Raw genomic sequence first — 72,089 nt, forward strand, 5'->3', positions numbered from 1 at the left:
TTCATCAACTGTATTGTTGTGCTTGTTCACAAGTTTAGTGTAATATTCACGATATTGTTGTGTTTGTTCATGAGTTTCACTGTTATTGTTCATTACCTTAAATTGTTCAACATATATATTCATTTTCATTATCGTGAACAGTTGGCACGAAGACAATGCACTCATCCAAACCTGATACGGCTGAACAAACATTGATTTTCCGGCGACTTCCGTTGAAGCAACGATAATTTATGAACATCTCTGTTTTACTTTGGAATTTTCAATAATGTATTTGTTGTTATTTTTTCCCGTTGATTTCCGATGACTTGAAGAAAAAAAAAATTGCGTACAAGGATGGGTCGTTGTTGGTATCATTGTCGTTGTCGTTGTTGGGATATTCACGGTATTGTTGTTTTTGTTCAAAGTGTAATTTAATGCTTATTGTTCGTTACATTTAGGATATATTCAGTAGATGTGGGATATTCATTCATGTAACTGGTGATATGTTTATTGGATTTGAGAATCTTATTCATTGTATTGTTGTTTTTGTTCAAAATGTAGTCTAATGCTTATTATTCATTAGATTTGGTATATGTTCATTACATGTGAGACATTATGAACAGTATATGTTCATTTATGCCACTAGCGAACATGAACAATATATCAGAGTTCGTGAATAGAATATATTCAAACATGAATAGTACAAAAGAACATGAACAAATGTGTGGTGATCACACTATATGAATAGTGTATATGCGAACGTGAACAAGTGAATACATGACCATAAACATGTGCATAAGCATAAATATGTAAGTGTATATTGTATATGCGAAGGTGGACAAGTGTATTAAAATTCAACAAATACTACTTGAGTGAAGTGCATTGCATATGATTCGTTAAAATTATATGGAAAATCTCTAAAAACTTGGACGAAAGGTTGTAGATATAATTTAATATAAAAGCATGTACTTGACAATTCCTATTAGTATTCGACAACTACAGTATGTCTTAGTTTTCTTAATCGAGAAAAAAATTGTTCATGTGGGATTCAAGAACAAATTCAAAAGTTTGATGAACTCTACAATTTTTTAGGTTGTTTATCTTAAATTTCGAGTGATTTTTCTAAATTAGTTGGTCGATGATTAATGAATAATCTGGTGTGATTCATGAATAATTCCAAAAAAAATCAATGAACAATATTTCATCTCAATTTATAATTTTTTTTCCTAAAAACATATGATTTATAACATACAGTAAATGCTTTAAACAATAACAACGAGTTCAGAAAAACAACATCCACGATGAACCACATACCACAACAAACTAAAAAACTGAAAAAAAAAAAAATCAACGCCAGTAACAATTAACATAACTCGTGAACAATATTTGAAAAAACGTGAATAATGAGAATTGTCTTTTTGTCATTTTTTTAGGTGTGTGGTACCAATAATTTTGGGATATATATAGTGTGGGTCATGAACAAAATAAAATTGTAATCTTTTTGGTATTTTGGTATGTTGTTGGTATGATTTATGTGTTTTGGATAGTAAGAAAGATAAATTTATATGAATATTCTTGTTAGTAAAATATGAACAATCTGTAAAATGAAAAGATATATAATTCATGTTGTGAACAATAGTAAAATATGAACATTTTTCCATGAACAAATAAAAAATATGCAGTTACTTAAACTTTATCATAACATGACAAATTTTGATTATGTATATGGAGTACAAGAAACATGAACATGATGAAGCTTTATTCAATTGGACACGAAATCAAAAAAAAACATATTTTGATTAAAAAGATCAGTTGTGGGCTAGTGGATATGGGATGATATGATTAAAATATTAGATACCATAATTAGGAGATACGTTTTTGCTTATTTAGTGGAAGAGATCGGTTATGATAAAATAATAAAAGACAAATCAGCCCTTAAGTGCCGAAAAGTTGTGGGATTTCTTAAATTATATCCCAGCCGTTGGATTGCGAAAATGAAGGACTGTGATTGGTTCCTAGTTCTTACAAAATATTTGAGTTCTCACAGGAGCCTCTCCCTATATATATATATATATATATATATATATATATATATATATATATATATAAGTGGAGAAGGATATATAAGTAGAGAATGGAGAAGCATTGAATATGTCATGAACATGCGGTTGAATATACCAATAATTTTGTTGAACGTTTGGAGATTTGGGGGTTCGAACCTTGTATAAGTTCAACACAATTCCCGTTGAACCTCAAACTAACGAAAACTAACCATTAGATTAGATAAGATCAACGACTGAGATTGCTTTACAAACATTTACTTCTTCATAGATCTTTCTCATAAATATTTATATATACAATTCTATTTGTACTTTATAATAGCTATTAGATAAATATAAATTCAAGTGTAAGAATAATATAGTAATACAATGTAGTTGAGCTCATTTCATGAAATGCTCAATGAAATATCAGTGCAAATTTTAAATATAATGAGAAATGAGTAACGCCACATTATCTTAAGATCTAATTTATTTTAAGTTCAAATAAATCCTAAATTCCTTCAAATTCCACCAAATATTCTAGAAAATAATCTAATATTATTTTATGAAAAAATCAGGGTGTTACATTGAGTTTACTAGTTTTAAGTATAATTGTTAAGTGCCAATTATAATTTATTCACTCTCAATCATAGAATATTTTTACTATATTTGATTAGTTTTGGTGAATATATTTGGAAGATGACTATCTATATTAATTTATAAATTTATCCACGAAAAAAAAAGTTTAAAAGTATACACCATTTATATTGTTATATATACATATAGATATCTATACATGTATATATATATATATATATATATATATATTCTTGTGGTGTTTTATGAAACCAACACCTAAAACTACAAAGTGAAATCATAAACTATACCTAGTGCGATTGACTGAAGAAGACGAAGTGAATGATCGGAAACTTTGCACTAGAGAGAAATAGCTGTTCTATTCAAAAGTATATGATAGCGTAAATGTAATACACGAGTTGAGGTCTATTTATAGATTACAATTGAGGGTAAAAAGGTAAAATCAATACCCACGCATGCTTCTTGCGTGGTCGAAGGGTAAAACAGTAATTTTGTCTTTACGCGGGAAGTCTCCCGCGTCTCTGACGATCCCACGGATGGAGGTGATCTCTCTGGCGATGATGACTTCTCTGACGATGATGATCTCTCTGTCGAAGATGACTTCTCTGACGGATGTGATTCCTCTGGCGATGACGACTTCTCTGACGATGACGATCTCTCTGTCGAAGATGACTTCTCTGACGGATGTGATTCCTCTGGCGATGACCATTCCTCTAGCGAATGAGTTGACTCTGGTGGATGAAATCCCTCTGGTGAGAGTGGTTCTTCTGACCAGAGTGACTCCTCTGATGAAGATGATTCCTCTGATTTGTATCCTTTCTCTACTCTGCACATATCACTCCTCATCAACCACTCCCCCCTCTAGTCTGGTTGAACCGGGTAGTCTCCGCGTTCAACCAGTAGAGTTTTGTGAAGATCAGCACTATGCTGGTTTTCCCTGATCCCTGCAAATCATGAAGATACAAACACTCTAATATTACACGAGAATAAAGGTAAGTCCTGTAAGTTGCTCTCTGGTTTTTTGTTATTCCCACCCCCTGGTCTGGCTAGTTCACTTCTGGAATAGTGCAACTAGTCAGAGGATTCGCCCGCATGGATGACGTCACCTGCATTAAATGCCTGCCCGATCTACAGTGCTTTTTCCCGTACCTCGAGGTTACTTTTTAACCTTTGCGTCTTTTCGCCTTTCCGTAGGGATCTTTGGCCGTTGATTCATTTCCGTATGCCACGTGTCGAGCATCCCGCGTACTGGTAGTTGCCCGCGTACATTTTATTTAGTCGATTCGAACTTTCATTTTTCACTATTCTTCTTCTCCAAGTTTCCGAACTCCTTTGTCTGCAATTTCCGGCGATCTTCCCTCCTGTTCCGGCGTGTTTTTCCGCGACCCTTCCGTTCCGGTATTATCATCAATCTTTCTCTGGCCTAGGTAATTCGCGCATCTTCTTCTCCTGCAGTTTTTGTGCTTGGTACAAGTAGTTTTGAAATTTGTTGGTTCTCTGATTGAGCGTGCTTAGAAACCCTAGGTGCTCTGATTGGTACAATGGCCTCCACTTCCGCTCCTCAGCCCTCGCGGTCGCCTTCCCCATCTTCCCGAACCTCTTCGTCTTCTTCACCCCAACTCCAGGATCTCGAGAATTTCCCCCCCCCTCTGCTTCTTATGACTCTCAAACTGTCCCCGATCCCTCACCACCTAAGAAGAGGGGTAAGAAGACACCCCAACCTCCCAAGCGTGTTCCTGCCTCCCGTCTTGGTGTCGTGGAGGTGGAAAAATTGAAGAGCAAGTGTCGACACCCTGAAAGTTTACAATTCGTAGCCTTTTCTAAAGACTCAACGCCCCCCGAGAGCCTTCGTCACCACAAAGTGATAGTCATCTGGCAAGCCCAGATAAATGCTGGTCTAAGGCTTCCTCCCCCTGCCCTTTTAGTCAGTGTTTGTAACCACTATCGCATCCCCTTTTACCAAGTTATTCCTTCCGCCATCCGGCGGTTATACGCCTTCCATATTCTTTGCCGCGCCCACGGTGTTGGAGACACCGGTAAATTATTTTGTCAAACCCAGACTCTCCGCATGCAGGGCAGTCCCCTGTATAGCTTCGCTGCTCATCCGAAACATCCCAACACTTTCCTTTCATCCTTGAATTCCTTTGATAAGGGCTTTCTATACAATTACTGCTATGTGCGCACCCTTGTCGGCAATTGGCATAATTACCATGTTTTGGAACTAGAATGGCATGGCTCCCGGACTACCTATAAGCCTGCCTCCCTAGAAGCTCCCTCCAATTTTGACTTAGGGGTTATAGCCCATTTGAACGCTATGAACAAAGCCCAGCCTTTAGACTGCAAATACCTTGCTGAGAACAATTCGGCTCTGGCATACAATGGCTTGTTTCCCCTATATCCACAGAAATCAATAGGTAAAGAATATGAGTTAGAAAAATACATTAACTTCTGTTACCCTGATGCTAATGGTATAACATTTTGATTTGCAGACATGTCTTGGAGAAGCAAGTGCGGGGACAAATTGCCTGACATTACTGCTCCTGCTCCCAGTGGGGGGCATGGCTCGGGGGGTTCTGTTTCCAGGACGTCCCTATCAGAACAACCGACCGGGGCCGAGCTGATCGCCAATCCCTCTGTAGTAGAGATCTCAGAAGGAAATGTGGAAGCCTCACGCCCATTTGATGCAGAGGAGATTGATGCGGGCGCCCTTGTTCACAGGGGTAAACGTCCCCGTGCTGATGCTACATCTGGTACTGGTGGAGAAGATGTCCAGATTGTGGACATTACTGATGAGATTCCCTCGCCCGACTCGACCCCCGGTGTCACCCTTGCTGAGCTTTCGAAGAAAAGGAAGAGGGGTTCTTTGATCTCTGTGGGTGAGAAGGAGAAGCAGGAGGGCCTGAAGAAGGCCGACAAGCCCCAGGAGCCAGCAAAGAAGTCGGCTGGTGGTTCGAAGGTCCTCCCTTTTGCTAGGGAGAAGGGCAAGGGGCCAGCAAAGAAGTCTGCTGGTGGTTCTAAGGTTTCCGCCTCTGCCGGGGGAAAGGGCAAGGGGAAAGCTGTGGTGCCCCCTGCTGATGAATTGGAGGATGCTGTTCCTGGGCCGATTTCGAGTTTGTCGGGTCAAGGGCTAATTGATGCCTTGCTAGCTCGTGTCCACTCACAAGACCAGGAGAAAGTGGAGAAATTGCCCCGGGGGGTTTTAGCTACTCAGCTGTGCCAGTTGGCTCTTCAGGTACCTTGTCTCTTATACCTTTATCATAGAAAGAAAAACGAAGTTACTAACCTTTTTGTTGTTCTGTCGGAACCCATTTTGTTTTCTTGCAGGTGGAGGCTCGGATGTGGGGAGCTGTTAAATGTATCCATGACTATGACATGTCAGAGAAAGAGAGAGAGAAGGAGCAGGTGGACATCGCCAAGCGCGATGATGATGTCGCTGGGGTGGTGGAACGTCTGAGCAAAGCTGAAGCAGAGATTGCTGAGTTGAAGGCTCAGCTGGCCCAAGCAGAGGTGGAGAAGTCTTCCCTGGTTTCTGAACTAACCAGGGCGACCAAGGAAGGTCATGAGAACCTGGCTAGGTTCAAGGCGGGATATGAAGAAGCCTACAAGGCGACTCGGCGTGATTGGAAGAAGACGCTCGTGGAAGCGCAGAATCGTGCCTATGTCCTGGGGGCGCGGGATCAACGCCTGGAGTATTTCTTGTCTCCGCAGGGTCAGCACTTCCTGGGAGTGATGCTAGAGCGCACTCTGGAGGCTTTTAAAAAGACTCCCGAGTACCTGGAGGATTTTGGGCCCCTTTTTGCTTACGTGATAGAGCGTACTGCTACAAAGGCACTGGAGATGGCGGGAGCCACCCCGGAGCAACTTGCTTCCTTGGATTTTCGAGCCCTGATGGATAACCTCAAGGATGAGGAAATAAATGAACTGATGGGGATCCCTGCAAATTCTCCAGGGAAACCAGAGTGGTGGTATCCAGTGCTGGAGAAGGCCATTCCCTATTTTACTCTTGGGATTGGATTTGACTCGTTGCCCTCTGCTCCCATGTATATGCCTGCTTTCTCTGCTTCCCTGGTACGCTTTGTAAACCGGCTGCGGGATTCCACTGGCAAGGGCACACGGACATTTTCTCAGTTCAGCATGGAGCCTCCCCTGCCCTCTGATTTAGCGCTTTCAGCCTTCTCTGACTCTGCCTCTTCCTCTGCTGCGGTGGACCAGCTGTTTGATCTGTATAGGGATGAGAATTTATATGTGCAGGAAGCTATGAAGCTGTTGAATTTGGGAGCTCGTCTTCCCAAGGTGAAAGAGATCGGCATGCTGCCTGTGTTTACAGGGGGAACCTCTGCTAGCCAGATCCCTGCCAGTGGTGTTCCTCCTCCAGTATCCTCTGCCTCTGCTCCTACTTCCTCTACTTTCCCTGAAGATGCCTCCATCCCTCCTGCCTAATTTGATAACAATTTTTGTAGCTCTTTATTTTGTACAGACTGAATACTTACCTCCGATTTTTGGTGTACAGCTGTGCCTCCTTGGCACTTTTTTTTTTTATGAAACTTCTTTTCCGCTTATGTCGCTTTTTCCCTTTGTTCTTTATGTTGTTTTTTGTTGCTTGTTCATGCTGAGTTTATATTCTCGCATTTCCTCTGCTGATTTAATTTGGTTTCGATGACCCTTCTTAGCGAGGGTTCTGACGACTCCTCTGTCGAGGGCTCTGATGACTCTTCTGGTGAGGATTCTGATGACTCATCTGGTGAGGATTTTGATGACTCCTCTGGCGAGGATTTTGATAACTCCTCTGGCGAGGATTCTGATAACTCCTCTGACGAGGATTTTGATGACTCCTCTGGCGAGGATTTTGATGACTCCTCTGGCGAGGATTCTGATGACTCCTCTGGCGAGGATTTTGATGGCTCTTCTGGCGAGGATTTTGATGGCTCCTCTGGCGAGGATTTTGATGACTCCTCTGCCAGAGATTTTGCCGCCTCCTCTTACGAGGATTTGGTTAACTTCTCTGCCAGAGATTTCGTGATTGCTTTTCATCCAAGTGCTCTTTTGCTGTTTCTCACCTGAGCTGCTTCCTATCCGAGCTACTTCCCATCCAAGCTGCTTCCCATCTTAGCTTGAGCACTCTGCGCGGAGCATGGAGGACCCGGGGGGTGCCACCAACTTTCGCGGCTTACGATTAAATAGTAGCCCTCTGCGCGGAGCATGGAGGACCCGGGGGGTGCAACCAACTTTCGCGGCTTACGATTAAATAGTAACCCTCTGCGCGGAGCATGGAAGGCCCGGATGGCACAACCAACTTTCGCGGCTTACGATTAAATAGTAACCCTCTGCGCGGAGCATGGAAGGCCCGGATGGCACGACCAACTTTCGCGGCTTACGATTAAATAGTAACCCTCTGCGCGGAGCATGGAAGGCCCGGATGGCACGACCAACTTTCGCGGCTTACGATTAAATAGTAACCCTCTGCGCGGAGCATGGAAGGCCCGGATGGCACGACCAACTTTCGCGGCTTACGATTAAATAGTAACCCTCTGCGCGGAGCATGGAAGGCCCGGATGGCACGACCAACTTTCGTGGCTTACGGTAAAGAGAAGACCCTGCACGGAGCATGGAGGGCCCGGATGGCGCAACCAACTTTCGTGGCTTACGGTAAAGAGAAGACCCTGCACGGAGCATGGAGGGCCCGGATGGCGCAACCAACTTTCGTGGCTTACGGTAAAGAGAACACCCTGCACGGAGCATGGAGGGCCCGGATGGCGCAACCAACTTTCGTGGCTTACGGTAAAGAGAACACCCTGCACAGAGATACTAATATATGTGCTTAAGAATTTTTGTAGCACAGGATAAACAAATTTGGGGAATGATTTGAACAATTATGGTAAATACCATAATGAAAAACAGGGTAACCCACTAGTAAGTGGTAATTCAGGTATTTCGCTGAACTCTATCAATGGGAAGAGCATGATTGGGATATGTGATATTTTATCACTTGGGCAAAATCATGACTTATATGATCTTTGATGGGATTTGAAAATTTGAATGAATTCATCGGGATATGAATATGGGAATCAAGTTGTGACAATTGATTATATAATCTAGGGTTCTAATTCTCTTTGCAGCCCTGTCTCAAGGGGCTCTCATATTTTACTAATATTCTCGTTCAAGAGTTCTTACAGCACAGCACTGGCTTTAACAATACTTCGCTGGTTGAACACGAAGAATACCCGGTTCAACCAGACTAGGGGGGAGTAGCTGATGAGGACGGAAATATGCACCAGCGCTGTGCTAAACAAGGGAATTACTGCAGCAGCGCAGCTCGACTCTCGGTTCGACTAGGGAGCGAAGCTCATGTAATAGGGGCTTGGGCCCAATTATTTAGGGCTAGTGGGCTAATGGGCCAAATAGGCTCAAGGCCCTTACTTTCTCCATTTCCTATAAATAGTTCCTTTTAGCTCTCATTAGAGGAGGGTCATTATTTCTTACTCGACAACTTGTAAACTGTAAATCACTCTCGATTATAGTGGAAAACCCCCAAAATCCCGTGGACGTAGGTCTTCTCGACCGAACCACGTAAATCCGTGTCATTTACTGCTTTCTAGTTTTAGGTGTTGGTTTCTCGATGCACCAACTTGTAAAGAAATCATATATATATATATATATATATATATATATATATATATATATATATATGTGCTAATAAAGCGCAATTCAATCTAATCAAGTGTTCCTGTCTTACTTCAATTGTTGATCGAGTAATATGTTCTTGTGTTGTGAAATCCAAAAACTCGTTTATATATTCAAGAACGACTGTGCTACTACAAAAATTTTGACACTTGATTAGATGTTTAAAAAATTTAAAGATTTAGAAATTAATTATTTTTAAATAACATATATTCCCTCCGTCCCCAAAATAAGTTCCTCTTTGGGGACGGCACGGGTGTAAGGAAAAGTGGTAAAGTGTATTGATAGTGGAGAAAAATATGTTATAATTAGTATTGAGAGTGATGAAAATGTGAAAAAGTGTTATAATTAGTATTGGGAGTGGTGAAAAGTGAAAAGTAAGAATAAATAAAGTATTATTAGTGGTGGGGTAGTTGTCCAAAAATGGAAAGAAAGAAAGAGGAACTTATTTGGGGGACGTCCCAAAAAGGAAAAAGATGAACTTATTTCAAGGACGGGGGAGTATTATATTTTTGAGAGATTACATAAATAAAAAAATATAAAAGCAATTCTTTAAAAAAATAGTATATAAATTATTATGAAACGCAGTTCAATTGATAATACGCTTCTTATCCAATCTTAAAGTCAGTGGATCGACTCATGTGTGCATGTGCAGTGTATATATATGCAAGGACGATGTACGAAATCTTGAATCCTCTGCCATTGACAAAATAGTGAAGTCTTTATTTATAGTTAATAAATATTAATAATTATAAATTATTTATATTTAATAAAGTACAGTTTATTTTCGTCAAGTTACGATATTAAAAAATACAAAACTAATACAATCACTATAGGTAAGTCATTATTCTTATATTTTAAGAGAAACTTTTGAATGCATTAAGAAATCCACAAAAAAGTATCAAAAGTATATAATATATTTTAAATTATGTTGGCGATCACTAGAGGTAAGTCGTTATTCATATATATTAGTGAACAAGATAAATATGTATTTCAATTGTAGCAATTGTAGAGGAGGTGGCAATTTGATTTACACGAATTTATTTTTATTTTATATACGTAACATATTTTTAAAAATTTTGACTCTTTATTTTTTGTTAATAAATAAAAAATTATGAATTAAGGTGGTATGAAAGAGTGGTGCTAGTTACTTTTTCTTTTTCTGTACCGAGAATAAAGGTGGTAGCAGGAAGATTATTATTATTATTATTATTATTATTAGTATTTTTGCGCAATAGTATGGCATGAAGAGAGTCACTTGTATTTAAAAATCAAACTTCGAATTTGCAACTCTTCCAATCAAATTTGTATGTTAATTCTTAGCTTTAAAATAAATTAAAGTAAAGCATGTTAATTAACACGACAAATAATAATAATAATAATAATAATAATAATAATAATAATAATAATAATAATAATAATAATACATTCATGTATGTCATCAAAATAAATAGATTCATGTGTGTTTACAAAATACATTATAAACTATTCAAACTTCTTATTGAAATTGCAAAGTTATTTAATGAAATTAATGTTCCCAATAATATATATACATATTTAATTAATATATTAAAATTATAAAATGAAAAATACATAAAGGGTAAAAACGTCTTTTTATGTTGAACTCTAATTAATTTTTGGATTTGATCCGGATCAAATTGATCCAAATAGCAAGGTCCATATTTATTTACTACCTTCGTCCCCCAAAAAACTTCCTAAGAAGGAGGGGCACAAATTTTAAAACGGAGTTGTTGAGTGTATTGAGAGTGATGAAAATGTGTTGGAATTAGTATTGATAATGATGAAAATTAAGGGTAGATGGGGAATTAATTGTGATGGAATAGTATCTAAAAACAAAAGAAAAGTTCTTTCGGAGACCCGTCAGCAAAGAAAGTTAGAAAATTATTTGGGAGATGGAAGGAGTATATTCCATGCCATTCAAGAAATTAAAAGTAGAAAGGTTAACAAATGTCAAATTTTCAACAACAAAAAAGGCCTTGATTGATGGTTAATAGCCTAATAGGTTATAATTAGGCCCATGTAGAACAGACAATGGCCTGGCCCTCTAGAAATGGGCTGATGGGCCTGGCCAACTATTTTACATCGGTTTGTATAATTTTAAAATTTAAAAAATGTAACCTTTCTGCACCCTTACAAACTATCAATACAATTTTTCTTTGTTTTCTTCGAAGGTCAAACTATTTTTCCTTAATGACAAATAGTTAATTAGTTAAGGTAGATATATCAAAAGTGTTAATAGTTAAACTCCGACTACTTATGATTTTGCAAAATTTATCTGTAAAAATAAAATAAAATTAGGAGTGTTATAATTATAAATATTGAAAGAATTGTGAGCGTGATTATAACATATTAGAAGTCACGTTGTAATTGCAAATTTGGTCAAAAGTTTTGTGTTAAATTTAGCAACTAACCTTAATATATACATATATATGAAATGTTGTCAACTTTTGTTATTTTAATGGTTTTTTACTAGAACTGTTTTTAGTGCAACGGACACACACATGTACAGTTATATGCTCCAAAGTCCAAACACTAGTGTTAGATTTTTATTTTTTATTTTATTAGATTTGAGCTTTCTTTTACTTTTATTTCTGATTAATATTTTCTGGACTAGAGAGAGGGAGAGAAAGCGCATTTTCGAGCACATATTCTCTGTAGAATTAAAGTTTAGAAACCAAAAAGAGTATTTAAACTTCCGGTATGTCATACTATAGATTAAAAAATTTAATATAGTGTGCATGTGTTGGCCTTGTAGTAGGTAGTTAATGTCCACTATAATGCGGTTTTTAATTTATTTATTTATGTAATTGATCAAAAAATAATAATTAATCTTTTACAAATTTGAGCCATGAATATTTTTCTTAGCAGTTAATGGAGACTTTTCTAAAACATAGTACTAAAATTGTGATGATGAGGTCTCCATGCGGAAGAATTTGTGAAATTTGAATCAAAAGAATGACATTTACCCAATTCTTTTTTCTCTAGAATGTTTAGAAACCGCGTGAGTAATAATGACCATTATGATTTTCTAAGAAGGGAAGATTGCATATGAAATTTCATTTGGAAGTCAAACGAAGCTTGCTCTAGTGGCAAAGTTGAGGCATTCAAAGACTCTCATTTGTGAAAGGTCTTAGGTTTGATTCCGTCTGCGTGCGGTGATGTTTTCCATTTTAGATAGTGTTATAATCTCGTTTACATGTGGTGTTGTATTGTTTGGTGTTAAGGTCCCACACGCAAAGCGTTTTTCTCCTGTGTGTGGTGATGTTTTTCCACCATTTGGATGATGGTGAGATTCCGTCTGTGTGCCAATTGTATAATTGATTATGTTCAGATACCTCTTGTAATTAAAAAAAAAAGAAATTTCATTTCAAAAAACAGTTGCTAGATGTTGACGTTGTTAGACTAAAATAAATTTATGATACTGATCCCCTACCATTCAGAGTTAATTTTATAACAATTTCATTTTAAAATATTTTTTTATTAGCCAGGTTAATGACGCAGACTCGCAGGTAGATTCTAAAATACCTATTCCGCGCCATAAAATTTCCAAGAACCTCAAAGTATTGACCAAGTCAACGCCCATATAGTCCAAGAAAGTGGGTTAAGAATTTCAGGACTTCACACTTAGTTATTCAATAGTGAACTTTTTCATATTCTATACATATGCATTTGTATATTAATTTTATATTTTCGTATGTCCCAACTCCCTTGAATTTAAATTATATACTCTTTTAGGGTATGTATGTTTATTTTTACATTTAATTTTTATTATATATATATATATATATATATATATATATTTTTAAACTATTCACACAACGGTTGTTCATGACATGAAGTCATGGAATTCCCATGCATCCCAACCATAAAAGTCACCCTAGAAGACTTTTAAACTCAAAATTAACCCCTCGTTAAAATATCTCGAAATGGATTAAATATTAACGAAACATATAAAAATATATTTATGATCAAGATACGCATACACAAATGAAAATACTAAATTCATCGACCCAAATTCTACAAATACTTTATAAATCGAGATGTCGTGTGCATGAATTGTGTTGTAGGTATCTTAAAAGAAAGACGACTTAGTTTGTGCATAAAGAATTAATAAATTTATGTTTATGGTATTGTTATAACAATATTAATTAAATTTCATATAGATCGCAATATTAGCATTACTTAGGGACTCTTTCATGGTGCGCCTTACATTCACGTAAAGTCTTAAAACGCTGCCATTTTTCATGTGGAACATATGGACCAACTAAGTCCCTAATTCAAATATTAAATAATGTAACACAATTAAAATCGACTTTTTCTTGGTCATACCGTGTCACGCTCATGTGAAGCTTCTATTGACTACGGGTGCGTAACTTATTTATGCTCTCTATAAATACAATATGTATCAAAATTATTATGACAATCTCACCACCCCACTTTGAGTTTAATAATTTCATTCAATCACTATATATCCATTATAGTGATATTGTGAAAGAAAATCAAATACATTGGTATAGAAACATCGCAGGGGCAACCTGAAGAACACTAAAATTCAATTATGGAAGCAACAAGATTAAACATGTTTGTGTTTCTATCATTAGTTGCAGCTGCCATGCTACATGGCTCATCGGCACAAACCACACACGTCGTGGGCGACGCGCTCGGCTGGCTCGTCCCACCCGGCGGCGACGTGGCCTACCGCACATGGGCCGCCACACAAACCTTCACCGTGGGTGACGTGCTAGGTATATATGTTACACATATTTATGTTTTCAATTTAATTAGACTCAATTAATGGTAGAGAGTACTAACTAAATATTACTATATTTGTAGTGTTCAATTTCACCGCAGATGCACACAATGTAGCTGAGGTGAGCAAGGAAGCATTTGATTCGTGCAATACCACAAATCCCATCTCACTATCAACCACTTCTCCAACTAACATAACCTTGACATCTGCCGGTGAGCACCACTTCCTCTGCACCTTCCAAAGCCACTGCGATTTCGGCCAGAAGTTGGCGATCAATGTCACCGCCGCCTCCGCCGCCCCAGCACCACAGCCCGCCACTCCGCCGCCAGCGGCCACACCATCACCGGAAGCGGAAGTTTACACAGTAGGTGATGCTCTTGGCTGGCTTGTACCTCCCGGTGGTCCAATTGCATACCAAACTTGGGCTAGGAACAAAGTCTTCGTGGTCGGTGACATTTTAGGTAACGCTTTCGCTATGACCTTATAAGTCAAAATAATACGCCGCAACAATTTAATTCTATAAATACTATACTAATCATCAGTACCAAATTTTATGTGTACATCCCATGTTTATATCTATTAATTTAAAAATATTTTTTATAATTAAAAATAAAATTTATTATAATACTATAAATTATTTCTAATTTTTATTTCAAAAAATAAAATTTTTAAAAAAGTATATACCATGACTTTGAATTTATCAACCTATTAGCTAATAAAAGTAAAATTAAGTGATAAAAAATAATTATATACCTTAGATTAATGGAATAAATCCTAATTAATAATCACAAAATTAAACTAAAGTATATAAAGTTAAAATTGAAGAAAATATATATAAGAAACTAAATAAAATTAAAAGTGGAACACAAAGTGAGACATAAAGTTATGGTATACTTAATTTTATTCCGAATCTAGGTGTTGGTTGCTGAGGGCCCAACCAATATATTTTTTTTAAAAAATAATTTTAACATTATCGTTGTTAGAAATTTTAAATTTTAACTCGCTCATATTAATTTTATACGTGGTTTGCAGTGTTCAACTTTACAAACGCGGCACACAACGTGTTACAAGTGACTAAGGCCGAATTCGATTCCTGCAACGTCTCCACCACCACGACGCCGCCAACCACCGCCTCTCCGGCGAGGATCACCCTCACATCCGCTGGAGAGCACTATTACATGTGCACCTTCCCTCAACACTGCTCCTTCGGCCAAAAGCTAGCCATCAACGTCACCGGTAGCAGCGGCGGCGCCCCTGCACCAACTCCTTCAAGCCCAGCTCCAACCCCTTCCTCCCCACCTACTCCGCCGCCAAGCTCAGCTACTCCTCCGTCCAGCTCCGCCACTCCCCCGACCAGCGCCGCGACTCCCCCGACCAGCGCCGCGACTCCCCCGACCAGCGCCGGTGGTCCCTCATCGTCTACCCCCTCGACGCCGGCTACCCCTAGCCCACGTACCCCTCCACCTCCACCCAGCGGCTCCTCCGCATCGGTTGCGGCTGCGGCCTTGCCCATCACTTTCTTGGCCGTTGCTCTGGCGTTCCTGTGTAACTAGATCATGATGCAGACAATTTTGTTTTTGTTTGGTGATTTGTTTTGATCTCATATACATTTTTATTTTATGTTTAATGATTATTGTATTGTTAGATTTATGTTTCATATCCTTGATTGGTACGTAATTAATACTAATAAAGTTGGTTTTTGTATTCTGCTATATTCCACCTTTCATTTTTCATTACTTCGTGATTTTTATTTCGGGTATATTATTCCAAATTTTTACCAGTGGGAAGAATATTAGCACTAGAGATAAAAGTTTGATAAGCCATAATTGTACTTAATAGAATTGAATTCCTTTATTTGAGATTGATTCTCAGGGTTTGTATGAATGATTTTATTATTTAATCCAATAATGTGAAAATCGACCCACATGCAACTGAAATATAGTTGGCTTGACCTGTCTGAAACTGAAAGTTGGCATTCCTAATCCTAGCTAGTTGAACCGGGTGATAGTATCAAAATAAAACCAATATGAACCGGTTAATGGAAAATCGAAAGAGGAAAATAATTTTATTAATATTTTTCTTTAAGATTTCGAGTATAATAAATGGATTAAAGCTGGAAATAAATAGAGTATATATGGACTTATTATTTGATTTCGGCTTCTTGATTTAAACACGGATTTCATTTAGATATAAGGGGGGTTTTACTTTAAAGAATTAGCCTTGAAATCCATGTTTAAATCAATTATATAAATATTTGGATTACTATATACTGGAGTATAACATAAAATTTCTCCACGAATTCCTTCTGGCCGAGAATTCCGATTTGTCATTATTACCCCATGACGTGGAAAGAATTACAATGCCGTTTCACTTAAAATTATAAGAGTTAGAATAGGTACGTTGATTTTTAAAACAAGATAACGAGAAATTAAATGTTAGTACTATACTTTGTAATCGTATCTCATTTATTTTCAAATTAATAACTAAAATTAACACCTTCCGCCAATATGCCGAAATTTTGATGTTTGACAAAAGAGAATATTATGTGAGCAAAACGTATCGGTCTAATTGTGTGTATAAACATAATATTGATTTAAATCTAAGTAAGAAATGGTTTAGAATTCAGACACGTTTACTAACGTCGGTCTAATTATATATATGTATGATAATATTGATTTAAATCTAGATGTAATTAAGAAATGGTTTAGAATTCAAACACGTTTAATAATTAATTATTGCGAGTGTGAATGTGAGACTAATCAACAACAATATGTCAACATGCATTCATTGTTTGATAATTGAACGAGCATAAACTAAATTCTAGAACGATCACTTTTTGAGAGAGCGATGACTATTTGTTCCTTTGGCTAAACTGTATATATTTTCATGATTGAAGGAGTAAAAGTATTATTTCTAGAACGATTTCGTTGTTAAAAGTTTGTTTAGAGTCGACCCCGGCCCCACCGTCCCCAAAGAAAAAGAAAAAATATTACTATTATAAAATTTGTCCTCATTCCCCCAATTCAAAAAGAGTATTATTAAAATTTTAATATTATATTATAAATAATTGAAGCTGGAGATATTTTCATAAGAGAATATCTAAAATCAAATATTAATTGGTATTTTTTCCTAATAATAATGGCAACCTAAACCCCACCCGCCGAGAGAAAGAAACAAAAAAAAAAGTATATATTAAAAAAAAAATCGAAAATGGCGATTGAAAAGTAGCTAGAGAAAGTAGTGGTACTTTCACATTGAAATACAATTGTTTATTGTAATGCTTGAAATTTTGAAATAAATTATTGGTATATAGAAGAAATTAATTTGATAGCGATCATGCAACTCATGAGACGACGCGATAACTCAAACATAATGTTATACGTGCCCCCCCCCCCCCCCCCCGGGGGGGGTACACGTACGTAGACATTGTAGTTTTTAGTAATTATGGGCAAAGTGGGATATATCCATAAAGAATTAATGAAATATTTAGTTTGAACGTAATAGTTCGATTTTAATTACTCTTGTAAATTTAAAGGATCGAAATTAATTATTACAAATAGTGAGAAAAACAAATAAAACAAAGAAGTGATCATAAGGTTAGGCGTTCAATTTATTATTGCAAATTCAGTTGCTCCAAACCTATAAAACTAAGAGGCATGCAAAAAATATATATTTTTTTTAATTAATAGGTATATAAATAGTATAGCTAGCCAAATTTTGAAAATGTCAAATTTTTAATCAAAATGTGTAAATTCTTATAAAAATGCCCCTGTAATTCAAAATCTGAAAATAATGATCAAGTTGAAGTTTTATGCGAAATTGTTCAATTTGTTTGATTACATCAACTTTTGAGTTTCACTTGAATTTGCACTATCACTTGAAATCGTTCAATTCGTGTGCAATCGTTCAATTTCCGCCATCGTGTAAATATTTAATTTCGCATGAATCTTTGATTTTCACATTAATTTTCAGTATCATGCGAAATCGTTCAATTGCGCGTGATTGCGCTAATCTTTAATTTTTCCCATGAATGTGATTTTTTTTTTCAATTTCATTAAGGATAAAAATAGTCTATTTACACAAAAATTATTATAAAATTTATATATTTTTAAACATTAACTACTATTTATATAATGACCAAGTAAAATGGCTATGTTTCACCAATGTCACAAAATGTTAATCAGTATATATCTTTTCTCAGTGTCAATAAATCATGTGCCCGCGTGAGAAAATTATGTTAGTTATGTCACTTTAATTTACTCAAATATTTTGGAGACCGATGTTAAAAAAACACATAAATTAAAAGGTTGTGTCTATTTAATTTACAATATTGCAATTAACTCTATAAAATCAGGTATCGTAGTTGCTACATTAATATTAGTACACAATCAAACTCAATTGCAGTCGATTATGGCATGCATAATCCAAGTTAAATATCGAACTGAATCTAACAAAATATCAAAAAACTAAACACATGATGCAAATTAAGCTTCAAAAGAAGTCAATAACAATAAGATTGCTAAGAAATAATTAAAAGAAATGGTAATATATAGTTAGCAGTCCATGTATGAATTATTCGTACAAATAAAATTTAAGCATGAAAACGCGTTTCCGCGAAACTCTCTCCCTTGTATCCTTTGTCGAGTCAAAATCACGAATCTACAAAAAGCAGACGCCCAATTTGATTTCCTCAAAGCAGTATTCTTTCCTTCTCTCTATATATTTACTTAATTATTCTATCCGTAAAAACACGCTTTCCCTCACCTATATATACACCCATTTCCGATGCATGAAAATTTAAATTACTACATTTCACAACAATTTACAAAAACAAACAAAGCTAGAAGCAGCTCAGGGGCGACCTGTTTGAACACACAACATATTTAGTAAAAAAAATGGCTAACACTAAGAATTTGGTATTGTTTGGGTGGTTGGCCGCCGCCGCCCTATTAAGCGGTTGCGCCGCCGATACGTACACGGTGGGAGATGACCTCGGGTGGACGAGGCCGCCTCTTGGAGAAGTAGCCTACCAGACATGGGCTAGGCTTAAAGATTTTGACGTCGGAGACACCATAAGTGAGTATTAATTATACGCATTTAATTTCTTCAATAATAGTAATCACTATGCATTTCATAAAAGCAGCCTAAATTGGGTGGCTAATAATTAGGAAATTAGTGACTCCAATTCTACCGACACACTCTAAAGTCCAGATCTTGGTATGAATTTTTTTTTAAATCCTCACCACCAAAAAATGTTCAAACTTGAATTTCTGTGTTGTTCTTGGGTTTTATTGTGGATAATTAGATAAAATTTTTGGAATATTGCTTTAGTTCTTAAAGTAAGAGAGGACGTTTTTTTTTTTTTTTTTTTTGTGATATAGAGAAGGCGTCTTTAATAACATTATAATTAAGTGTTTAAATAGAGTGGATCAAAAACAAGCACGGGTTGTTGCAAAATAAGATTGTTGATGTGAATATAGATAAGATTAATTTGCATAAGCTCTATCTATGATATATTGTTGATGTGATAAATTTATAATTGAAATATCTTATAATATTACACAATATATCATCGTTAAATTGTAGTAAAAATAAGACTGAGAGTGATGTAATAGTAATAAATAAATATGATATATTAAACATATATTAGTATTGTCGGATATAGGTTTTTTTTTTAGAAAAAAAAGATTTATATTAGTAAATCACAATGCACAAAATTTGTGAGGCACGTCAGATATAGATTGGTTGATATGTTTTTAAATGAAACAATTGGACATACGCATACCGCAGATACTCCCTTGAAACCAAGCATTACGTCATCACACGTTAATCTCCAATTTCTGCACAATCCAAATAACTGAATAAGTAATCTTTTTTAATTGTTTATAATCACGAGACTAACTGTAATTGTATTGTTTTTTTTAAAATGCAGCATTCAGCTGGACTGGAACACACAATGTAGCCCAAGTGACGAAAGATGGTTACGACAACTGCAGTGCAACAAGCAATTTGGGCCCAGTCCAGACAGTAAGCCCATACAACTTCATCCTTAACTCCACCGAGCCTTACTACTTCATTTGCACCGTCGGCGACCACTGCAGCAACGGCCAGAAGGTTACCGTTCAAGTCCGCTCATTCAACGCCGCCTCTCCGTCTCTCACCACCGCCGCCTTCTCTGCTATCTTCCTCGCCGTCTCCGCCTCCGTTGCTCTATTGATCTAATCCGCCTTCACTTTGACGATTGCATTTATATAAAATTCATTTTCGTATCTTGATTAGTGTCTAGTTATATATTCTTATACAGGTTTTTGTATTTAATTAACGTTATATCTATTGATTGTGTTTATTATGTCAAAGTATACTTATTCATAATTTAGTCATTAAATAAAATCGGATGGTTCATAATTTTTAGTGTAATTTGTACATATTGATAAAACAAAACTTTGTTTAAGTTTTTTTTTTTTTTGAATTAAAAAAATGAAAATTTCCAGGTATCGACACGATTAAAAGATTGAACAAAAGCGCATATTGATATTGCCAGATTGCGAACAACGTTATTAACATTGCAATCCAAAAAAAAAACTTATCCATACAATATATTTAATCTTTTACCCAACGATTCCAAATTTACTTTAAATTCTTCCATCCAAACTCCAAACAGTGCCTAAATAAATGGTAAGCACTTTTATTCTTCAATTTTGCTAAAGATTAAATGTTGAAAATACATGCTCTTCTTTAAAGACATACAACGTCAGCAGATCTAAAGGGGAACACACAACTTTTGTTGCGCAAATGAACATGATGTCAAAAATAAAAAATAAAAATAAATTAAAAAAAAAGTGCGGCAAATTCATCCGCAACCACTAGGTCAAAATAAATGAGCATCCTGTTCAGATCACAAGAGACTATCTATTGACTAGAGAAAACGACATTGAGAGTTTGATAGGAGTAAAAGACAAATGAGTCATTATCGACCAAAGACACGTGGAAACACTTTATTCGTTTGGAATGAACCGCCTAATAAAAATCCGTTATCATAATATTTTAAAGGGTGAAGTATCAATTTGGCCCGTAGAGGCCCCTGTAGCTATTAACACCCTATGGGCAGGGGTGTGTCAACTAAACCCCTGAAATATCTAATTTCCGTCAATTAACCCCTCCGACTTAACGGACGGTTAACACCGTTAACTATTTTACTTTTTTATTTTTATTTTATTTTATTGGTGGTGGGACTCACACCATCTTCTTCACCAAGCTTGCCGGAAACCTAATCCACCCCTTCCCCGAAACTCCGGCGTCGCAGCGGCGACAAGCTCACATCTCTCTCTCTCACGCTCTGCTTTTTCTCGTCTATCTCATCTCTCACGTTCAACTCTCTCTCTCGGCCTACTCCCTCTCTTGCGCAAAGGCAGCAGCCGCCACCTACCACCGCCGCCGTCGCTCCTCGCCACCACCACCAGTTGCCGTTCCTCCACGGCGTAAAAGCGGCAACAGCAACAGAGTAACAACAACAGCAGCAACTCCAGCAGCAGTCGGCAGCCGCGCGCAGCTTGGCCGCGCCGTCGTCGCGCTCTACCGCACCACCACCGCGAAGCCACCACTCTTCCTCCTTTTCCAGCCCTGAGCGCCATCTTCGGTCTTCCATAGTAGCGAAAGGAGCAGCAACAAAGCGGCTGAGCCTCCTCAACGCGCCGCCTTGCCGAACTCGCCACCAGAGCTCCGCCGGCCACCCTCGTCGCCGCCACGCAGGATTTTCGGGGAAGGGGTGGATTAGGTTTCCGGCGAGCTTGGTGAAGAAGATGGTGTGGGTCCCACCACCAATAAAATAAAATAAAAATAAAAAAATAAAAATAGTTAACGGTGTTAACCGTCCGTTAAGTCGGAGGGGTTAATTGGCGAAAATTAGGTACTTCAGAGGCTTAGTTGACACACCCCTACCCATAGGGTGTTAATAGCTACATGGGCCTCTACGTTAGGGGCCAAATTGATACTTAACCCTATTTTAAAATATATGATGTCAGACAATGTTACCCTTCAGTGCAATACACGTAAAGACCTGAATTGATGAAGTTATCGTCTAACGTAAAGCATGACAAACTTGAATTTGTAACCCAAAAATGAAAAATATATTATGCCCTTAAGTTACAAGTGGCTATAAATAGCTAAACTTTCATTATATAATGTACACACTATTTATAGCCATCTATTATGCCCTTAGCTTAGAAGTGTCGAGAAATCTTTAGCATATGGTTGATATTTTCTAGTTTTGGCTCTTCTCATCTCGATCTTTGAAAACCATATTTGATATTTGTTCATAGCCGGAAGAGTTTCGCCTGAATTAATTCGTCACGAGAGCTTGGATGCCTGTGACTGTGATCTTCGTTGAATTTCCAACATTTTGCTCCCAATCTTCACAAGGTCCATTTTAACACTTATGGTGCGTTCTCTTTAGTTGTAAATTTATCATGGAAAAAAGAAGAATAAACAAAATTTTACTCTTTAAATCATTCTTTTCTTTTCCCTATCCCTCCTTTGTAGTGAAAAGGAAGGATCAAATTTTATTTTGTAGGAAATGAGGGAAAAGAATGAAAGGATTTAAAGAGTAAAATTTTGTTTATCTCTCATTTATCTATGATAAATTTACCATCAAAGAGAACACATCCTTGGTAATAAATTTGATGTTTACACTCCACATATCACTCACAAAACAACATTATCGGAGTAATGAGGTTAAAATGCATTAGACGTGGCGCTCAAAAAAAATGCATTAGACGTGTTTAGTTTGCTACAAATTGAAAAACAACATTATTGTTAAAGCGCATTAAAATTAAAAATAAAACCAAAGTTCCTAAATTTTTGACAATTAACCCAAGGGATAATGTTTCTTGAAGCTTTTTTTTTAAAGAGGAATGTTTCGTGAAGCTTAATGAATGATCAGATGAAATTTGACCATTCAAAATTCGGATTCCTCATTGAATTTCTAAATACATGAATATTGATTCATGACCTTACATTCTCTTTTGGAAATGCCCAACATCTACTTTACCAACTCAGATTTAAAGTCTTGGATTCAAGTAAATGATCGTATCAACCACTAGTAACTTTTGTGGCTACTAAATTACACAAAATATAATAAATGGGGGAAACATGCAAAGAATAATTGAGGTGAGGTGTGATGGATTAAAGTGAGAAACCACCTCTTCTGCCAAATGTAATGTTGGGTTGCATTTGGGAACATGAGGTGACATCTAAACACACACACACACATGCCAACCAATTCTTACTTTTGAAGGACCACTCCCCACTTTTATGACATAACACTCCTCAATAATTCACCCATTTCAAAACCTACACATTCAAACAACAACCAAATATATGCAATAAATAAATTTATTTATTTCTACTGTTAACAAACTCCTACTTTACCTTTGCCTTCTGTACTTCAATTTTTTGCTGTTCTCACAATAAGAAGAAAAGAAAAGAAAAAAAGCAGTGGACCAGACTCAAATAAATGCAATAGTACAAAGAGCAAAATATTCATTGACGATCCAAGTAAACAGTAAAATGGTTAATGCACTGAACCACATGCACAATAATGGAGGACTTCATTAATCTGTAACACCATTTTTAAGAATTAAAATGCATACTCATGATTCTGAATGATCAAATTTTGCAGGTCAAAAGATTGGTTGCTTTCACTTTCTCCTTTGCTAAAAACATCATGGCCTCAAATGCTTCAGCTACACATGACACATAAAAGCAAGAAATCCACCAAGTTCCACATTATTACTGCGACAAATTAGAGTTTCCCTCCTTTCTTTTCAGATGGAATAGCAGGCCGTCGTACGCACTCGAAAAAGAGCAGTTATAAGCCACTTTTAACATGATGAGATCACACAAGAAGATGCCAGCAATAGATCTACCTTACTTACTAGTTTACTAGTCAGCCAACTACATCAATTCACTTCCTCAGCCACCCAAGAATTCAACACGATCGTGTCGTGTATCTACTCACCGTGGAATCAATGGTTCGACAAGGCATTAAAGGATGCCCCAGATGCAACCCCTTTTCATTGCTTGGTAGCTATGGAGTTCCTAGACACAGTAAAATATTTCGTGAGTATACTATAATCAAGACGATTTTTACACTCTCCCCGTAGTAGGAGGTTGCTGAGGAACTCTTGTGCTTTCTCTAGAACAAACCTTCTAGCATGTTTCTTTACCCGACAAACATAAACTTTCCAAACTAGTTAAAGCAACCAGTTACTGAAACACAAGATCATGCCTAACAATGCAAAACTTTCCAGTGAAATGGTCAATTGAATGAGAAGGAAATCGATGAACTGCTTCCAGATACAACTAGAAGCTCGGATAGGTATTTCAACCATTATTCTTCTACCATGAATTACTAGCAAACTTCATAGCTTTTTGCTCCAATAGCACTATCAATAAGAATAACTTTTGCTACTTAATAATTGAATATGCAGTTACACTTACAATTTGCTGCTGCCTCTGCTGTCATGTTTTAAATGCATAATAAATGGAATATGAATCCTAGAGATAAGATAAAAACTAATTTCCATAGGATCATACTATTCTCCTAAAACATGTAATTTACCATTACCGTAGGACCTCGGATGCAGGTCCCATTAACTTTCACCAACTGCTTCTGATACTTTCCTGTCAAGAACTTGGGCAGAGAAGTCAAGAAAGGACTCCCAACTGCATATACATGCAATCTGCAATTTTCTTTTTTTCATTTTCTCTCGAAAAGATATAATCGCACAATACAATAAAGAAGGCAAATCTCTACATACCAGGTCTTCTCATTTGACCAACAAAATGGTTAGTTGAATCCTGTGACCAGAAAAATTGATCATTTCCTAAATCTCCACTAAAAGATAGCTTACGCTTCCTAGAAACTAATTCCGCATTCTGATTCTCACTCTCTTCGTTCTGCTTACTGTTATGCAACTGTGTGGGGTTATGAGCAGACTCCATAGGAAAGAAAGGGAACTCCTTCTCCACGGGCAGCCCTTCATACGGAGATACCCTACGACCGAGGCTATCAGTAACAAAACCAGAGACCTTTTCCCTGCTCGAATTCGAGTCAGAAAAGAGCCCCAACCTCAGGGACAAGTCAAAGCCGGCCTGAGGTCCCTTCCCTTTGCTATCCTTGGAAGCTACTTCACATGTCCTTTTCCCCAAAAATTTATCTTCGCCATACGGGAATAGATTCTGTAAGCACCCGCCTTCAGCAGCAGGTTCAGCAGGTGATGAAAACACCGGCACGCCAATAATCACAGAATCCGACTTCTGAGCTTCCTGAAATCCCAATTGACGAACCTCGGGTTTGAAAGTCATCCCGTAGTACAAGGGGTACACTGAGGTTCTACTCAGAGAAGCATTACACTCCAGTTCAACACCATTCTTATTGCCAATACAATGAAGCTTCTCAAATGAAGAAGCAATGTGCTGGTTAGTACTAATTGGTGCAATTCGCTTGTTAGACTCCCAAACTAGACGAGCGGAATCCACATGTTGGGGCATCTTGAGCATGGAGCTACTGGTGGTTTGGGCAGGCATCAAATCAGGATTCCGCTCATTCACATTGTCTTTTAGGAACCTCGGAGACATGCTATTATTGCATTCTTGATAGGAAGGTCTGAGGTAAGTTCTCGGATTATTGTGCCTTTGGCTTCTGGATGCCCTTACCGGTACACACCCTAGGTTAAGTGCAGCTGAAAAACACAATTCAGTTCCACAAAGCATCAAATCATAGCAAACTAGCATTACCAGAAGATCTCAATGCTTAAAACCCAATAACGAGATAGAGATGCAGAGAACAAAATGAGCACCTTCAACACACGGAGGCAGAAGCTCCCCAGTCTCCGTGGTGTCGTCTTTCCGAATAATTGTGTCGACGGCATCATTCACACGGTCCCATAGCGTCTCAATATTGGAGTATTCAGCCTACCCAACATATAAACATAATCAGTAAACGCCAATTATAGCAAAATTCAGTTCAACCAACACCAAATCACAAATGGGGGGAAAAGGCGAAACCTCAGAGTTGGCTTTGGAGTACATGATTTCCTCCGCTTTCAAGACCACAATAGGCAGCTTCTCCTGCCATTCTTTGTTCTTTTTAGTTGCAGCGGAGTGATTATCATGTACAAGCCTGTTCGGAAACACAGTTTTTGGACAAAACTTCAACAAAATTTACCTAAAGAATTAACCAACCCAGTTTTTTTTTTTTTTTTAGAAAAAAACAATTAAGGAAATTAGGAACCTGAAAATCTGTTGGATAACCAAACCTCTGATGGGCTGGTGCCTTTCACTATGCCAAGCTCTTCGCACGCACTCGTAAGGTCTGGGTCCTGGCCTGGGCATCTTCTTGAGCTAAGACTGTTGGCGCAATCAAGAAAAAGAGAAGAAAAACCCCGGAACAGAAAAGCAGATTTGCTGGAACAGCTGAAGAAGGAATCGAAAGAAACAATCTTGGCAGAGGTGTAGTGTAGTAGTATTGGAGTAGTATGGGGTTGGAGGGGAGGAGTAGAGGGAGAAAGAGGAGAGAGATGCTGCGCTTTTTAGCATTTGGTTTTGGGTAGAAGCAATAAATGCTTGAGCAATGGGGGAGTGGGGCTGTTTGATTGATGGTGTGATGTGCCATTCTGCCCCCCACAACCTCCCAATCCCAATTTTTCTTAACATCACTCTTTTACTTCGCATACATTTTTCACTATATTCAACTTGCATTTTGTTTTTTTCACCACTTTTTTCAAAAAAATGAACTTGAAAGTCTTTTACTAATTGCTCCCTCCATAAAAATACCTCATTCATTCTTAAAAATTGTGACCCAATGAAGATAACATAGATTTTAAAGAAAAAAAGTATAATAGATTGATAGTTGTGTTTCAATGAAGATTGAGTCCTACACTTTTTTATAAATAGTGAGAGAAAAAATTTCTGAAGTCATTTACAAATAAAGAAAAAACACAATTTTTAGGGACATTGAAATATGATAATAAGGTCACAATTTTCAAGGACAGATGAAAAAGTATTTAGTGTGTCAAATATGATAAATGAAAAGTGAAAAGTTAAATAAAAAATACTCCATACATTTTTTATCCAATAAAGAAACATCTTAAGATAGGTGGAACTATTAAAAAAAGGGCAAATAGCGCCAAAATCCCTACAGTTTCCCCGAATTCGCATTTTTCCCTTGACCTTTAAATTTCTCGTTAAAATCCTTGAACTTAGTTCCGATTCTCATTTTTTCCTTAATGATGTTTTCCGGCAACTAATTGCACTGACGTGTCACCTATGTGGAAAGCTTGTGCTGAGTCATTAAATTAGGACCAAAACATCGTTGTTTTATACACGATGTTCATACACGATTGAACAGTCCCTTCTTACTCCTTCTCTGTCATCGCCTTCAGAATCACAAGCAAAATTCTCGAAGAGTAAGCAGTGGGGAAATCATCGCCCCATGATTCAATTTCACCACGAATTGCCCAAATCTCCGACGAAAGAAACCGAATAAAATCCAGCGCGACAGCTTCTGGCCAAAGTTCTTCATTGAAATTAGCACACTCGGTGGTTAGTGTTGAAAGGGCAGGGGACGAAGGTAGCAGCAGCGGTGGAGGTTTTTGTGTGGATTGGTGTTGGGAGGGATCAGGGGGCGGTGTCAGAGAGGTGGAGAAGAGATTTGAGGTCGAAGAGAGCAGTGGTAACAGATGGCGGTGGCGGAGGCGAAGTTCCGGCGGGATGATGAAGACGAAGACATGGATTGGGTGTGTTTTTCTCAAGAACCCTAATTTGATTTTGCCTCAATTTTTTGATTTTTCCCTCAATTTTTCGATTGGATTGCATTTAATTCCCTAAATAGACATAAAACTACGTCGTTTAGGGTTTAGCTTAAACTATGTCGTTTGCTTCGCCGGAAACTTAATCCTACGTGGCTTTCCGACAGCCATGTCAACATTAGTTATATTGCCGATCAATTTTATGGGAAAAATGAGAAACAGAATTAAGTTCAAGGATTTTAACAAGAATTTTAAAAGTCACAGAAAAAATGCGAATTCGGGAAAACTATAGGGATTTTGGTGCTATTTGCCCAAAAAAAATAAAGTCTTATTCATCTTTATTTGAAATTTTAACTCCACTCGAAGCTACTCCCTTCGTTCTTCCCTAGAATACGAATGATTAGAGTTTATTAAAATTTATTTAAAATTAATTAGATAGTTAATTACTCTTTCCGTCCCAATTCAATAGGCTATATTTTCTTATTCGGACGTTCCAATTCAATAGGCTACTTCTAAAAATAGAAAGTCAACACATAACAAATATATTCATATAATCCATTATTTACACTAAATGTCATTGTACTCCACACATAATTATTTTTTCTTTATTTTTTTCTTTTATTTCTTAAACATATATTCTCAATAAAAGTTACTTTCTTTTTTCTATTTTATTATAAATTATTCATTTTTTAACATTCGTGTTTAAGGTTTGTGGCTATTGAATCGGGACGGAGCAAGTTTTTTTTTTTTTTTTTTTAGGGAAACGGAGGAATTATTAATTAACGTAAATTAATTGAAATTAGAGATGGCCTCGGGCAGAGGAGACCAGCTGAAATAGAAATGTGTGCAAAAATTGGTTAGGCTTGGGTTAGTGGGCCAGGGGCGGTCAATATGTGATAAAGATTGGGGATGGGGGAGCCGTGGAGGGTGGTTTTGCCTCCCCAAAGCGTTATCCTTCATGTGGCTATTGCGATGTGAAGTTGATGTGTAAATGCTTGGGGAGCAGCCTAATTTCTTTGTCTCTCATTTTTATACTAATCATGTTCGTCATAATTAAGTTAAATACATGTCGTGTGCCTACTTAAATTGTTACTCCTTCAATCGTCTAAAATAGCTCATTATTTCTTCTTAGATTTGTACCGTAAATAACTCACTTTTCTTGTTAATGGTGCACTATAAAAATCGGTTACTACGCATATTTTAGTGATTAAATAATTGAGGGTTATTGGCATCTAAATACACAATTTTGGGTTCATTTTGATTTTCTCACAAATTTTAAAAATTAAGTATTAAAAAAGTACATAATTTTTTGATCATTTTATTTTTTACCACAAACTTTAAGAATTATTAAAAAATACACGAACTTTGATTCACTTTGTTTTTTCCCATGAAATATGTTGTTATAAAAAATGATCCAAATCATTCTTTTAATTAGCAAGTTTAATTAATTTAATTAATGATAGACAACAATTATTCATGGTGACATGATTTTTTTTAATTTAAAATATATTTTAATGATCTATATCTTGAATTTTTGATCGAGTTAGAAGCTCAAGCCATAATTATTTTCTCTATCTTTCATAGTTAATCATTAAAACAAGTATTATTTTTGTCCCACTTATAATAACATATTTTTCTTTTTAATTTATTGTATTTATAATAATACTTAAACTCTAAAAATAGAACAATTTGACAGCTATTAGTCAAAAGACCATCTAGTCAATGGCTAAATGATCAGGCCGCCAGGGCAACTAGACGTGTTGGCTAGATGAATTTTTGATTGATCGTTGTCAAATACTCCATCCACCCCACTATTAATGGCATATTTTATCTTTTTGAATTGTCCCATGTATAATAGTCTGTTTCCTTTTTGAGCTATAATTAACATTTAATTAAAATGCTTAATTAACCCATCAAACCCTAATCTTTCCCCGCCCCCCTAATTTTTCTACCTTTTTGTTCCTAGCACACTCTTTATTCCTACTCCTCCGCCTATTATCCCTCGTCCCTCCACCACCACCAACCACGTGGCTGCATCACCATCGCGTATTCACCGCACCGTTTCTAGATCCGGGAAGGGAAGATTAGGCGAATGGGGCGACGACCTCCCCCTCTCTCCTCCACCACCACCAACCTCGCGGTTCCACCGCCATCGCGCCTCCACTGTGTCATTGCTAGATTCGGGAAGGAAAGATTAGGCGAAGGGGGCAACAACCTCCCCCTCTCTCCTCCACCATCACCATCAACCTCACGGCACCACCATCGCGCCGTTGCTAGATCCGGGAAGAAAATATTAGGCGAAGAGGGCGGCGGCTGAAGCCATAGGTAGGGAGATCGAGAGTAGATTGAACATAAATGAGAATTTTCGGAAATGCTTCGATCTGTTGAATGCGGATTTTTGGTGAGAATCATAAACCTTGAAGCTTTTTTGTGTGCATATTTTTTTTGGAAATGTTTTCCGGAAATGTAGATTTGTTAGATTGAAGCATTCTGGAAATGTAGATTTTGTAGATTGAAGCTTTCTGGAAATGTAGATTTTGAAGATTTTGTGGATTGAAGCTTTTTTGTGTGCATGTTTTTTTTGGAAATGATTTTGAAGTTTTTTTTGTGTGCATGTTTTTTTTGGAAATGATTTTGAAGTTTTTTTTTTGTGCAATTTTTTTTTCGGAAAATGATGGTTTTGAAGGATTTGTGTGTGTACGCGCCCACGCACGCACACATATAGATTTTGAAGCTTAAATTGAGTTGAAAATTGAATTGGGTTGAAGATTTTGAAGATGTGCAGATTTTGAATAATAAGTGATTTTAGTAATATCCTTAAACATGTAGCCATCACTTTTATCTCCCTAGTTCAACATTTCTCAATACATGTGCCGAAAATAAACGGGCCATTAATATTGGGACGGGGGGAGTAGTTATCTTTTTCAAAACATGTCAGAAATATGTAAGATGTTGTCTCTCAAGTACAATAATGATTGAGACATTAAGCATAACTTAGTACATTTGAGCATAAAAATGTCTATGTTTATAAAAGATGACATTTTTCATACTTCATCCGACCCTCAAATAACTTCCTATATTTTTTTTTGGGTCGACACCCAAATAACTTTCTATCCATTTTGAGACATTACGTCACCACTAATAATATCTCATTTATTCTTATTTTTCATCACTCTCGATATTGATTATAACATTTTTTTAATCACTTTCAATACACTTTAACAATTTATCTCAAAATTCGTGCATCTCTCTCCTAAAAAGTTATTTGGAGGATTGAGGGAGTATATTCTTAGTGAATGTGTGTATTTTTAATTTTTACTATTATTTTAAATTTGTATTATTCTTAAATGGATATTTATTTGGAGAACAAATGAAATATTTTAAGGATTCGTTTGTTACATGGTATGAAATAAGACGTGATATCTTTAATTGTGATATCTAATTTATTAGATATTAATATCATACTCCCTCCGTCCACGAAAGAACTTCCTATTTTTCTATTTCGGGACGTCCACGAAAGAACTTCCTACTTTTTCCTATTTTGGGACAATACCCCACCACTTAAAAATACCCCTTTTACCCTTATTTTTTCATTTTATTTACACTAAAACCTAATATGGCCCACACATTAAACTTACTTTATTAACAAAGTAATTAAATTTGGGAATCAATCTCAAATTAAATCTCTCTCTCTCTCGAATTAAAATCTGTCTCACTAATTAAATCTGTGAATCACTCGAATTAAATCTCTCTCTCTCTCTTTCTCATTAAATCTCTCAAAATCGATAAAGTCTCACTCTCTCGATTTTCACAGTTCACATTGAACTCAAACCCTAATTCCTCTCACTCGCCGTCTTCCTCTCTTCCCACTTCTCAAACCCGCTGCCGATGTCTCAGTCACCCCCTCATTCCCCTGCCTCCGATACTCTTACAGGCGAGGAGTGTTGGGTGGATTTGGGGGATGATACCGTTGTTCCAGAAATGGAGATGGGAGATGATACCGTTGTTCCAGAAACGGAAATGGGGGAGCCCGGTGGTGCAACCGACGTCCATGGCCCGGCGGCGCCACCCACGGCCGTTAACTCATCGCCTTCGGAGAATTTCAACGATCGGCGTTCTACTGAGACGCCGCCGCCGATCGTTGACTCAAAAAAGCCTGAGGAATCTGTCCGTGCTCTGGAGGCGCCGCCGCCGGCCGTTGAAGGTCCCACTGAGGAAATCTATCCATTTGACCATGCACTATCCCCATGGCAGGATCTGGTTCGGTACCCCATTGTCACCCGCGGGCCTTGGGCCTCTAAAAAGGACATGCTCGATTACATTCGAGATCTGTAACATTGGTGAGATCTTTAATGTATTTGCCTGATCTGTGATGAATCTATGTTGGTTTTGCTGAGATATGTGATGATATATGTTGTGATGAAATATCTGTTGGTTTTTCTGAGATCTGTGATCATATCTGTTGTTCTGAATATGATCTGTTGATTTTCTGAGATCTGTGATGAATCCATATGGATTTCTGAGATCCGTGATGAATCTATGTTGGTTTTGCTGAGATATATGATCATATATGTTGTGATGAAATATCTGTTGGTTTTTCTGAGATCTGTGATCATATCTGTTGTTCTGAATATGATCTGTTGATTTTCTGAGATCTGTTATGAATCCATATGGATTTCTGAGATCCGTGATGAATCTATGTTGGTGTTGTGACGATATCTTGTGGCATTTATCATGATATGTTGGTGTTGTGAGTATATCTTGTGGCATTTGTGCTTCACTAGGTTATAATGTTCTTAGATGGATGGTTTTAAATATGCAGAGTAGTCTATGATGAATCATTTAATGATTTCTGAGACTTAATTAGCTCTGTCATATTAGTAGCAACCTCTATGAACTTATGGCCAATGTCAACACTTAAATAAACCATGAAGATATGCATTTACATGAGGAAAATGTGGCACAAAAAACAAAAGTGCAACAACATAGTTCAAATACAAAAATTCAGTGAACTATTATGAACTAATGTTGTAACCTTCCTTACTTAGTAGCCATAATGAGTTGTGAGTCTACTGAGGTCATAGTTATTACCTGTTTCATTCTCTGGCAGCATAAGGTGCTCCAAACTCTCCTTAACTAGCACTTCAGGAACTTCAATGCATTCTGGCAGTAGCCCCATTCTTGAGAGTCTTCCCTTGTTCATATGTGGAATTTTATAATCATTTCCACCTTTTACCTTGAGGATTTCTATGTAACAGCCTTGTAGGGTTAGAAAGACATTGTTTAGAGTCTGTGTTGTTAACTCTTGATATGATGAGAGCACATTCTTCAATAGATCATCCACTGTGTTTGCCATCTTGTCATCTTGTAAGCTCTGTATGGCTCTAAAGAACCCTAAGTCGTTGATATTTGTATCTGGACTGTTTGGTGGTTGACAAATCAAACTAATCTTGAACCCATCTGTGTTTGCTGCCTCAATGAAGTCTTTGTCAGTTGCTAAGATGTGTGGTCTTGCGTTGTCCTGTTGTATGATGATTTCCTTAGGCTCGGTAGTTGGCCACTTAGCCTTGATGGCAGGAATAATCTGTAATGCTAGATGATGAATCAACAAATTCTGATAGCTCTTGTATGAAAAAAGTAAACTTCACTGATAACATGTACCTGATTGATTAAACAGGCTTTTATCACTTCTTTAGTGATTGATTGAATGGCCTTTGTCTCTAATGTGCCTTTGCTCCTGTTTTTTGACTTTCTCTTTGCTGGCTCCTGCGTTGTGAATGGGAAAATGCCATATTTCCCATCAAAAAGGCATTCCCCTTCACTAGAAAAGTGTGGCCTGCCAACCACGGACATGAACATAACTTTCTGAATGAACCTCTTACTTTGACATGATCTGTGTGGCTCTATCTCATTAGGTAAGAGATAATATATGTCGGTAGTTTTTGTCATGAAAAACCATTTTTCATCTATGTGGATTACATTCCTCGTAGATTGAAATTTCAAAGTATCATCATCAAATCTCAAGTGACTCAAGGCAAACTTGAGTCTAGCAAGCTTGTTTACCTTACTAAGTGCTGGTTTTATAGCACTAGTGTGAGGCCTAATTAGCTTCTCTTTTATCCAAATGCCCAGCAAACTCTTACTTACATTCAGTTTTTTTGCCATCTTCCTGATAGTAGACCTCTCTAAAACAGATAAGTTTCTAATTTTCTCTTCATCAATTTTCCACTTATCTTTATGTATGATGCCTCTGCTTCTCTGCTGAAAATGCACTGGAATACCTTGAGATTGTTGATGCTTTACTTCCATCCAAATTGTTCTAATTGACCTTGTGGTTAATCCATACATTTGTGCAGCCTCTTTTTGAGCTTTGTGACGTATAGTTCCATCAAGCTGCTGATTTTGGAGTAGGAATTGTGCTAGACAGTTTTTTTTATCCATGGACAACTTCTTCTTCCTGTTTGCTGGTAACATCTTGAAGATTGGCTGCTGTTGTTGTACTGCTTGGATATGTATCTTCCCTTTTTTCTCGTAGGCTTTTTTTGATTGCAGCAGTAATCTGTAAATTTTTTGCTCATGTTTGTACTTATATAGTGTTAGGAGTGAATAGTAGCTTCGAAATCTGGTGGGAAACTCTGCACATTCCCAAATGTAAAGTTTTCCCTCTATCTATGAAAGTGGATGTGTGCCATTATTTTATTCTCAAAAGTCATTTACTGATTCTTTAATTTATTGCATTCTGATAGTTAGTGAATTTGTAATAAACATAAATTAAAAACCCTTTTTAATTGGAGGTTAATAAAACGATAATTAGTTAATAATTTAACCTTGCACAATTCCCAATAAATTAATTGGATGCAGCATCAATTTTCTCTTCAAATAACATTAATTAAAACAACACAATAAATTATTAATATTTTTTCACAATTTCCAATACACTTTACTACCTTTTCTCCACTCTCAATACACTATACAACATTTTATTAAAACCCGTGTCACTCCCTCCTAGGAAGTTCTTTCATGGACGGAGGGAGTATTTGGTAAGATATATATAAAAAATTACACTGTCACACTTTTCAAATGTGATACAAAACTCAAAAGATGTGAATAATATTAATAGATAGCAGACCATTAATTTATAAAGGACTTTGAATTTTGAAGCAAATAATATATGTATTTCACGCTTATCATACATAGCAAACGACTGTTAAATAAATGATATTCCAATCTAATAACGATGCTCAATTTTTTTTATTTTTTATTTTGACGGAACGATACTCAATTTATAATACTCCCTCCGTCCCGCACAAAGTGGTGCGTATTTCTTTTTGGGCTGTCCCACCGAAAGTGGTGCATTTCCTTTTTTGGCAAAAATTAAACACTCCTTATTTTTTCTTAATCACTCCCTTATTACATTATTTCTCCTACTTTATCACATTCTCTCTCCTACTTTATCACTTTATTACCTTCTCTCCTACACACTTAAAACACTAATCTACAACTCCTTAAATTCTGTGCCCAAAAGAAACGCACCACTTTGAGCGGAACGGAGGGAGTACTAGCTAAAATTCACGTCAATCCATAATAATGGGTTGACCATTGGTTAATTATTTAAAAATTAAAATAGGTTAAATTGCGGGAAATTGAGCAAGCATTTAAAAGTTGAACCGTAAAAAACAAGACATAAATTTTTTGGTATGAAGTAGCATCAGATTTTATTACAGATCTTCTGCATAAATTAATATGCACGAGTCTGAAAATTGAATGATATGTCATATCACATAAATGGGATCTGAGTGGTCATGTCACGCAAATCCGTAAATGACAAGATGCCAACGTGTCCGTATGTAATTATAAAAATAATTAACAAATCAGACTTTCAAATCCAGCTCAACTGCTCAAGTGGCAAAGCTACTTACTCAATCGAGGGTACTCGAGTCGATTTTCAGATGGGTAAGTCGATTAAGAATGCTGCTTACTCGAGTCTTACTCATTTGGATAAATAAGATTCATCTGTTAAAATATAAGGCGTGTGCATTGCACGCGGCATATTAAAAAAAAAACAACAAAATTTTTAAATTAATTGTCCAATTCGATTTTTCCCTTCTTTTTTTTCCTTTCACTCAAAGGTTATTTGATCGTTCAATTTTTTTTCCAACGGTTATCTCTCTCTCTCTCTCTCTCTTTTTTAAATCTTCACCTATATAATCCCCCTCAATCATCTTCCAAAATCATTCTCTCAACAATTGCAATTCTCTTCATCCTTCATCTTTTTCATCTCTTAAAACTCTTTTCGTGCCACTTAAGTTCATCAATTTTTTCGACATGTATAATTTTAAAAATTACTCCCTCCGTCCCACTTATTTTGAAATATTTTTCTTTTTGGATGTCCCACCAATTTTGAGACATTTTTTTATTTGACAAAATTTTTACACATTATTCACTTTTTTACCTACACACAAAACACTACTTTCTCAATTTTCATGCCAAAAAAAGTCTCAAGATAGCCAGAACGGAGGGAATAGTATTTTAAGCGTGTTTGATAATAAAATAAATAAATAAATGATTAAATGTTTCCATATTTAAAATATGATAATTAATCAATTTAAATGGGATGATCCAAAAAAAAAAATTGATAAAATTAATTGGAGAATTGAGTATTTTTAATGATATGATATGATATCTATCTTGTACTCCATCTGTCCCATTACAAATATCCTATTCACTCCGTTCCAATTCAATAGGCCACATTTCCTTGTTTGAACGTCCATTTGAAAAGGTTACTTCCTAAAATGAAAAGTCAACACATAACAAATATCCCACATAACTCATTATTTACAACAAATGACATTGTACCTCAAACATATCTCTTCTTTGTTTCTCTTTCATATTTTTTGGATAAATATATTTTCAAAAAAAAGTTATTCTCTCTCTCTCTCTCTCTCTCTCTCTCCTATTTTGTTATGAATTATTCGTTTCTTAATATATGTGCCCAAACCTTGTAACCTATTGAATTGAGACAGATAGACTATTACTTTTGGATACGGAGATTAAATATAATTAATAGATAAAGTGAGTTGGTGGTGAGAGAAAAATATATTGAAAATTTTTAAAGTAAGTATAAAGAGAGAGTAGGTGGTGGGTCCATTAGTTAATTAATCTCTTAATTATTTACCAAAAAATGAATGAGACATTTATATGAGACATTTCATTATAGAAAATGAGACATTTGTAATGAGATAGATGAAGTACTTTTTTTATAAAAAAAAAATTCTAATTGTAGTTTTCATTAGAATTAATTGAACAAGAAGTACATAATGTTTGGAATAATTCTTATTTCTAATCTTAGATTTGTGTGTATAAATTTTCAATACTACAAATCCAAATTTTCAATACTACAAATCCATTTATAATTTCATTGGCAATTAATCATCCTATGTCATCGATATTTTTATTTATAAATCGTTACTTCTATTGATAATTATTAATTTTATTTATAAAAATTATCATTTTTATACTATAAACTTATAGGGAAGAAGAGCTGGTATAAATTTTTATCTCGTCCTCAAATAATTTCGCTGTAAAACAACAATTTAACACTAAAAAATCAAACTAACAGCAAAACTTAACTCTACTCATCTATATCTTTTGTTCAATTAAAGAGTGAAAATTTAAAATGTCATATTCCTTCAATTATATATGAAAAATACCTTATTTTATAAACACAAGCTTCTTATTTCCTATTCTTTAAATACTCCTGATGTTGATGAGTTTGCTTGATTTTTTATAAAAGTCTTACATATTTGACCGATTTGATAACTATTAATCAACTATTTGATAATTATTAGTCAAAAGTACATCTAATCGGTGAGTGGCTAGATCATCTAACCGCCCATTGTCTTTCTCAGATTTTCCTTACACATTTATGACTGATAGCTGTCAAATCAGTCAAATGTGTTAAAATTTCACAAAAAATCAAGTAAACCATCAACATCAAAGAGTAAAATAGATTCTTCACTTAAATTTGGGCATAAAATACTTAAATTTATAAAGTATGACATTTTTAACATACAACTCAAGGAATATGACATTTTTGCCTATTTAACACTATAATTGGACCACTCATTTACTCATGGCAACATTTCACAACGTCAATCAAATCTTCTAATGATCAGTTAAATACATATATATGAATGTTCGTGTATTTATAATATAGGGTTAAGTATCAATTTGACCCCTAACGTAGAGGCCCCTGTAGCTATTAACACCCTATGGGCAGGGGTGTGTCAACTAAGCCCCTGAAGTACCTAATTTTCGCCAATTAACCCCTCTGACTTAACGGATGGTTAACACCATTAACTATTTTAATTTTTTTTTATTTCTCTCTCACTCTCTGCTCTCTCTCTCACGCTCAGCTCTCTCTCACCTCTCACTCCTCCCTCTCGGCTCACGATCTCTCTCCCTCGCCGGACGACAGCGGCGCCGCCAGTGGCGAGCGCCGCCTCGCCGGCTGCTTCTCTTCCCTCCCCTGTACTCTCTTTCCCCTTCGTCCGCCTCTCTCCCCAGAACAGCCGCACACCGCATTCCTCGTGTGCTGCCGCCGTCTCCTCCGTCGTGGCAGAACACGGCCGCCTGGTCGCTTTCTTTCCCGACTGTCAGCCGCCGTCTGGACTCGCGGTGGAGAGCCGAGCGCCGCCTCTGTCGTCAATCAGCACACACAACACACTAAACACACACCACCTCACACCTCTCACTCCTCCCTCTCGGCTCACGATCTCTCTCCCTCGTCGTACGACAACGACGCCGCCAATGGCTCGGCGGCTGCTTCTCTTCCCTCCCCTGTACTCTCTTTCCCCTTCGTCCACCTCTCTTCCCAGAACAGCCGCACGCCGCCTTCCTCGTGTGCTACCGCCACCTCCTCCGCCGTGGCAGAACACGGCCGGCTGGTCGCCTTCTTTCCCGACCGTCAGCCGCCGTCTGGACTCACGGTGGAGAGCCGAGTGCCGCCTCCGTCGTCAATTAGCCTAAGGTGAGCCATAATCTTTGCAGCGAAAGACGAGAGAGATCGTGAGCCGAGAGGCGGCGCTCGCCGCTGTCGTCCGGCGATGGAGAGAGATCGTGAGCCGAGAGGGATGAGTGAGAGGTGTGAGAAGTGAGAGAGAGCAGAGCGTGAGAGAGAAATAAAAAAAATAAAAAAATTAAAATAGTTAACGGTGTTAACTGTCCGTTAAGTCGGAGGGGTTAATTGACGGAAATTAGGTGCTTCAGGGGCTTAGTTGATACACCTCTACCCATAGGGTGTTAATAGCTACAGGGGCCTCTACGTTAGGGGCCAAATTGATACTTAACCCTATAATATATAAAGTATTCACGTATAATCTTACAAATATAAGAGCAGTTGTAGTGCGGCTCTTCCTGCCGCCTCACTTCACCCCTCCCACCTCCTTTTAGTGTTGTTCGACTCGAATCGCGACTTTAAACCTTGCGCTGAGCTTCTGTGTGTTTGAGTATGGTGCGTGCACAACACACGCCTATAATAAAAAAATATTTAAAATTTAATTTTTTAACGGCTTTTAGCCGATTTTTTATTGTTTTTTAAATTTTATCTTTCAGCAACGATTAGTAAGGCAATTTTTTTTCTTTTATTTATCTATAAATATTACACTTTTAACCACCATTTTTACATCACAATACATCAACTACCTCTTCTTCTTCTTCTTCTTCTTCTTCTTCTTCTTCTTCTTCTTCTTCTTCTATTGGGAAGAGAGATTACCCGAAAATTCAACGAAGCTTGGCCTTCCGGCACTCCGACTCGCGACAACAAGCGAATCAAGTTGCACTTTCAATGTGTCCAATAGAACGCCAAGCAATGAGAGTCCATCTACAAGAAATACCAAGTCAATTGGATGAGCGGTACAAGTGATGATTAAATCACTCAACAAACTCAGGACACCTATCAAACCAACCATGGGGGATTCCATTCAAATATTTTAAAATTTGGCGAGTTCTCCGTGAATCTCAATGTTTCGCATTGATCGACGATGATGTTCACTCTAAAGCATTCGAGGGGCTCAGATGGGGGTACACCACGACATCCTTCGACCCGAGCATAACAATGATGCCTATAGGCCAAAAAGTGGCAAAGCGAGACAAGGAGAAGAGTAAGAAGGTAGAGTACTCGATGCCCGTAGAATTGAAAAGGTGAAATACTACGATGCAATTTATCGAGTCGCAAAAGGCATCGAGGATTTCAACCGCACTCAACGCGAAGCTCTCGACTTTCAAATTCACCATGCGGACAAGTCGAAGAAGAATGCAGACGAAATGGCCTTGCACATGAAACTCGTTGAGGAAGTCGAGAATTATCGATGATGAAATTAATTATTTAGTATAATTTAAATATAGTTTTAATTATTATCATTTCTTTTTAATTATTGTAATGTTTGAATTTCAATTATATGAAAAAACATTTTTCAAAATTCAACTATTTGTTTTTAATTTTGAAATGCATTTAAATTGGAGAAATGGAAATGAAGTTTTTAGAGCTAATGGGTATGGAGGAGAGACTCTTGAGTAGGGTCTACCTTCTTAGAGCTCCAAAGGGACTCTTGGGTGTGAATGCTCTAATTAAAAATAAATAAATTGCAAAATATGTGTGTTTTCTGATGTAATCTTCCAACCTTTTGGACAAGTTGAAGAATTCTCTCGATCATTTATAGTGCAAAATCAATCATTTAAACCATGTATATTGTTTTTAAATTATGAAACATTATGAAATATATATCATCACTAGATCACAAGCTGCAACAACAACATTAATGTTAGTAAAAAATGGAAGTAGGTAGCCACCTACCACCTCCACCATTTGCCACCTACCACCTCCACCATTTGCCTATAAATAAACATCTTCTGCAGCATCCCAAACACAACAACACAACACCAAAATCACAACCATAGCTATCTAGAGAGAGATAGAAATAGAGAGAGAAAAAATCTTGTGAGATAAAACTTCAGTGTGGAAGTTATACACGAGTGATAAAAGAGAGTTGAGAGATAGCCTCTGCGTAGGCAGATACAAAATACAGTGTGATATTTTGTTGTACTCCTCCTTTTGAGATTCTCTAATATATTGGTGTGGGTCCGTGGACGTAGGCAGTTTGGCCGAACCACGTTAAAAATATCGGTGTCATTTTTTTTTTCTCGTTTCATATCGGTCGATATCCAAAATTTTGCGTCACACTAGATCCAGGGCGGAATTAGTTGCGTCTAATTTCCCAACAACTGGTATCAGAGCCACGTTGGTGGCGAAATTTTTTTTTCTTGCGCTGGTACTATTCACGTGAATAGTGAATTCGTGAATAGTAAATTTTGCGAACAGTGTTTCGTGCGCAACGGTAATTATTCTTTTAAAATTCTTAGTATGCTCTGTGGTTGCAGTGTAAACTGAACCTCCACATCAGAAACGAATTTTTTGAGAAAATTATCGTGTTTTTTGATCGAGTGGGAGCAATGTCGACAGACGATAAAATTTCCAAAATGGAGAAATTCAATGGTGTGAATTTTGGATTTTGGAAAATGCAAATGGAGGATTACTTGTACCAGAAGGACCTGTATAAGCCCTTGAAGGAAAAGCCAGTGGATATGAAGGACGACGAGTGGGAGGTGCTTGATCGAAAAGCACTCGGCGCAATCAGACTGACCTTATCAAAGTCAGTCGCCTTCAACATAAAGCATGAGAAGACAACAGCGTCTCTCATGAAAGCTTTATCCAGCATGTACGAGCAGCCGTCTGCAGCAAATAAAGTTCATTTGATCAAGAAATTGTTCAATATGAAAATGACGGAGAGCGGAAGATTTGGAGAACATTTGAACGAGTTCAACGAAGTGACGGACCAACTTACCACGGTGGACATCAAATTCGATGATGAGGTCCGGGCTTTGTTAATTCTTGGGCAGTTACCTGAGAGCTGGAATGGCACAGTCACGGCCATTAGCAGCTCTGCCGGTAAGTCCAAAATGAAGTTCGATGATGTCGTGAGCATGATCTTAACCGAGGAGATCCGGAGGCAGTCAGATGTAGTCTCCACTTCAGGTGCCGCTTTAAATGCAGAAAGCAGAGGCAGAAACTCAAACAGAAGTCAAGGGCGTGGACGGAGCAAGTCAAGGAATGGCAGGCAGAGCTCCAGGATCCACAAGAATTCCAACAAATCAAAGTCTGTTGAATGTTGGAACTGTGGTCAGGTCGGACACTACAGAACGCAGTGTAAAGTACCTTCAAAGGGAAACGAGACAAAGACCGAAGCCAATGTTGTGGCTGAAGAAGAAGGCGATGCCTTGATATGTTCCATGGAGAAAAGGGCCGAGTATTGGGTCATAGACTCTGGAGCATCTTTCCATGCCACCTCGAATCGAAATTCCTTCATAAATTACATGTCGGGAAATTTCGGAGAAGTATATCTTGGAGATGATCATCCATGCAGCGTGGTGGGCATAGGAGAAGTACAGATCAAACTCAATGGATCTGTATGGAAATTGAAGGACGTGAGACACATTCCAGAGTTGAGGAAGAACTTGATCTCCGTCAAGCAATTGTCAAGAGAAGGATGTGATACACACTTCTCAGGTGATTATTGGAAAATCACTAAGGGCGCAATGATTCTTGCACGTGGCAAGGATACTGGAAGCCTATACACAACGATGAATGCGTGTGTGACAATTGCAGTTGCTGATAGTAAGAAGAATGCAAATTTGTGGCACCAAAGACTTGGGCACATGAGCCAGAAAGGGCTCAAGTATATGCATTCGAAAGGGAAACTACCAGAGCTTCAGTCTGTTGATATAGACTTTTGCGAAAGTTGTATCTACGGGAAGCAGAAGAGGGTGAGTTTCAATACCAGTGGTAGAACTCCGAAGCAAGTAAAGCTTGAGTTAGTCCACACAGATGTTTGGGGCCCAGCAGCAGTTTCATCCAATGGCGGAAAGTCTTACTTTGTGACTTTCATCGATGACCACTCGAGAAAGGTGTGGGTTTACTTCTTGAGACACAAGTCAGAGGTGTTCGAGGCGTTCAAGAAGTGGAAGGCCATGGTGGAAAATGAAACTGGCTTACGGATAAAGAAGTTGAGATCCGATAATGGTGGAGAATACGAAGATATGGCGTTCAAGAAATTTTGTTACCAGGATGGCATCAAGTTAGAAAGGACGTTGCCAGGGACACCACAACAAAATGGAGTTGCAGAACGCATGAACCGGACGTTGACAGAAAGAGCTAGGAGCATGAGGATACATGCAGGACTGCCAACACAATTTTGGGCAGAAGCTGTCAACACAGCGGCATATCTCGTTAACCATGGGCCATCTGTACCATTGGAGTACAGAATACCTGAGGAAGTTTGGAGCGGCAAAGAAATTAAACTTTCTCACATGAAAGTATTTGGTTGTGTCGCGTATGTACACATTAGTGATAATGCCAGGAGTAAGCTCGACTCCAAATCACTAAAATGTACTTTCATTGGATATGGTGGAGATGAGTTCGGGTACCGTTTTTGGGATGACAAAAACAGGAAGGTCATTCGAAGCAGGAATGTCATATTCAATGAAAATGTGATGTACAAGGACAGGAATGCAGTTCAGTCCACCGATACAACAAGTGACGATCCAACATACGTTGATCCAGATGATACTGCAGAGTGCAGTACATCAAAGCAAACAGATGAAGGTTTGCAGACGGAGGAGCCCAACTCTGAGGCTGATCCACCACAGTCTCCAGTTCCAGCTCCAGCTCCAACTCCTATACCCAAGAGGTCATCTCGACCTCATGTTCCAAACAGGAAGTACATGAATCAGATGTTACTGACCGATGCTGGTGAACCTGAATTCTATGAAGAAGCATGTCAAGTCGGAGATTCTGTCAAGTGGGAGCTTGCAATGAAAGAAGAGATAAAATCTCTTATCTCTAATATGACGTGGGAACTAGTTGAGTTGCCCAAAGAAAAGAAAGCTCTACACAACAAATGGGTGTACAGAATCAAAGAAGAGCATGATGGTTCAAAGCGATATAAGGCAAGATTGGTAGTCAAAGGTTTCCAACAGGAAGAAGGAATTGACTACACAGATATCTTTGCTCCGGTTGTAAAGTTGACAACAATCCGATCGGTCCTGAGTATTGTTGCAACGGAGGACTTGCATCTAGAGCAGTTAGATGTGAAAACTGCTTTCCTCAATGGTGACTTAGAGGAGGAAATATACATGCAACAACCAGATGGATTCTCTGTCAAAGGAAATGAGAAGCTGGTGTGCAAGTTGAAAAAGAGCCTGTATGGCTTGAAGCAAGCTCCGAAGCAATGGTACAAGAAGTTTGATGGATTCATGCAGAAAAATGGCTACATGAAGTGCAATGCTGACCATTGTTGTTACTTCAAGAGGTTCGAGTCCAACTATATCATCTTGCTACTTTATGTTGATGACATGTTAGTAGCCGGCTCAGACTTGAACGAAATCAAGAAGTTGAAAAGGCAGCTTTCAGCGGAGTTCGAGATGAAGGACTTAGGAGAAGCAAAGCAAATTCTCGGGATGAGAATTTACAGAGACAAGCAAAAAGGTGTTTTGCAGTTGTCTCAGGCCAACTACGTCAATCGAATCTTGCAAAGATTCAACATGAGCAGTGCTAAACCGGTTAGCTCAGCATTAGCTAACCATTTCCGCCTATCCAAAGAGCATTCTCCAAAAACTAAGGAGGAAAGAGACTTCATGGCTAAAATTCCTTACGCCTCAGCCATTGTAAGTCTGATGTATGCCATGGTCTGTACTAGACCAGATATCGCTCATGCAGTGGGAGTTGTGAGCAGATTTATGGCAAATCCAGGAAAGCAGCATTGGGAAGCAGTAAAGTGGATATTGAGATATCTACGTGGATCTACTGATAGATGCTTGTGTTTTCGACGAGGTGATGTTGCACTACAAGGTTTTGTAGATGCAGATTTTGCCGGTGAGGTAGATCGCAGGAGAAGCACTACTGGTTATGTCTTTACTGTTGGCACGACTGCTGTTAGTTGGATCTCGCAGATACAAAAGATTGTTGCTTTATCCACTACAGAAGCAGAGTACGTGGCAATCACCGAGGCTAGCAAAGAAATGATCTGGTTACAAGGGTTGTTGGCAGAATTGGGTTTTGATCAGACGAAGAATGTCTTGCACAGCGATAGTCAGAGTGCGATACATCTGGCAAAGAATTCAGCATTTCATTCTAGAACGAAGCATATTGGACTTCGTTATCATTTCATCAGATCTCTGTTGGAGGATGAGGTGTTAATACTTGAAAAGATCCAAGGAGCTCAAAATCCAGCCGACATGCTTACAAAGGCAGTAACCATTGATAAATTGAAGTTGTGCTCAGCTTCAATTGGTTTGCTAGAATGACAAAGACAGAAAGGCTGCTGCGTTGATCGAGGTGTGAAGACAGATTGAAATCAGTCTTCAAGTGGGAGATTGTTAGTAAAAAATGGAAGTAGGTAGCCACCTACCACCTCCACCATTTGCCACCTACCACCATTTGCCACCTACCACCTCCACCATTTGCCTATAAATAAACATCTTCTGCAGCATCCCAAACACAACAACACAACACCAAAATCACAACCATAGCTATCTAGAGAGAGATAGAAATAGAGAGAGAAAAAATCTTGTGAGATAAAACTTCAGTGTGGAAGTTATACACGAGTGATAAAAGAGAGTTGAGAGATAGCCTCTGCGTAGGCAGATACTAAATACAGTGTGATATTTTGTTGTACTCCTCCTTTTGAGATTCTCTAATATATTGGTGTGGGTCCGTGGACGTAGGCAGTTTGGCCGAACCACGTTAAAAATATCGGTGTCATTTTTTTTTTCTCGTTTCATATCGGTCGATATCCAAAATTTTGCGTCACACTAGATCCAGGGCGGAATTAGTTGCGTCTAATTTCCCAACAATTAACAGCAGCACAGCACACACAAAAAATAAAGCTATAACACTACAAGGTTGGTCTCTTTATTTCTATTATTCTTGTGATCTTTTAGGTATGTTTGAAATCAATATGGTTTATGTTTTGATTTTTATTTTGCAATTGCATGCAAAATTGCTTCTTAATTATATCTGTTCTTTCAAAGACGACTACACTAGCCAATAAATGATCACTGAATTAATCTAGAAATATCTGGAATCACCACGGTTACAAAATAATACTTGCATTTTCGTGTATATACTTTAATAAATAATTAGTAGGTGCACCACATCCCAAAAGCTTGAGTTATCATTTTCACCCAAGCGATCACAAAATAATACTTGCATTTTCGTGTATATACTTTAATAAATAATTAGTAGGTGCACCACATCCCAAAAGCTTGAGTTATCATTTTCACCCAAGCGATCAGTTATCAGTTATTTAATAATTATTGAACCAAAAATAGTAGTCTATGTTTTATGTTGTGTGAGTATTTAAGGTAGCCAAGTAATTTTGGAGGAGCCATTTTTGAAGCTTTTAAATCGACATTTCCATAAGATACGGAACAGACTTATCAAATTTTAGGAGCAGACATTGATCAACCATAATTATTTCATGTAACCTACCCATTTCAGCAATAATTGATGCTTTGGGAAAAATATTGGATTTCAGCCCTAAAAAAAATTTAATTTCCCATTACTGTTAAGATTCCACTCGCAATGAGATGCTCAGAGATTCTTAGTGGATGATGCAGTAGACAATGTAGTGTGCATGCAGGTTCTTTTTTTTTTTTTTTTTGAAAGGGGGGGTATATAAAAATATAATGAGAAGAAATCGTGTTCACTGGTCTACAATATTTCGTTTGAATTTTAGTCTTGTAAATCATACAAACGAGACTGTACTAGAAAATCGTATACAGTGACTCAGTGAGCATGACTTAAAAGATGCAGGTAAAGCCCACTAAAAAAAAGATGTTTATTTTAGAACAAAAAAAAATGTTACAATTCCAAGCATTTGGAATATTATTATACTCCCTCCGTCCTTATAAAAAGTACTTCATTTGTAAATAATACGAGTTTTAATAAAGTAGTTGAATATATTGTGAGTGAAGTAAGGGTCTCCCACTTTATTGTGAATGAAAAACTTATCAAAAATATGCTAGATATATTTTATGAGGACGGAGAGAATACATTCTTTTTATTATTATTAAATAAATAGAAGTTTAAAGATTGTGTTACGGTGAATTCGGACTCGAGATATTACGACTCAAGCATTGCACAATTTTGATATAAACTTATTGTTATACTGTTTTTATTTTATAACTTCTAATAGGCCAAGAAGGTATATATTGTGATTTTCAAACTTCATAGTTAAACCTGATCTTAAATCGCATTGTATAAGTATTGGAAAATATCATGTTGCTAAAGACGCTCATTAGGTTGACGGTGCCTTAGTTGTCAAACAAGTTGAATAAGTATCAATCTTGTCGCGTGATAATCGATGCTCCCTCCATCCGTCAAAAGTGGGGCATTTTAACTGAGCACGGGATTTAATAAAATTGGTAATGATTTTGATGTAATGGAGAAAGAGTTTCATCACTTTAAGAGATGTATGGTTGAGATTGAATTTGAGGTGAGTTTTTTTTTTTATAAATAAAGAGTGTTTGTAAGGTTAAAAGATTAAAGTGGATGGTAGAATCATTTCTTTAAAAGAAAAGTGGTACACTCTTTGCGGATGCTCGATATAATAATTGTGCCCCACTTTTGACGGACAGATGGAGTATTATATAATACTAGTATCTTAGGTAGCTTGACATTCTGGGTCCGCTAAACTTATTAACATAACGTGTTCTATCCTTATCATATAGACCCAATAAGGACATACCTGCATAATTTGCATCATGTATCATATATTATAGCAAATTTTGCTCCCTAAAATTAATAGTGAGAAGACATAGCAGTAGACATGTATGATATTAAGATAATTCATAAACCAGAGCAGTCACCTCATTCCATAAAATATAAACATATATACTAGGACATTTGCACTTGTCTACCACAACCATAAATATCTCAATATTTTCTTCCTTTAAAGTAAGAAATTACAATAATCGGCTATTGGGGGTGACAATTAAAATCCATGTGAGTCCCTTCCACACAAATAAAAAGGAGTTCGTGATCATGATTAATTACATTTAGCACGATGCAGAAGATGGAAGAGAACTATATCTTCCAAATTCTACCAGAAGTGAGAATTTCAGTCAAGGGAATAGAGTATATTTTTAGTCAAGACATTGGGACATCCGACAAAGATTAATAAATCTATAGAACAATAGAGATGAAAAGAAGTTGTATGATTGTTTTGAGTATATTAAAATTTATATTATTTTCGGTGTGAATTTATGGAATAATGGTAGAAATTGATTAAGGAAAATGATATAAGATAATGTAAAAGTTTAAGATTTTTTTGAAGGAAGTATGAGATTTGTTTAAAGGTTTAATGTAGTTAAATTATTTTGAGTTGGCGTTTTCACATTCTTACTTGTTTTTAGAGGTAAATAGTTCATGTTAATACGTGAGAGAAAAAAATGATCATTTTCATGATCAGTTCAAATTGTAATAACAAATTTGATTAATTTTATTCTAAATTTTTTAAGCCTACTCACTTCTATTGCTTTGATAGTTTGTATTTTATACTGAAAAATTATAAAGTTGGTAACAAATGTAGTAAATCACTTGTCTTGATTGAGAGATACTACTCCATGATGTCCTCAAATTTTTAAAAGTGAAAATTTAACCTTTTTGTGTTTGTGTGTATTAATGGCAAATTACTTTTAATGGACTACTTTAATTACATATAGTATTGATAATATGAGTTATTTTGTTATTTTGATGGAATGTCAAAACTCAATGATGGGACCATATTGATTGTCAAAACATAGCTTATGAATATCACAAGTATTCTAAGTTAACGTAGATTGCTAAAGAAGTCGAAGGCTGGTTGACCCAACTGAAGATCCAGCTGGAGTCCAAGGCTGATGGGAAAATCCTTGCCTGAATGATCAGATATGCGACTGACCTGATCGGGGTTCGTGCCCAAGCCACAAAGCAAGAGGACTTTGCTGCACTGAATGACAAGCTAGTAAAATCATCAACTTGACCTAGCAAACTGACTAAAGGACAATATATTGACCCGTGTCCAAACTCACTCATACCACGTCAGTCCTTTGGTCAAAATGCTCAGAGCAAAGTCAATCCCTAAAGTGTATACTCTTTCGAACAATAAATGCCTCTAAATATGTATTAAATGTGAATCCCGCTTTTCAGAAGAAAGTAAAGGGATGATTACTGAACGTCAACATCATGTACAGATGTGCAGATCTTTCAACTGAGTCATTCCTTGCTACAATAGGAAGAATTCGAAGAGAACAATGTATTGAAATTTGAAGAAGGCTTTGTCCAACAGCTAGATTCAATCTTCGGTCTATATATACATCGGAATAAACAGACGCGTGGTGGAGGTAGTAAAAAACATGAAATTGTTGTGTAGGTTCATGATACATCCTTAGAAACCAGCAAACTATCATGATTAGGAACTAGTTCTTCATTGTAAATTCCAAGTGAATAACTTGTGAATACATTTGTAGTCTATATACTAGGCATTTTCAATGTAAACATCCTAAGCCTAACGTTGAAAACACTGATCTTCAGATACTGTTCTTCATTGTAACAGTGTGTTCACTTAATAGGATAAACCCCCTCTTTCACTTCTCACAAAGTTGTAAAGACAAAGTGAAGAAGTAAGGAGAAGTCGACGAGTAAGCTTTGAGTGAGAAGTCTAAAAATTGACAAAACAACGGGATCACAACTATGAAAATTTCCAAACAACGGGATCGCAACTGCGTAAATTGCCAACGGGACTGCAACCGTGAAAATTGCTAAGTACGGGACTTCAACTGTGTAAATTGCTAAGTAACGGGATCGCAACTGCGAAAATTGCCAAGTTAAGGTTAAGGGATTACCCTGCGGACTTAGGGTCGTGGATGTAGAAGGAGTCGCTTCAAACCACATAAAAATATATATTTGTGTGTTGTACTTAAGCTTTCTTTTCTTATCTTGTTGCCTGCTTGCTTATCTTTCTAAACTTATTGAGGTCCAAATAGTCAAGACTTTGAAAAAAGAAAATTGATTGTGGTTTACAATTTGTACTTGGGTTTCATATTTAGCTTACTTGCAGAACCTTTCAGCAGGTTGATCCTCTGTATCACAAACTGCACATCAGCAGGTCCAATTGTTTATCAAAACACATCAAAGTGATCATAGTTCTTTGATGTGAGAATAGAAAGAAAAGATTTTCTACAAAGAGAGTTTTGTAGTTCACTGAATTTCGCATGATCAATTGAACATGAACTTATCTCGTCTAAGCTGAATACAGTCAACTTGCTTGATGTTCAATAAACTTGCCTTTAGTCAGTAGACTACTTCCTTCACTTACTGACTCATTATCAATAAGTTGTTCAATACTTTGAGAAAACGAGAAAACAACAAAAAGTTGTGCAAACTGGTGTATTCCTTTCCCCATACACCAGTATATACTCGCCCCGGGACCAAATACACATTTATTGTATGCAATATATCATTTATATAACATAATTTATTATTATAGTAAATAAATAAATCTTCTTAAGTTTATTACATGCCACTATAGAAGTTATAACATTCAATAATCTATTAAAAATTAATTTCTTGTCATGAGTTATGTCATTGTAACATTCATTATTAATTGTTGATGCAAAATTATCAATATATAAGCATGATATGACATTTATACATATCAATTTTAGAAACTATATACGAAAAATAATTTTAAAAACAGTTACTAATTATGACAATATGCACATCGTTATCGTATAATGCTCCATCCGTCTCATAAGAGTGTGCCTTTATTTCTATTTTGGAATGATCCGTAAGAGTGCATTTGTCATTTTTGGATACCACCCCACCATTAACTCCTTATTTCTTACTCTTATTTTATAATAAAGTGAATCACTTTTTCAACTCTCAATACACTCATCTAACATTTTATTAAAACATGTGCCATAAAAAATGATGCGCACTCTTATGAGACGAATGGAGTATATAGATTATAGAGGCTCGATTAATGTTAAATGTTCAAAATTTCATTTATATTTGTTGACTATAGAATAAATAAATAAATAAATACAAATGTTAAAAGTTTATACATGATCATAAATCTTATCTATACTAATAATTTGATATTTTTATTTATGTTTATCAAATACTCCCTCCACCCAATTTTTTTTGACATGATTATCTTTTTAGTCCATAAAAAATTTGCCACTTTCATCTATAATAGTAGGATTCACACATCTCCACTCAAAATTAAAACGAGACCCATACTCCACTAATAACATTTAAATGCATACAAAATACTCTCTCTGTTCACCAAATATTTGCCACATTTTGAATAACACAGGTTTTAATATGGTCATATAGGGTATAGTTAGACTACAAATCTATAATATATTAAAAAGGGAGTTTCCAATTTGAAATCAATTTCAAAATTGAGTGGCAATTTTGTAGTTATAATAAAATTGAAGGTTTATGTTTAAACTATATATTTTTCTTTTTATTTTCATTTTCTTTAACTTCTTATTTGTTGTTACATTTCTTTCCAAAATTATGAAATTCGATTAATTATAAAATATTTAATATGCATATCAAATTAAAGATCACGATAAGAGCTTTAATAAGATATATTTTATGAAAATATTTGATTTAAAATGTAAAAATTAAATTTGTTTAAATATTAAAGTTTTATAAATTTCTCTCTCCTCTCTCATCTTTTTGAATAAATATATTTTAAATTCTTTTTAATTAGTATTTTGTTTTTATTTTTTTTTAACTTATTTTTTTGTCTTTGTTTTTCATAATATCAAATTTTATAATTGTGAATTCTTTTTAATTTTTTCAATATTCAATTCAAATATATTTAATAAAAATTAATATTTTTATTATATTTATAAGTATAATAATTGAATTAGTATTAATTTTATATAAATATAAAATTAAAAATGTTTTTCAGTGCATTGCACGGGATGCGAATGCTAGTTCGTTTTAAAATAAAAACTACAAACTATGGTCATATAGGGTAATTAGACTACAAACTCATTATAACAAAAATATATTTGTATGATCTAGAATAGACGAAACAAACATACAAACAATATAATAATAATAATTGTTTTGCAAAAATGACATGATGATTTTGACGAAAAATACAATTTACTATTTCTGAAAATGATTATTCTTTTATAGATATATAGACACCGACCGGCTTTCCCAAGGAGTTGAGATAGATTCCCGTCACAAACTTCAGTCGTACTTTCATAATCCTTGAGAGTGCTACGAGGAATTGAATGATATGATATGGAGCCTTCCACAGCCTACAAAGTTGGATACAATTTAAGGTAAAAAGAAACAAGAAAAGTAGTAAAAAGATACAATTTGTACGGTTTCCTTCGTGATGATGCATGCATAAGTTTCTTTCATTGAGTTCGGACCAAAAGATAGACAACCTCAAGATCATAATCAAGCATATTGTGTCTTCTCTAAGATCTATGCATTCAGCTCCTCAAGAATTGTGGTGATCTCACACTTAGAAATACTTATCTCAACCAGCCTTGGAATGTTTATCCTATCGTTGGTGTCTTTCAAAATGAATAATAGATATGATAAGACAAGTCAATGAGAAAGGTGATTATAAACTGAGTGTGAATAGTTTATATAAACGCCCTGGTCAGTTTTAAATCATTAAACAAACAAATCAGATATTTAAAGGTGAATGCAACATAATTGTTCATCCCTAATGTCGACTTAGCAATGACAAGGAGTCTAAGCTATGACAACTTTAGTGGTGCTGCATTGTTGCATATCTAATCTATTTCCATTACTGAGATACTTATAAAACATGTCAAATAAGCAGGGTGGGTCAAGTAAGGGCATTTTTCATTTCATTATTGGTAAAATAACATGCTCTTCATACTTATATATCGGTATACAGTTCACTTATTAAGTCAATCCATGATACCTTAAAGATCTTCATGCTAGTGAAAGAATCTCCTGTGACACCTAGCGGATCCCAGCTCCTCGTACTCAGCCTTGGTGACACACATTGCTTCAAAATCAGGGCTAGACGCTAATAGTGATCCCCCTCGCCAAACACCTAATATTGGACTGTGGAAGAAAGCAAATACCAACATTATTAACTGTAAAAAGCATAAAAAAAGTTATACATAGTTCTCAGAAGAAAAAGACTTTACTCTTCTTGACTTGCGATCTTCACTTGGTATTCGTCGGGGACTAAAGGCCGAAGCTCCTTCTCTCTAGTCACATAACAAGCTATTAGTGATAAATGACCTTGGGAAACAATTTTTTAGTCTTACCAGACAAATGATGCTTACAGTCTTTGGGCAAATCGAGGAAACAATGTGCTTCCACCAGTCAAAATGATACTACACATCATAGACAAAGAAGCTTTTGGTAAAATCAGAACAATATTTTAGGTAAAAGTATAACTAATGACCGCATAACAGGTGACAATCCAGAATCATTACCTCTCATATAACACAGGGTGAAGATGAGGATGACACGAATTGACAGCTCGAACTATGCATTCTGCAAGTCCTGCCTGGTTCATTCCTGAGAAACATAGTTAGCAAAAGGACTTCATCAATAATATTATAGCTCTCATGGTGCAGTTTGTGAAATAGAAAGACTAACAGGTAAAAGAAACCGCAAATTTCTCAGTTCTTGCTACAAAACTGAGATTAAACCAAAACATAATTATGTGATGACCTAAATCTAAGTATTACATGTCTAAAGTTCAAAATCAAAATATGGGCTAGTAGACCAACCCAAATCAGCTGGTCGAAATATCATCTCTGGGACAAGGAACCGCTCATTCGTCAAGGAAAATTCCTGCAGAAAGAGACAGTTACTGACAGTTTGAAAATGGATAGAATTTAAATATTAAGAAGAGAGCAATCTCTACGGTTTTTGTTAGGTCAGTGCTTCTTCTGTGCTGGGGGTCATCACTACCATCCTGCAGATCCACATAATCCTTTCCTCCTTCTGGGGAAAAAGGGGCTTCATCTTCACCCAGGGCTAAGTATCGCTTTGTTTCATTGAGGTCTTTTACAAATCCCTTCGTATGAGTGATGCCATCTGGAAGCACGTAACTACACCTAAACAAATTGTCTTTTCCAGGTCTCCTGAAAATTTATTTCAAGCCAGTAAATAAGGAAAAGCTTCTCAACTCACATATATAAAACTATCCCGTTCACATAATGAGAATTCAAATTGTTCAATACCACTATATTCTTGATCAATAAAACTTTGAAGGTTAAGATTGCATCACTTGATTGTACAAGACAGTTACCTAATCATGGTAATAATAAGTGTATTACTGTTTAGCATCAAACTGATATTACTGAAGTTCCAGATCAACAAATAGATATCAAATACCCTTCCAGCTATAGCCCTCGGTGTCAAATAACCATCGGGTTGTAATCATATTAAGCTGTCCATATAGTAGCAAAACATAAACATGAATCATACATATATTCATTTAATGTCAAAAGCAATTATTGAGTCGGATTGTCCTTGTATTTGTACGCCATTCTTCGCCTTTTGGCTAAGATCAAATGTAGTAACAGCTCTTATCAGATCGTTATTGTCTTTGTTATGTCATAATAAATTATTCTAATGCACCAATATACATATAAGTACACATTTTTCACTAATTTTAAAAACAGAAGCTCTTAATTTCATAATTGCCCCCTCAAAAGAAAATTCATAATTGTCATTTATTATCCTAATCATGAATATTCTTCATAGTAGAAAATAAGTTACGAAGATTTTTCTATCACGAATTGAATATAAATCACCTAATCTTCCTCCTTTTTTTTTTCTCTTCTAAGTTGATAAATTTTACATCATCTACTTGAATTTTGATGACTTACCTCATTTTTTGACCTTATCTCTTGGCAGCATCTGTATAAACTATGTAATGTTTTAGAAAAGCAAGACTATAAGGCACGGAAAAAGTACCACGCATAGGTGTGTTTATAATTCCTAAGTTCCTATACGATAGACATGAGGTACTTACAAGATGAAGTCCACCAAAGAATCATGTAACTGAAGCTATCAGTAAAATCCACAACATAATACTAGAATTTTGTAATAAACATTTGTGAGAACGACCTAACAGGATCAGTTTCTTTCCTGAGACAGCTAGATTAAGCACAATTCACCTCTGCCCACACCTCCAGCTGTTATCTCTTCCATAGATGAACGAAAAGCAATGGGTAAACATACTATGAATAAACATCATTTATATGGTGCACGGTAGAAGAAGATGGCAGCAACTAAGTTTCTAACAGTTGTTAACACTATGAAGATAACAAAGAGACACCCATTACGATTATAAAAATTCCAAAATAACAGTACCTCCCCCTGAAGTTTTTAAGACCAGTGACGTCATTTCACTTTTGTATTCTTTAGAAGGAACCTAATATATGCACCAAACTTGCTTCCATGTACTGAAAGATGTCTGATTCTTCTTCCCTTTCCGAAACTAATGCATTATGATTCTCCTTCCTCCTTATCCTCCTCTACAATGGAAAACACTCAACCTAACACTTGAAACGTCCATTACACTTTCTTTTTCATCTTGCCTTCTAAATCTGCATTTCCTCTCCAGCTACAACCTAATAAATTGGCATCCGGAACAAAAAAGTTCAAACACTAATCACTTTTAGACTCTTTTCAGGAACTAAATTTCTAAATTAACTTCCACTCGTGTTAATCAGATGCCAACATTGAGGCGTTTCAATAATATTATTAGCCGGTAGAAACCAAATATCTCCATCACTTCTCCTCATTTCAATCAATTGATCAGATACCAGCATTCATGCGTTTCACTGATACCCTAGTTGGACCTTCGCACAAACACATTGTTGTTTTTTCAAATTTATCAGAGCAGAAATATTTCAAACTACCGAAGCTAAGAGTCGAATCTAAATATCCCAAAAATTAAAAACACGAAGGCAAAAACTTGTAAATGAACCATGCATCCACCCCAATTGGGGTTCACCAATCCCCAATTAGGTAAACAAATAAAAAACCGAGGGAAGAAAAAGAATACTACACCGCGCAATCTTGAGGTCCCTCTGCACGTCAAGGGAGACGAAGCACAGCTTCTCCTTGACATCATCCATGATGAAGCTCTCATCCATCACATTGACGCTCCTGTAGCTGACCAGCTCCTTGAGATAGTTCGTGAGCGCCTTCCCGCCGAGATCGAGCCTCTTAACCCCGTAATTGAGCGTGAAGTTCTGCAGCACGGGCGCGGCGTGCGTGAAGCTGAAGCCGCAGTCGACGACCAGGCTACACTGTGCCTTGGAGACAAGGCCGTAGGGGCGACGCGACGCCTCGTAGAGGTGGACGAGCGAGGGCGAGTCGGCGACGAAGAGGGCACGGAAATTGAAGTCCTCGAAGATGATCTCGTCGACGGCGCGCTGGATGGAGGGGAGGGCGAAGAGGGGCTCGGTGAGGAGGAGGGAGGAGGTGGACGGGTTGATCTTGAGGAGGTTAGTGAAGAGGTGGGCCCAGATGGAGGACTGGAGGTCGGGGTTGATGAGGTGGCCACGGTCGAAGGGCCGGCGGAGGGTGGCCGAGGTCAGGTCCTCCGACGGGGAGAGGAGCTGGTCGGCCACTAGCCATTTCTTTGAGGAAGAAGGCCGGGCGGTGCAGTTCGGGACCACGCAGGCGGGGTCGCGCTCGCCGCCGATACCGGCTTTTATGAGGCCGCCGCCGTTGTCCACCACCACCACGTTAGACATTGTCTCACCCATGCTTTCAATTCCGACTAGGTTTTTACATTTTAAAAAAACAAAAAAACAATACTAACACTAGCATCAATTTGGTGGACGTTGTATTATACTAGTATTATACCCGTGCTCCGCACGGTCCAATTTTTCACACGACATGAATATTCATACGTATTTAATAAAAGTAATATATATAATAAGAGTAACGTACCCGTGATTCACACGACATGAATATTCATACGTATTTGTGAAGTATAGTATTGGTACATAATACAAAATTAATCATGTATATTACATAATACAAAAAATAGGAATTAAAATAATAAATAACTTTCATATCATACAATTCATATTAAATAAGTAACTTATGTATTAAAAATATTAAAAATACATAAAAAAAAATCCGTGTGCATATAAAGTAATTCTATATATGGACCAAAAATTATATTTTTTTTATTATTATTTTAATTTGGCCCACAAAAAAATATGAAGGCCCAAATTAATTAAGTTATACCCGTGCTTCGCACGGTCCGATAATTTACGTATTTATAATGTATAGTAGAAGTACTATAGGAGTCTAAATTTTTTTTGATAATTTACAGAGAAATATTGTAATGTATAGTAAAATATAATACAGAGAAATTAAACAAAAATGATAATTTACATTACATAATACAAAATTGATAATTTACATTACATTCAGAAGTATTGTATTGAATATATGAGCCTAATTAAACTCATATATATTTATTCTTCATATGTGCCACAACAAAAATAAGATATATAATATAAAAAAATGAGCCACAAAAAAATAAGGGTAAAGGTAACTTTCTGTCCCATCGTTTGAGCGAATTCTAAAAAATGTCCCACCCTAACGATAATATCAAAACGGTACCCAATCTATCACAAAAATATCATCCATGTCCTACAATTTTTTTTTTGGGAATCGGAAACTTACGTGGATTGCCGGACTTACACCATGGCAAATCCACGTGGACTCATTTAATCTAGGTGGAATTAAAAAGCCCTAGACGACAGCGTTTCAGCCGTTCTTCTTCTCCTCTACGTAAGACAAATTCAGACACAAGATTCTTCAAAGTTTGTTCCTGAAAAAAACGTTGCTATCTTCATCTTCTTGAAATCGCGTCGGCTTTCTTCGTCTTCTTCAAATCGCGCGTGAAAAGTTGGTGGCTGCTGAAGAAGCCCTAACACCTGCGGTGGCCTGAAGAAGCCCTAGAGGCGTCTGAAAATTTTCGGTAGGTATCGCCATCCCCAATCGCAGTGTTCTTTAATCTACTTCTTAAGCTTCTTTCTGCATATTTGTTGGTGAATTCCATTCGAAAATTTTTAGCATAAACTTGATCCTAATTTGAATAATTTTTTTAAAATTCCCAAATTTCTTGGCTGCCTTTAAATTTTCGAATCAGTTTGATGGAATAAGTTTTCGAATTAGTTTTCGAATTAGTTTGTTCAACCACTTGAATATGTATACGTAAATTATAAAATTTAAATATGTTTTGAACTTTATTTTTATTTTTTTGTAAGAGGATGACGCACATAAATAAAAATATGCACATAAATTGAATGACATCTTACACCATCAAACTAAAAGTATTTCATTGGTTTTTTCACAAAAATAACTAACTCCGAGATTGTTAATTGATAAAAAAAATATATATTTAAACAATAAACCAATTAAAATTTCATTATTTTACTTATATCTCACCAAACATATATTTTTTTAGTACCTTAACAACAATTTCTTTTTTCATTATATAAATATCTTTACAGAAATAAAAAACATGTATATTGATTAAACAATTATATATAAGAATTTCTATAACACAATCAAAATACTTTGTTTTATCAATTCAAGTAATTAATCTGTAATTAACCTTATCGGTGAATAAGAATATCTCACTATTGTGTATATGTTGCTTGGTCCTTTTATCTTATTTTCAAACCATTGTGTATATGAATCGGTGCCATTTTCTAGGCAGGTGGAGAGCGTGTGCACCGATTTGTTTCTTTGCCGCGAAAATTTGGTGGAGAGAGTAGATTTGTTGGGCCATTTTCTAGGAATACGACATGAATATTCATACGTATTTGTGAAGTATAGTATTGGTACATAATACAAAATTAATCATGTATATTATATACTACAAAAAATAGGAATAAAAATAATAAATAACTTTCATATCATACAGTTCATATTAAATAAGTAACTTATGTATTAAAAATATAAAAATACATAAAAACAAATCCGTGTGCATATAAAGTAATTCTATATATGGACCAAAAAATATATATTTTTTATTATTATTTTAATTTGGCCCACAAAAAAATATGAAGGCCCAAGAGCAAGTAATTAATCGGACTAAAAACATTAAATAATTATTGGGCTTATGGAAAAAAAAGTTAGTTCAATGTAATTTTCTATGTATCTCATAGAAATTATTTACTTAAATAATAAAAAAAGAAAAGTTTCAGTTTTAACAATAAATTGTATATCTAATATATAGTATTTTGTTTTAACAATAATTGAAGAATCACGCTGACATCAAAGCCCAAGATTTGTAAAATGTTGATGTCTATTATATATTTTGTTATCGCAATTTCTCCTTTGCAACGGTCGCACATGAGTGCGACGGGTCGACCCGCTCCAAACTCGTGCTTCTGACCCGATTGTTGTCAGCTTTGGCAATGGAAATCTACTATCACGAGTATTGTCAGCTCTGGCAATGGAAATCTACTCTGGCGACTATTGTCAGCTCTGGCAATGGAAAGCTACTCTGGTGAATATTGTCAGCGCTGGCAATGGAAAACTACTCTGGCGAATATTGTCAGCGCTGGCAATGGAAAACTACTTTGGCGAGTGTTGTCAGATCTGGCAATGGAAATCTATTCTGGCGAGTGTTGCCAGCTCTGGCAATGGAAATCTACGTCGCCGCACAGGACACCGACTGTAAAATTAATTAGGAGATTAAACATAAGGTGTGTTGCTTTGGTAAAACGCCTTAAGTTCTTTGATAAGTACCCGACCCAGCCCGCGTCCCAGAGTAGATTCCCATTGCCAGATCTGACAACATTCGCCAGAGTAAATTTCCATTGCCAGAGCTGAACACACCCGCCATAGTATTTTACTCGTGCGATGCACGGTCCAATTATTAATAAGTCGCATGGTCCAATTATTCATACGTATTTGTAATACTCGTAGATAATAGGAGTACTATAGAATTGTATAAATGAATTTAAGTGACAAAAAAAAAAAACAATACAAAGTAATGAAATCAAATTGAAAATTTATATTACATAATATAAAAAATAGGAACTGAAAAACAAAAGAATTTCACAATATACGACTTATGTTATTAAGATAATAAAACACAAACATTTCTTAGAAAGTAAAAAAAAAAATCAAGAAATATAAATATTAATTTTGAGTGGAAAAAGTGACAAATCAAAATTCATGTGTTAAATAGTACTGTGTTTTGTTAACTAAAAATTTAACCTTTTTTTATTACTATATTTTCAATCAATTTATAAAATTTAAAAACAATATATAAACTATTCTACAAACCTTGTAAACTGAATCGTATAACCTATTAATTAGGCTTAATATATATTAACCAACTACAGCTTTAATTAATTTTAGCAATTAATAATTTCATTATTCTAATTTATATTTTTATGAAACAATTTTACACCAAAAATCCAACATACAATTACTTTCTGTATTGAAACTCACGTTTTTTATTAGTAGTTTGAAAATTTTTATTCGCATATATAATAACGTCAATATCAGTACAACAAATGAACAAACTATTAAGCATGAGTGCATGGGTGAATAATATTTTAAAATCTTTTTTAAGAATATCATCATTACATGTTACTGCCCAAGAAATTCACATTTAATTTCTCTCACATCAATTTATTTAATACTCCTATTCACTCACAGTGCAACTGCAGATGATAAACATGATCCAACAGATAAAACTAATCAGGATTGCACACTGGATTAATAGATGTGTGATTAGGCGGGAAAACCAAATGTGCCAAAACCTGGCATTAATATGCGGTAGATGTAGGGGTGAGCAGACCCAATCCAGACCCGTCTCACCCGTATCGACGGGTTCAATTCGGACCGGACCAATCCACTATATATGTACAATTTGGGTCGGATTTAATTTCTAGGATTGAATTCGATCCGGATCAAAATCTGGTGGAATTCGCCGAACCGAACCGACCTATATATTTATAAATTACTAATTATTTATTTTAAATATTTAATATTTATAATAATATTAATATTAATAAAATTCAAATTCAAATTTCTAATTGAGCCCCTAACTGACGTGAATCTGGAATTAACTCCATATTGGCATATTGCATTGAACTGACTTCTGAGCCCTAATTAAGCGACGTCTAACCCTAGATTCAAGGTTTCAATCAACTTGAAACACTCCTCATATGATAAATTAGTTCCACTTGGTAACACTCACAACATTGAAATGATCCAATAAGGTCAGTTTGTTCATAGGCAATCATCTTTTTGGTGGATTCCATTTCGACATCACCAATCTTCAATGCGTGAGGCATATCAGCAACAACTTGAAATCTGGAGTAGTAGCAGTAGTCCTTATCCTTACGATGGACGCATACATCAACCTTACTTTGGTTTCAAAGGGCGCCTACAATTGCACTTAGTAGAGGTAAATCATTAGTATTAATTTTATCTTCTTGTGGTAAGAGCGAGCCGAACTGTAATAAGATTGATTTTGTTTTATGTTTTTTGTTGTGATTGTGGATTGCGAATATTTGAGAGACTATGATATGTGTTGTTATCGTATTTTTTATGTTATAGATTTGAAAATTAAGTGCAAAACAAGAAGAAGAAAAAAAATTAGATTATCGACGGGTCGGACTCGGACCGGACCGGACCCGTTGCTCGGGTTTGGTCCGGTCTCGGGTAGGTCAATACACAGGAATCGATCCGGGTCGGTCCGCCATTTCAAAATATTCGGTCCAACAAATCTGGCGGGTCGGTCCGAATCTGACCCGCTGCTCACCCCTAGTCGTATGCCACCAAATAATTCTTGCAATCGGCTAAGAATTAGAATAGTAAAGAAACAAGCAGGATCGAACCACAGACAACGGAGTAATAATCTTCAAATTCTAAAAGATTGGATTCGATGTAGCCATCGCGCCTTAATTTAGAGAAAATACTAATCAACTACGAAAGCAAATAAATTACCAAAAATTGCAACTATAAATCAATCAAAGAAATGTAACTCGGCTTGAATAAATCCATGTTAATTTAATAGCTCTGATAATCGACGCAATGATTAATTAATTTATATTAACCAACCAGTTATAGGATATCGTGAATGCAACGGATGTACCCCAATTCCTAATTACCTTATCGATAGTCAGTTGTAGACGTCAAACCTAACTATTTCTCTTATTAAAATATAACCTAGTTGTAGACGCCAGACCTAAATTGAATATTCTAATGGCATTACGAAGAAGAAACCCAATTTAGACAAATTACCTAAGAACGCAAGTAATAATTCGTCTATTAATTTATCCATACTATGAGCATGGTAGCTTTATCACTAATCAACCATATTTCAATAATTACGGATATGAGGAACCAATTGACTTTAATCCAATTAAATCTAAGTTGATCAGGCTTAAATAAAATCGGAATTAACTCTAAACACAAGACATAAATCGAAATATATAGAAATTAATTATATAAATAATTAGGTCTCACGGATATTTTAATATTCTCGCTGAATTATGAGATTAGCTACTCATAATTAAACTAGAAACAATCGAATAAATAAAAGCAAAAATAAAAATTGAAGAATAAATTGCCATTGAAATTGAAAATAGTCACTACAATTGGAGCAAGGTGAAGACATGTCCTAGTCACCAAAATCCCCAAAGTCAAAGTAAAAGTCTAAGGTAAAAAGTGTTTTCTCAAAACTAAAATTGCTCTCTAATATAATTCCTACGTGGCGATTAGAGCATAACCAAAAATAAAGGGATTAAATCCCTAAGCAAAAAGTAGCCGTCCATCTCAAAATTGTGGGCTAATCAATCCACAAAATAAAAATAGCCCATCAATACTAATAAATGAATTATAAACTATTAAATTCAAAATAATTCAAGTCCATCTCTCTTTTCTTGCATCCTTATATTCAAGCTAAAACTTCACAAAAATCTCGTCTTTCGTCAGCTTCTCGCATCCATAATATTTTACTCGGGAGCTATACAATTCCTGTACAAAATATCACCAAACTTTCATTATACCAACAAAAGCCACATAAAACAACTTAAATTTTGGACACTAAAACACACACATCAAATCTCCTCACACTTATATTTGCCCTCAAGTATGAAGTGAAGAAAAGACTCAAAGATGAGATAAAGTTGTCCAGAAACATCAACTTCCCAGACTCGATACAGAAAAAGAACAATGAAAGGTGAAGAGATGAGACATGAACTGACTCAACACAAACAACCAAGTAAATGCCGATATGTCGGAAACTTATCATGCCAATATGAATCAAGTAACTTACATGGAATCTCAAGAATGCATCACCAATTCACCATCATCAACTTAGTCAAAATCGGGCAACGATTAGGTGTAGCTCACAGATTCACTCATTCACTCCATATACCGTTCAGGACAATCACACACAGATAAGTTCACGCGGTCGTGATATATAGCAGTCAATTTGTGACTCAAAAAGGTCTTTGTTCATTTGGCGTAACGGGACTATGGACCATTTATGAATTTGGACGGGTCTAAAGAGGTACCTAGGCTTCAGAAATTAAGAACAAGAGTATGCATATCCAAACCGAAACATCAACCTCAATCAATAAGTACCTCGAGAAAAAGACAACCAACTTATCCTTGGGTAAAGAACCCAATCTATAACAATCAAACTGCATGCTCAACACCAATCAGGTGCAACTTTTTTTTTTAGTCTTTTCTTCCTTTTTTTTCAGTTTTTTTTTTTCAACGCCTTTCTTTACCAATATCTTCAAACGAACATGCAACTACCACATCAAAAACAACCTCAAGCAATAACCACTCAAATCATGACTACAATCAATGTCATTGTTTGGTCAAACAAATCACAAATCCACTTATTCAGAACATAAAATGTAGCACACAGCTGTCTGGGCAAACAGAGCGTATAAGCACAACCTTCTTTTCTCCAGCGATAAGATATGATGAAATTTCGAATTTTGAATATGCATCACAGGGCCAAAAAAGGTCAAAAACAACCTTGGTTACGTATTTAGTGCCTTAGATGAAAAAACGTGGTCAAGACTTCAAATTGGTTCACTAGGGGTTAGTGTACTGGTTGGCAATGAAGTGCAAGCCAAATTGGTTCATCCTAGTGACTTTTATCATTTATCACACATGACATACATAATATCGCAACTCTGTGAACATCAATTCTCTCATAAAGAAGTAAAGTAGAGAGTGCTCTACTCATTTTTTAAGCTTAAATCTCACTTTAAGTGTGGATAGGACTCAACTATTGCCTTATTTAATCATACAGGGTGTTATTTAACAATAACTCAACCTATAGATCACGCGTCCCTTCATTTAAAAGCATATCAATTCACCAAGCTCATCACAAGGCTCAAACAGACAAGATGCGTCTACAAAAACCAACAATCAGACAATATTTGGCTTACTAAACACTGGACCAGACTCGACAACACAAATTAATATACAAAGACTCAATAAACAACTATGAAAACAAAAAGGGCACAACCTCCTCACACTTAAGCGTTGCTTGCCCTCAAGCAAACAAGGAAAAAGGTGTAAGAAAGAGGACCCAGACTAGAAAAAGGAAAAAATAAAAAAGAAAAACAAAACAAAGGCCGTGTTCTCTGTCTCCGCAGCTCGACAAATATAGAGGCACCTAAGTTGGTGATATCTTGCCGAATGGTGGCTACCTCAGCCTATAACTAAAAAAATTTCTGCTTGAGGCCTTGCACTTCCGAAGCTAGAGTTTCCAAAGATACGGCACTTGCACTGGTAGAAATACTCAGAAGGTTGTCTCCCGGCTTAAAAAATTGAGGCTCTCCCTCAGAGTTATAGAACAATATTTGGGAGTCAGTTAGTATTTCCAAGTCAAATGGAGCAGGGGGTCATCGGGTCATACAAGCATTCAAATCGAAGTTCCGTACCACAAAAACACCAAGAAGATGACATAATGTGAGACTAGTGTGTAACCCGTCGAATTTCGACGGGTATCATTTGATGTTATAATTTATAAAAAATATAAAAATTAACATAAATAATATATTTATAATTGATGAATATACCCGCCATCCGTTGGATATCCGCTTCATATCCGCCACCAGACCCGTGATCCGCGATGGGTACTCTCTGCCACCCACACCTGTCACTCGACCCGTGACCCGCGACGGGTACACTCTGCCACCCACAGCCGTCACTCGCAGATACCCGCCACCCGTTAGGTATCCGCTAATCCACTATTCGTCGGATACCCACCACCCGCAAACTTAAAAATGAATATATATATATATATATATATATATATATATGGAAGAGTTCAACAAGAACATAAATATTTGCAAAGTCTAGAGTCATAATCTCGTTCGTTAGATCGATTTTAATCGAGGGCTGAGATTAAAAGCTAATATTAGTATCCCTTAAATTACTCACATCCCTCTCTCCTCTCTCCTCTCTCTGTCTTCCGTCACTTTTTCCCTCTCTCCTCTCTCATTTCTCTCTCTCTCCCTTCCCTTTTTCCCTCTCTCTCTCTCGTCTCTCACACAGAACACACACACACACACACAGAACACACACACACACAGAATGTCACTTTAGGGGTTCGAACTTGTGTCGAACTTGTGTTGAACTTGTCTTGAACTTCTGAACTTCTGAATTTGTTGAACTTCTGAACTTGTGTTGTTGAACTTGTGTTGAACTTCTGAACTTCTGAATTTGTTGAACTTCTGAACTTGTGTTGAACTTGTCATGAACTTAATTATGTATTTTGATTTTAAGAGAGAGAGAGAGAGGAGAGAGAAGAGAGGGGACGAGAGAGAGAGAGAGGAGAGAGGAGAGAGGAGAGAGGGGACGAGAGAGAGAGAGAGGAGAGAGGTGAGGGGTGACGTGAGAGGAGAGAGGAGAGAGGAGAGAGAAGAGAGTAAATTAAGGGATATTATGAATCTTACCAATTTTAATTATATTAACTTCTAATCTCAGCCTTTGATCAAGATTGATCTGACGAACCAGATTGCGACTTCATTCTCCATCTAATATTGTGTTTCTGTATAATGCAACCCTATATATATATATATATATAACCATAAATAAAAGAAGACCGGAGAACCATTTTCAGCCATTCGATCATCAAGATCTACGGTGGATGCATCATCTTGTTGGATGGATGCAGATCCTGGGTTCGAATCCTGAAGGGAGCATTTTTTTTTATTTTTTTAGTGCATTAATTTTAACAGCGAATGCATTAATTTTTACAGTGGATGCATTAGATTTGATGGTTCTCCCGTTCTCACAAATAATATAATTCTCTCTAGAACCACACCCTATATATATATATATATATATATATACTGCAGCTATTAAATGATGGAATAATATAGCAAAAAAAAATATTTGGCAAAATAAAAACATTGCACTCATGTCAAAATAAAAATAAAAATAAAGAACCTATTGGTGGAAGTAGAACCTCAATATTTATTTCACTCATTTATTCTGTCTAAACAATGAGCTTATTTATTTTTACACAATATAATAGAAAAGAATAACTGCGTTTTCTCTTCTCCCAAGATCCTAATAAACTATGTTTTGCATTTCTAATAGAATCTCTTCGCAGTAGCCTGTATAAGTTGTCTTAAGACCATCATGTCATCAGTAGCATTACAACACATTGGAGTTGAACTTTCATCCAGTGATAATCCCTTAAGTTTTCTTAGTTCTTAAGAAACTATGCCCTGAATGCTTGAATTGATGAGATCCTGCATCCAGAATCATAACTGTGATTAATTGAATGCAGAATCATAACCAGCTACGTACAGTCAAAGTTGCTGTGTGAATCAGCCTTAGCAAAAGCAATCACAACTCACCATTCAAAAAGAAGAGGTAAAAAACCGAAAGGAAGATATCCAAATTCTGATGACAAATTCCGCTCCATCTTCCTAATCATCTGAAAAATTAAATACCCTTCACCTACAAACCTCCAAATACATCAGATCCCTCTACCAAATTCCTATAGCCAAAAATTTCACACAAATCAGTAAAAAACAAAATTACCTCAAAGATGAAAAGTAAATACCAAAATGATGACGGAAACGAGAAGGAGTGCAGAGAAATTAATCAACGCAATTCCAAATACTGGAATACAATAATTAAACAAATTAAAATTCAAGAATGAGAAACTCAATTAACAATTTGCACATTCAGATTTGTAAATAAAATTCAAATTGAATATCGGAAAGTGAAACAGAAAAAGAAATAATTTTTTTTAATAACATGTCCAGGTCGTAGTTTGTAAATGTATTTTAAATTCAACATACACTTGAAAAGGCACAACATATGAATATGTGATGTAGAACTTAGAATCATACCATCACCAACATGAAGGTGCACGCGAGGATCCTCAAAACCAATAGCTAACTCTGGAAAAAAAATTCTTGCTTACCTGTGAATTGAAAAACAATTAGCAATGTTGAGCATCATATATACAAAGCAAAGTTATGTAACTGTAAAAACAGGATGTGGTGTTAATAATTCAAGCTAATGAATTTATAAATAAAAAAATCTAGCATTATTTTAGTTTCAATTGTTGATTTGTAGGCTAAATATACATACCCAATTCGCAAACCAAGAGGAGCTGAACCGCTTCCGTTTGCAGATGGCGAGCCATAAGATACAGGGAAGCTGCAGAAAGCATTATATACTCATTTAGAAAAGTGAAACAAATTAATATGCATTTTCATGTATGGAATTGCAAATTGCTTACGAAGTATGTGGTAGGGGCGAAATCGAATCCTCCAAAAAAACTAAGAAGACCATCAAAGAAAGGGAATGTGATGGCAATAAACATTGTAAAAGCTGCAAAAACAAAAACAAATTATATTCATAAATTGATGATTAAACTTGGACAAAATGAATGGCCATTGTTCATGAATCATACCAACATAACTATTCCTTGTAATAATACGCAAACCCAAACTTGGATTTAGCTTCATCTTCTTCACAAGGACACTTTCCATCATGTCAAAAACTGGAATGGCATATATCTGCAACAGGCCACAGAAACTGAGTTAATTTAGGCTCAAAACTTGGTCCAACTCAATTTTTATACAGACAAATTCAATGAGAGGTAAATCCTAAACCTAAACCCTACAAAAATTGGCTGATTATTGATCGAGATGCAAATCCTAAACCTAAACCCTAAAAAAATTGGCTGATTATTCAATCTTGACACACCCCACAACCACAAAATGACCAAAGATTAATCAAGATTACTACTCACAGCTGCTAATTTTCCCAGCAAAGTTATCTCAATCCCAATTTTAAGCAGATACACAACCATCCAAAAACAACAAAAAAGATTTAATGGAGAAAAAAGATAAACAAAGTTATCTCAATCCCAATTCACAACTTTTGAAGTAAAACCATGATAATCATATGCTCTATTTTTTCAGATCAACAAAATTAATCCAACCACCATATGAACACTAATCCGAAAGAGTAAAATATAAGCAAAAGATCAAAACTTTCCAGTAAATCTTTTCATTCTATGAAAACAATCATTCTATATTTACAATAGTCAAGCGCATTCAATTTTTTCCTAATATAATTCTTACCATGACTGAACGCGGTGGAGAGCGGTGGGGAGAGGAAGGTTAGAGAAACGATGGGGTGCGGCGAATCGCGGCAAGGGAAAGAGAGAGGAGAGGCACTCTAGGCTCGATGAATTGCGGTGGGGAAGGAGGACGGCGCCAGAGGGCTAAGCTTTGGGTTGGGCTGGGCGGAGGACGGCGCGACTGGATTCGCATAGAAGGCCAAGATGACGTCTGAATCGCGGGACGGTGGACCACATCTGAATCATGGCGACAGGACATCGGCTGGCGGTGGTTGGCGGAGAGGTAGAGCTTTGGGCGGGCAGGGCGGAGGACGGTGCGGTTGGATCCGTGCAGAAGGCGGAGACGGCATCCGAATCGTGGCGGCAGAACGGCGTCTAGCGGTGTTTGGCGGGGAGGTGGGCGACTGGATTCACGCAGAGGCAGAGGACGGCGTGTGTGTGTGAAAGTGTGAAAGAGGTCCAAAGATTGAGGACTTAGGGTTTGCTGTAAATGAAATAAAATAAATGACGTGGATGTGTATTGCCACGTGGGATTTAAATTTTAAAGCTAGAAGCTCTAGAATTGCAGGGATTTTGAATGGTGAATTCTTAGATATGCCACGTAGGAGAGTGAATTAAGGAGAGGCCAGGAATCGCTAATCGTATTATATATTGATGTCGAACAGTGTGTGTGCTTATTTGATTCATAGCATACGCAGTCTAATAGCCTAAATTTACTTTGGCTCCATTATGCATGCTGGTGGGACTGGGCTAGGAATCTCAAGGCCCAAAAAAAATCGGGCCTATCTGGCCCGACCTATGCGGCCCGTCGGATCATGCGGGCCACAGGCCAAAAGGCCCACCGGGTTTTCGGGCCAAATTGGCCCATTAGTATAGGGTTTGAAAATCAGTTATTATTCTCAAATCGACAACTCCCAAGAGTCCTACTATGGCCTAATGATACTAACTTTTTTTTTTTAGAAATGCAAGAGGAGGTGGGGGAAATACAATAAAAAAAAGATTCAAATACTTGATTTGATATATGTAGCATGGAAAATTGGAGAGTTGAAGACTTTAAAATTATTTATTATCGTTTTATTTTGGAACTAAGTGAAGACTTATGTTTGTGGATTTGTGATAAATCACCACACAATCCATTTATACCGCCTCTGCCCTATTCAGGTGATCGTGATTTCAGATTCACGCTTAGCTGTGTAATGGAATTCATTGGTCTTTTGGACGATCCACGGCCTATTTGAGCGTCTGAGCCGCCAGTAACGTATGGGATATGGTTTACTTCATCCCTTTGGACCTATACAGCCATTTTCTGCTGAGCGTGATATTCATGGGGAACTTAGGTTGAAAATGGAGAAGTACTAGCCGAGTTTAAAGCCATGAGTCATATCTACTGCAGTCTGGGAGTATGAGTACAACCTACATGGCATAGCATTAAGGCTCAATCCCGTGGAGTACTTCGAGCTTGGTTTGATGTTGTACTTGACGTGTCTGCCTTTTTTCTGCAGGATCCACCACCTAATTTTGGGTTTTTGGTTTCGAAGTGCACAGGATATAGTTCGTAGAGTAGAGTTCTAGTTCGAGTCGTTACTCATTAGCTCGCTGCATCCAAATAATGCATTGTTACACTGTGCAAAAGAAATAACGTTTCTTTTTAACGCACAGTGTGAGCTGAGGAGTGAGAAGACGCAATATCATCGCACTTCACCTAGTGTGGTACCAGGGCCGGCCATGGGCCTAGGCCAGGGGTGCGGCCGCCTAGGGCCCAGGGCAAAATAGGGCCCCCAATTTTTTTTAAAAAAATTATTATATAGTAATAAAATATTTTCATATATGTATTGGGCCCCAATTATAAAAAAAAAATTGCATTAGAACTAGTCCAATCACCATTTCCAATTAAAAAAAGAAAGGTGGCCCACCACAACCACCTTTTCTTCTTTCCAATTTCGCACGTTTCCTCCCTTATGTAGTGGAATTTGAAGAAATATGAATTGTATTCAGGCTTAGAATAAATTAGATTGACAATCAAGAAACTCCATTATTTTTATTAATAAATCTGATCTTATACATTACGATTTCTAACTTTTCTGTTTTTCATAGATATTATGAAGGATTTTCAAATATAAGCATGTAGACTCTTAAAAAAAAAAAATCTGGAGAATGGACTTTAGTCTTCTTTTCCTTTCCAATAAATTTGCTATGTTTGGAAATTGGAATCATGCATTTATACGGTTGGACTTTATATCATATACCAAAATGCCGAGCGTGATATTCATGGGGAACTTAGGTTGAAAATGGAGAAGTACTGGCCGAGTTTAAAGCCATGAGTCATATCTACTGCAGTCTGGGAGTATGAGTATAACCTACATGGCATAGCATTAAGGCTCAATCCCGTGGAGTACTTCGAACTTGGTTTGATGTTGTACTTGACGTGTCTGCCTTTTTTCTGCAGGATCCACCACCTAATTTTGGGTTTTTGGTTTCGAAGTGCACAAGATATAGTTTGTAGAGTAGAGTTCTAGTTCGAGTCGTTACTCGTTAGCTCGCTGCATCCAAATAATGCGTTGTTACACTGTGCAAAAGAAATAACGTTTCTTTTTAACGCACAGTGTGAGCTGAGGAGTGTGAAGACGCAATATCATCGCACTTCACCTAGTGTGGTAGTGGTACTACAGTTCATTAGTGAATAGTGATAGAAATAAGTATGAACTGAACTATTGGTTTTTTGACCACCTTTGGATATATACCTTTGTTTTTGCTAAGTGAATTCTTCATTGTTTACGTTGTACATATTTTGGATATACCTTTATTTTTGCTAACTGAATATATATATATATAAGCAGGTTTAATAAAATAGAATATTTTTGATAAATTTTTATCAATTTTTGGTCCGTTTTGGCCCAATCCGCTCGGCGGCCCGTGTAGGGATGGGTTGAGCTTCAATTTCCACAGCCCGTTGAATTTTTGGGCCGGCCCAACCCGGCCCCAAAAAATGCCTAGGCCCACTGGGTTGGGCCGGGCTGGTCCGTCCTGTTAAGTTTGATAGTCCTACTACTGAATCACTTAATCTTTTTATTTATTTTTTACCATAAATATATAACCCTACTTAATTAAAAGTCTAAAACCAAAGGGCACGCCGGCGTCGGCCACCTTCCAATTTCAATAAACACAAATATATATATATATATATACCCTACTTCAAAATCTAAAATCAAACCACCTTATAAAGAAAAAAACCCTAAAACCAACTAGGGCACGCCACACGCCGAGGTCGTCGACATTTTAATTTTGATAAATTCACAAATATCGATGATGCCTGCGATTCATCCTGCTGCTTCGAACCTGCGTGCAGTCTAGCAACGGAAAAATACTTCCGCATTCAGCGTGTGAGTATGAATCCAAACTTAAAAATTATTTTTTCTTACATCGATTTTGCTTC

The 72,089-nt window shown here is 36.5% G+C and overlaps 5 protein-coding genes and 1 long non-coding RNA gene across 10 annotated transcripts in view; 3 read left to right on the forward strand and 3 right to left on the reverse strand.

The window, feature by feature from the left end:
- LOC131003084 (uncharacterized) overlaps positions 1–514 on the forward strand; it is a 1,719-nt gene extending 1,205 nt beyond the window's left edge. Inside the window, exon 4 of the long non-coding RNA XR_009094531.1 lies at positions 142–514. This is a non-coding gene — a long non-coding RNA (uncharacterized LOC131003084). The remainder of the gene's footprint in view (positions 1–141) is intronic.
- A 13,209-nt stretch (positions 515–13,723) lies between these two features.
- LOC131003086 (uclacyanin 1-like) lies at positions 13,724–15,776 on the forward strand. The gene is made up of 3 exons (XM_057929566.1): positions 13,724–14,059; positions 14,148–14,525; positions 15,097–15,776. Exons 1-3 carry the CDS (start codon positions 13,873–13,875, stop codon positions 15,615–15,617), a joined length of 1,086 nt encoding a protein of 361 aa, XP_057785549.1. The 5' UTR covers positions 13,724–13,872; the 3' UTR covers positions 15,618–15,776.
- A 2,985-nt stretch (positions 15,777–18,761) lies between these two features.
- Positions 18,762–20,469, forward strand: LOC131003075 (umecyanin-like). The gene is made up of 2 exons (XM_057929550.1): positions 18,762–19,140; positions 19,997–20,469. The coding sequence occupies exons 1-2, from the start codon at positions 18,960–18,962 to the stop codon at positions 20,284–20,286; spliced, it is 471 nt and encodes a 156-aa protein (XP_057785533.1). The 5' UTR covers positions 18,762–18,959; the 3' UTR covers positions 20,287–20,469.
- A 3,181-nt stretch (positions 20,470–23,650) lies between these two features.
- On the reverse strand, positions 23,651–26,738 carry LOC131003074 (uncharacterized). 3 transcript variants are annotated; one of them, XR_009094528.1, is made up of 6 exons: positions 26,357–26,733; positions 26,131–26,245; positions 25,923–26,037; positions 24,882–25,805; positions 24,689–24,803; positions 23,651–24,159 (listed from the first exon to the last, which is right to left on the reverse strand). XR_009094528.1 is itself a non-coding variant. In XM_057929548.1 (5 exons), the coding sequence occupies exons 1-5, from the start codon at positions 26,455–26,457 to the stop codon at positions 24,769–24,771; spliced, it is 1,290 nt and encodes a 429-aa protein (XP_057785531.1). In that variant the 5' UTR covers positions 26,458–26,738; the 3' UTR covers positions 23,651–24,768. The 3 variants fall into 3 exon arrangements, 2 of the variants coding, with proteins under 2 accessions (XP_057785531.1, XP_057785532.1); XM_057929548.1 differs by having other exon boundaries at positions 23,651–24,803; positions 26,357–26,738; XM_057929549.1 differs by having other exon boundaries at positions 23,651–24,803; positions 26,382–26,729.
- A 6,178-nt stretch (positions 26,739–32,916) lies between these two features.
- On the reverse strand, positions 32,917–34,346 carry LOC131003072 (uncharacterized). The gene is made up of 2 exons (XM_057929546.1): positions 33,534–34,346; positions 32,917–33,456 (listed from the first exon to the last, which is right to left on the reverse strand). The coding sequence occupies exons 1-2, from the start codon at positions 34,344–34,346 to the stop codon at positions 32,917–32,919; spliced, it is 1,353 nt and encodes a 450-aa protein (XP_057785529.1).
- A 5,148-nt stretch (positions 34,347–39,494) lies between these two features.
- On the reverse strand, positions 39,495–56,857 carry LOC131003080 (actin-related protein 6-like). 3 transcript variants are annotated; one of them, XM_057929556.1, is made up of 8 exons: positions 56,083–56,848; positions 53,924–54,143; positions 53,787–53,850; positions 53,487–53,571; positions 53,334–53,384; positions 53,193–53,255; positions 52,961–53,106; positions 39,495–39,753 (listed from the first exon to the last, which is right to left on the reverse strand). In XM_057929556.1, the coding sequence occupies exons 1-7, from the start codon at positions 56,784–56,786 to the stop codon at positions 52,977–52,979; spliced, it is 1,317 nt and encodes a 438-aa protein (XP_057785539.1). In that variant the 5' UTR covers positions 56,787–56,848; the 3' UTR covers positions 39,495–39,753; positions 52,961–52,976. The 3 variants fall into 3 exon arrangements, with proteins under 3 accessions (XP_057785539.1, XP_057785540.1, XP_057785541.1); XM_057929557.1 differs by lacking the exon at positions 39,495–39,753 and adding an exon at positions 52,042–52,316 and having other exon boundaries at positions 56,083–56,857; XM_057929558.1 differs by lacking the exon at positions 39,495–39,753 and adding an exon at positions 52,372–52,580.
- Between the last annotated feature and the right edge of the window lie 15,232 nt (positions 56,858–72,089).

The sequence above is a fragment of the Salvia miltiorrhiza genome, unplaced genomic scaffold (genome assembly GCF_028751815.1).
Source record: "Salvia miltiorrhiza cultivar Shanhuang (shh) unplaced genomic scaffold, IMPLAD_Smil_shh fragScaff_scaffold_66:::fragment_1, whole genome shotgun sequence".
In the NCBI taxonomy this organism is placed as follows: Eukaryota; Viridiplantae; Streptophyta; class Magnoliopsida; order Lamiales; family Lamiaceae; genus Salvia; species Salvia miltiorrhiza.

What these genes read in the sequence shown, in the direction of transcription:
- LOC131003086 (XM_057929566.1), top strand. Translation starts at nt 13,873, where the DNA reads ATGGAAGCAACAAGATTAAACATGTTTGTGTTTCTATCATTAGTTGCA. An exon ending in CACCGTGGGTGACGTGCTAG is followed by an intron (nt 14,060 to 14,147) that starts GTATATATGTTA and finishes CTATATTTGTAG; the next exon opens with TGTTCAATTTCACCGCAGAT. An exon ending in CGTGGTCGGTGACATTTTAG is followed by an intron (nt 14,526 to 15,096) that starts GTAACGCTTTCG and finishes CGTGGTTTGCAG; the next exon opens with TGTTCAACTTTACAAACGCG.
- LOC131003075 (XM_057929550.1), top strand. Translation starts at nt 18,960, where the DNA reads ATGGCTAACACTAAGAATTTGGTATTGTTTGGGTGGTTGGCCGCCGCC. An exon ending in TGACGTCGGAGACACCATAA is followed by an intron (nt 19,141 to 19,996) that starts GTGAGTATTAAT and finishes TTTAAAATGCAG; the next exon opens with CATTCAGCTGGACTGGAACA.
- LOC131003074 (XM_057929548.1), bottom strand. Translation starts at nt 26,457, where the DNA reads ATGCCCAGGCCAGGACCCAGACCTTACGAGTGCGTGCGAAGAGCTTGG. An exon ending in GTTATCCAACAGATTTTCAG is followed by an intron (nt 26,246 to 26,356) that starts GTTCCTAATTTC and finishes GTTTCCGAACAG; the next exon opens with GCTTGTACATGATAATCACT. An exon ending in ACTCCAAAGCCAACTCTGAG is followed by an intron (nt 26,038 to 26,130) that starts GTTTCGCCTTTT and finishes TATGTTGGGTAG; the next exon opens with GCTGAATACTCCAATATTGA.
- LOC131003072 (XM_057929546.1), bottom strand. Translation starts at nt 34,346, where the DNA reads ATGTTACCAGCAAACAGGAAGAAGAAGTTGTCCATGGATAAAAAAAAC. An exon ending in AAGCCTGTTTAATCAATCAG is followed by an intron (nt 33,457 to 33,533) that starts GTACATGTTATC and finishes CTAGCATTACAG; the next exon opens with ATTATTCCTGCCATCAAGGC.
- LOC131003080 (XM_057929556.1), bottom strand. Translation starts at nt 56,786, where the DNA reads ATGGGTGAGACAATGTCTAACGTGGTGGTGGTGGACAACGGCGGCGGC. An exon ending in CCTCGATTTGCCCAAAGACT is followed by an intron (nt 53,256 to 53,333) that starts GTAAGCATCATT and finishes TTATGTGACTAG; the next exon opens with AGAGAAGGAGCTTCGGCCTT. An exon ending in AAGATCGCAAGTCAAGAAGA is followed by an intron (nt 53,107 to 53,192) that starts GTAAAGTCTTTT and finishes TTTCTTCCACAG; the next exon opens with TCCAATATTAGGTGTTTGGC.